The sequence below is a fragment of the Phaenicophaeus curvirostris genome, chromosome 1 (assembly GCF_032191515.1).
Source record: "Phaenicophaeus curvirostris isolate KB17595 chromosome 1, BPBGC_Pcur_1.0, whole genome shotgun sequence".
NCBI classification, from domain to species: Eukaryota; Metazoa; Chordata; class Aves; order Cuculiformes; family Cuculidae; genus Phaenicophaeus; species Phaenicophaeus curvirostris.
This window is the reverse complement of record NC_091392.1, coordinates 504,156-572,454: the sequence shown is the minus strand read 5'-3', so window position 1 is coordinate 572,454 and position 68,299 is coordinate 504,156. Positions and strand designations below refer to the sequence as shown.

General features: G+C 52.5%; 5 protein-coding genes across 5 annotated transcripts in view; 4 read left to right on the top strand and 1 right to left on the bottom strand.

Moving 5' to 3' along the window:
* Positions 1–3,053, top strand: part of LOC138716847 (acrosin-like) — a 3,436-nt gene extending 383 nt beyond the window's left edge. The window contains exons 2-5 of the mRNA XM_069850018.1: positions 1,130–1,321; positions 1,572–1,837; positions 2,169–2,314; positions 2,700–3,053. Of these exons, the coding sequence (XP_069706119.1) occupies positions 1,130–1,321; positions 1,572–1,837; positions 2,169–2,314; positions 2,700–3,053 (958 nt within the window). The remainder of the gene's footprint in view (positions 1–1,129; positions 1,322–1,571; positions 1,838–2,168; positions 2,315–2,699) is intronic.
* Positions 3,054–8,356: 5,303 nt separating this feature from the next.
* On the bottom strand, positions 8,357–10,745 carry LOC138716837 (acrosin-like). The gene is made up of 5 exons (XM_069850010.1): positions 10,675–10,745; positions 10,082–10,273; positions 9,566–9,831; positions 9,097–9,242; positions 8,357–8,710 (listed from the first exon to the last, which is right to left on the bottom strand). Exons 1-5 carry the CDS (start codon positions 10,743–10,745, stop codon positions 8,357–8,359), a joined length of 1,029 nt encoding a protein of 342 aa, XP_069706111.1.
* A 13,527-nt stretch (positions 10,746–24,272) lies between these two features.
* On the top strand, positions 24,273–26,802 carry LOC138716561 (acrosin-like). The gene is made up of 5 exons (XM_069849731.1): positions 24,273–24,343; positions 24,833–25,024; positions 25,275–25,540; positions 25,864–26,009; positions 26,396–26,802. The coding sequence occupies exons 1-5, from the start codon at positions 24,273–24,275 to the stop codon at positions 26,747–26,749; spliced, it is 1,029 nt and encodes a 342-aa protein (XP_069705832.1). The 3' UTR covers positions 26,750–26,802.
* An 11,675-nt stretch (positions 26,803–38,477) lies between these two features.
* Positions 38,478–40,888, top strand: LOC138716828 (acrosin-like). Its single transcript, XM_069850004.1, has 5 exons — positions 38,478–38,548; positions 38,972–39,163; positions 39,414–39,679; positions 40,003–40,148; positions 40,535–40,888. The coding sequence occupies exons 1-5, from the start codon at positions 38,478–38,480 to the stop codon at positions 40,886–40,888; spliced, it is 1,029 nt and encodes a 342-aa protein (XP_069706105.1).
* A 9,235-nt stretch (positions 40,889–50,123) lies between these two features.
* LOC138716822 (acrosin-like) lies at positions 50,124–52,599 on the top strand. Its single transcript, XM_069850000.1, has 5 exons — positions 50,124–50,194; positions 50,684–50,875; positions 51,126–51,391; positions 51,714–51,859; positions 52,246–52,599. The coding sequence occupies exons 1-5, from the start codon at positions 50,124–50,126 to the stop codon at positions 52,597–52,599; spliced, it is 1,029 nt and encodes a 342-aa protein (XP_069706101.1).
* Positions 52,600–68,299: the final 15,700 nt, after the last annotated feature.

Genomic DNA, 68,299 nt, shown 5'->3' with positions numbered 1-68,299 from the left:
GCTGGGGAAGGGGCTGGAGAACAGGGGTTCTGGGAGCGGCTGAGGGACCTGGGGCTGTTTAGTCTGGAGAAGAGGAGGCTTAAGAGGAGACCTCATCGCTCTCTGCAGCTCCCAGAAAGGAGGTTGTGCTGAGGCGAGTTGTTGTGTTCTCCCCAGGGACAAGCAACAGAACAAGAGGGAAGGGACTCAGGTTGTGCCGGAGGAGCTTTAGATGGATACTAGGAAAATATTCTTTACTGAAAGAGCAATGAAGCCCTGGCAGAGGGTGTGGTGGAGTCTCCATCCCTGGAGGTGTTAGGAAAACGTGTTGGGGTGACACATTGGGACGTGGCTTAGTAGGCACAGCTGGTGTTGTGTGGATGGTTGAACTGGATGATCTTCGAGTCCTTTCCCAACCTCAACGATTCTGTGCCCTTCCTAGAGAGCCTGTGCTGCCACCCTTGGGGTTTCCCTGCTGGCTCTGGGCAGGCAGAGCTCGGAACCACACACACCACCCCAGCAGAGTGTTTTGTAGGGGATTTTGGGGTGTCCAACCCCACCTCCTGCCTCCCCTCCCACTTGGAACACCCCATGGCCCCCCCCAGCCCCGAGTTCCCCGGACCCAGCCCCCAGAAGCAGCCGCTCTGTGACATCAGCTTGGGGCCACGGGCTCTGCGGGCGGCGTGGGCACTACGGGCAGCGTGTGGGTTGGTGCTCTGCTGGACACCAGCTCTCGGACCTTCATCTCCCTCGTGTCGCTCACACCATGAAGGTTCTCTTAGTCCTCGTCCTCCTGGCCCTGTTCTGGCCAGCACAGGGCTCCTGGGACACCTGCGAGTGAGTGGAACAGGCTGGGAGGGAGATTGGTCAATGTTGCTGGGCTTCACTGGAGGATGCTCGCTTCCCAACAGCTTCACCAACCCCATGTGGTTCCTTCTCCAACCCCATGTGGTTCCTGATATTCTTCTCCATTTCCCAGGCTGCTAAGGGCTCCCTAAGAGCTAAAGCAGAGACAGAGGTGGACACCTGGGTGCCCCACAGGGTTCCTTGGCTCCGTGCTCCACACAGCGATGCCGGCTGGGGAGGGAAGGTGCCTGCCCTTCAGCCCCAAGTCTCAAGCAGGACAGTAACGAGTTTCTGGTTTCCACAGGACCTGTGGACTCCGTCCCTTGGCTTACGGCACCGGGCGAGTGGTTGGAGGCAAAAATGCACAGCTGGGTTCCTGGCCATGGATTGTTAGTGTCCAGCAGGTGTTCGAGATGCACTTCGTCCCCGTGTGCGGAGGGACCATCATCCACCCCCAGTGGGTGCTGACAGCCGCCCACTGCTTCGTCAATACCCAGTAAGGAGGAGCAGGGGACAGGGAGATCCCTCAAACCCTGGCAGACGCCCTTTTTCTGCATCCAGAAAAAGGCTGGGCTTGTGTCACTGCATTCCCGATGCCTCCATCTCCATGATTCTTCTCCTTCGGGCGCGTTGGGGCAGTCGAACCCTCCCTAGATGCTCTCCTCTCCCACTTGGGAAGCAGGAGGCAGGGAAGCTGCAGCGCGTGGCTCCTCTCCCTCTCACTTCTCTCTCCATCCACCTTCCAGGCACGTCCCAGCGTGGCGCGTGGTGGCCGGAACCACCTCGTTGACTCGCCCGGGTCCCGAGGAACAAGTGCGCTATGTCAGGCGGATCATCATCCACGAAGACTATTATAACATCACTCAGAGGAACGACATCGCCCTGATGGAGCTCTACGAGCCCTTCCACTGCGGCCTCTACGTGCAGCTCGCCTGCGTCCCCGACTTCTCCCTGCAGCTCTGTCAGCTGAGAAGCTGCTACGTCAGTGGCTGGGGGGTCACCACGGCCAGATGTGAGTTCCCCAGACGTATTTGTATCCTGGGAGGTGGTGAAGTTACCTTCCCTGGAGGAGTTTAAGGGGCGGGTGGACGAGGTGCTGAGGGACATGGGTTAGTGATTGATGGGAATGGTTGGACTCGATGATCCGATGGGGCTTTTCCAACCTGGTGATTCTATGATTCTATGATCTGCGTCCGGGGAGGTGGGAATGAGCTGCCAACCAGAGCAGGGTGGAAGGGGAACACCACAGCGATGCCGCTGCCGATGCAAAGCCAAGCCCTGGGGAAGAGAGGAGGAGAACTGGTGGCATGTGCTGGGGGTTCATTCCTGTCTTGTCCCCACAGCTTCTGGAGCACTGCCGGTGCTGCAGGAGGCCCGCGTCCACCTCATCGACACCCAAGTCTGTAACAGCAGCGGGTGGTACAGGGGCGCCGTCCACCCCCACAACCTGTGTGCGGGCTACGCGCAGGGCGGCATCGACACCTGCCAGGTAGGAGGGTGATCCCAGCCCCTAGCAAGTCCCCCTCCCACCGCGGGGTCCCCATCGCTCCGGAGGTCACCTCCTCTTCTCCAGCTGCTGCTCCATGCTCAGTGTCCAGTTGTCCCACAGCACTGTGACTCTGCAAAATGCTCATCCCATATTCTCAGCATGCAGGGACCAACCCTGGAACATCCCTCTGCCCCACAGCCAGGAGAGAACCTGCCTGAGAGTCCCACAAACACCTCCCCAACCACGTTCTGTTGGCTCCAGCACTCTAGGAGAACCTTTCTGGGCAGGGAACACAGCTCTGGCAGCTGCTGGCAGAGAGCAGGAGCAGACCCCTGGGGCTTACGGAGCCCCCAGCACCCTCTGAATCCTCTTTTCTTCTCCGCAGGGGGACAGCGGGGGTCCTCTGGTCTGCCAAGATCCCTCTACTGACCACTTCTGGCTGGTGGGGGTGACCAGCTTTGGGACAGGCTGTGCCCGAGCCCATCGTCCCGGGGTCTACACCGCCACGCAGCATTTCCGCGAGTGGATCCTGGGGGTGATGACGCACTACTCGGCTCGAGCGGCACCTGCATCAGAACGCACTTGGAGCCACTTTCCGACCACGACAAACCCTGTGGAGATAACCCCAGCGACGGAGCCGAGCGCTTTCAGCACCTGCCTGTATCAGCTCAACAAGCTGGTGGACTTTTTCACTAAGGTGAAGGAGCTCCTGCAGGTCCTGACAGGTCGAAGGACCTGAGAACAGGGGGAAGAGGACGCAGGGCAGGCTGAATGATGCCACCACCACGTTGTGCTGGGCCGCTGGCTGCTGCTCCACAGGCAGCCTTGAGGTCCCAGACCTGCTTGCTCCTGCCCTCCCACCTCAAGCTCCCCATCCAAGCCTACGGTGGCTGGTTGTGTTTTGTTAGGATGTTGTTTCTAGTCTGTTCTCTGTATAGCAATAAATAGTTTTCACAGCAAACTCTGCTTCAGCCTCATTCTGTCTCCTGGGCGAGGCAAGGTCTCCATCCTGGTCGCTGCACAAGGTGAGAAGGGCATGAAGGGAAAGACTCACTCCAAAGGGTGACCCCATGCCTGGTTGGACAAGAGGGAGAGAAGAAGGGAATGGTGGTTCCAGGGGCTGGAGGTCTTCAGAGAATCACAGGACGGTTTGGGTTGGAAGGGACCTCAATGACCCCAATGAAGGCCAGGTTGGATGGAGCTTTGAGCACTCTGACTCAGTGGGAGGTGTCCCTGCCCACGGCAGGAGGGTTGGAACTGGCTGGGCTTTGAGGTCCCTTCCAACCCAAACCATTCCATGACTCTGTGATTTACAGGATTCCACTTTAATGAGTGAAGGAGTGAATTATTTGTTAAGAGGTGTGCAGGCTTGAGCTTCCAGATCTGACAAGTGCTATGGTTATTTACAATATCCTGCTTATCTGACACAGTTTGGGGAAGAACACGCGTAACTGAAAGGTAGAAAAACTTCCCCATAGCAACAGTTTCCATCCCTCCATCCCTGTACTCCTCCTGCTAGGAAAGTTACACTTAAAGTAGGATAAAACACTGATCATCGACTAATCAAGAACTAAGACAGAATATAAAAATTGCATGATTCTGTTGATTCTTAACGTATCCTAACAACAGACCCCAAGGTACTTGCTCAAAAGACCTCATGTGACAATAGGATCCAAGTGTGCTTAGGAAAAGTACATACTAGCTACCCTACCCAAGTAGAACATACACCTGCAACAGCCAAAAGACCATCATAAATCTTGTGAAAGACAGAAGAATAGGTTTCAGGAGGCAAGAAAGATATACCTGAGCGGTCAAGTGGAGATAAGTGCGGGCCCAGCCAAGAAAAATCGACGAGTTTGCCAAAAGAACAAGAAGTAATAAAGACAATGCGAGGAAGACTATTTACTTCACCTGAGGAAGACTACTTACTTCATCAGGACGACCCCCAGAGGGGGCTACGCAGGCGCAATAGAGACTGATGTCGCAATAAGGCGATGAAGTAACCTACCTATGCATATGTATTAGATAATGAAGTAACCTGTTGAATATACAATAGATTGCGAAACTTTTAGAAAATAAAAAGCGGACGCGATGTGACGGTCTTTGGAACCAGATCTGGGTGCGTACCCCTGGTTCCCGGGGCCTCGAAATAAAGCACCACATATAACCTCCTAGTGTGGTTATGTGTTTGTCATTCTGCTAACACTCCCATCCCTCCAGCCCTTCGCTGGGCTCTTCTTCATGGAGTAGGAATAATCTTCTGCTGTTGTACCCTGACGAAAATCACAGCTTGGTTCTTCTGTGGCTGCAGGACCCTTCTGACTGTCCTTGCACAGGGAAATACAGCAATCCACCCGACCAGATCTGGTGCTGGAATAGAGGAGGATCTGCAGGAGACGGCTTGTCTTCTCCACAGAGCTTGGCTGCTCTAAGCACATCCGGGAATCGCCTTCAGGTTCGCTCTCCAAAACCAAAGCAGCTCTAATTCCTGTTGGTCTGGGGTCCAGTTCTGGTGCTGGTGAACTCGTGTGACACCTCTGGGGCCCTGAGAGCATCTCAGCTGCTTCCAGACAGAGCCTGCCCTCTCCTCCTGGGGACGTGGCTGCACGATCAGCTGTGTCCTTGTGTCTCTCCACCCAAGCCAGGATGGCAGCAGGAAGCTCCCACACCTTGTATGAGCTTTGACGTTGTCCAGCACCCTCTTGTAGAGAGCAATGAGGTCTCCCCTCAGCCTCCTCTTCTCCAGCCTAAACACCCCCAGGGCCTCAGGCTTCTTCTCCAGCCCCTTCCCCAGCTCCGTTGCTCTTCTCTGCACTCGCTCCAGAGCCTCAACATCCTTCTGGTGGGGAGGGGCCCAGAACTGACCCCAGGATACGAGGAGCGGTCTCCCCAGGGCCGAGGCCAGAGGGAGAAGAACCTCCCTGGCCCTGCTGGCCACGCCGGGTCTGATCCAAGCCAAGATGCCCTTGGCCTTCTTGGCCCCCTGGGCCCCTGCTGCCTCCTGGTCAACCAACCCCCCCAGGTCCTTCTCCTCCAGGCACTTTCCAGCCAGCCTTCTCCTAGGCTGGAGCTGCCCAGGGTTGTTGTGCCCCAAGGGCAGGACCCGCCCTTTGGCCTCGTTAACCCTCATCCCGTTGGTCTCAGCCCATGGATCCAGCCTGTTCAGATCCCTTTGGAGCATCCTGATCCTCCAGCAGATCCAGATTCCACCCAGCTTAGTGTCATCTCCAGACTTGCTAAGGATGCACTCGATGCCCTCATCCAGGTCATTGATAAAGACATTGAACAGGGCTGGACCCAGCCCTGAGCCCTGGGGACACCACTTGTCACTGGCCTCCAGCTGGAGTTAACTCCATCTCCCACCACTCTCTGGGCCCTCCAGCCAACCAGTTTTCCACCCAGGAGCTCGTTCTCCTCTCCAGGCCAGAGGGGACAGTTTCTCAAGCAGAACGCTGGGAGAAACTGTGTCAAATGCTTTCCTGAAGTCCTCTGCCAGCGGCAGCCCGCCCCGCGAGTCCGGGTAGAAGACGCCGGGGTAGATCCCGGAGCATGTCTGGAAGCGGCCGGTCAGGGGGGACAAAGAGAAAGAAAGGGGTGATGAGGCAAAGGGATGAGACGAAGCAAGAGAAAAGGGAAGGAGGTGAGAGGATGGATAAGGATTTTGGTGGTTTACAACATGGTTTTTCAAATAGTGTTTTTCCAGGCACTGTTCTGTCTTGAGTGAAGCATGTTCCGTGCTGAACAGACGTGGTTTTTCCCCTATCTCAAGCGGAGACAGAGAGCTGGAGTCAGCTCCGAATTAACAAGAGATTGCGCTGTTGTGAAATTCAGAACAACATTGAAACGAATCCTTGGAAAGTAATAGAATATGCACAAGATTTCGAGGAAAATTGATATGTAGGCATGTAAGTGGGAAATATATTCTGTAACCAGCATTTCTCTCACTGAACGCGACTGATGGGGATCGCCTGCCCTGATTAAAAAAACCCAAAACAGGTCCTAGAGGGTTTATTCGTCAGTATTTTCGGTGTCAGGGGGACGAGGGCAGAGAGAGGGGATGGTGAAGGGAGAGGGTGGGGATGAAGGCAGCCAGGAGGGCAGCCGTGGGCACAAAGGGGGGTGAAAGCAGCACAGGGGTCGTGGGAAAGTGGGGTGGGATGAAGGCAGATGGGGGGGTCGGGGAATGAAGCGAGAGAGGGGAGACATGAAGCTGGGGGGGCACGAGAGGGGGAAAGAGGGTAGCAGAGGGAGTGAGGTGAGGGCAGAGGGGGAGAGAGAGAGAGAGGGGCGAGATGCAACGGGTGGGAGGCAAGAGGAGAAGGGGGATGACAGCAGAAGGGGTGGAATGAGGATGAGGGGAGGAAAGGAGGGCAGAGAGGGGGGACCAGGGCGAAGCTGGAGCGGGAGGAGGCCAGAGAGAGAGGGGATGGACGAGGGCAGAGAGAGAGGGGCGGGGACGAGGCCAGACAGAGACGGGTGGGGACAAGGCCAGACAGAGAGCGGGTGGGGGGGCGAGGCCAGAGAGAGAGGGGGGGAACGAGGCCAGAGACGGAGAGGGGGATGAGGACGAGGTCGGGGAAGAGGGAGGAGAGCGGGGCCCGGCTCCTCGCGCCCCAGGGCCGCACCGGGAGGGGCTGCAGACGGCGGAGCTGCTGTAGAAGTCGGTGAAGCGCAGCCCCCGGGCCGCCAGCCGGTCCAGGCGCGGCGTGGCGGAGGACGGGTGCCCGTAGCACCCCAGAAGGTCCCCGAAGCCCAGATCGTCCGCCAGCAGCAGCACGAAGCTGGGCCGGGCGGAGGCCGCTCCCCGGAGCAGCCCCAGAACCAACGGGAGGAACCAGCCCCGAGGGCCCATGGCGCCGCCTGCCGCGAGACCCACCGCCCGGGTCCGGAAGCGGAGACACACACTTCCGGTGCGGTGACCGGAAGCGCCGCGGGGCAAGCCGGGAATTGTAGTTCGCCGCGTGACTCGGCAGCCATAGATAAGGTTATATATTTAGTCTACCGCGGGGCATGCCGGGAGTTGTAGTCCGACATGTCTGGGTGGGAGGCTCCAAAGGGACCTGAACAGGCTGGATCCATGGGCTGAGACCAACGGGACGAGGGTTAACGAGGCCAAAGGGCGGGTCCTGCCCTTGGGGCACAACAACCCTGGGCAGCTCCAGCCTAGGAGAAGGCTGGCTGGAAAGTGCCTGGAGGAGAAGGACCTGGGGGGGTTGGTTGACCAGGAGCCAGCAGGGGCCCAGGGGGCCAAGAAGGCCAAGGGCATCTTGGCTTGGATCAGACCCGGCGTGGCCAGCAGGGCCAGGGAGGTTCTTCTCCCTCTGGCCTCGGCCCTGGGGAGACCGCTCCTCGAATCCTGGGGTCAGTGCTGGGCCCCTCCCCACCAGAAAGATGTTGAGGCTCTGGAGCGAGTGCAGAGAAGAGCAACGAAGCTAGGGAAGGGGCTGGAGAACAATTAAAGTGGAATCCTATAAATCACAGAATCATGGAATAGTTTGGGTTGGAAGGGACCTCAAAACCCACCCAGTTCCAACCCTCCTGCCGTGGGCAGGGACACCTCCCACTGGATCAGAGTGCTCAAAGCTCCATCCAACCTGGCCTTCATTGGGGTCATTGAGGTCCCTTCCAACCCAAACCGTCCTGTGATTCTCTGAAGACCTCCAGCCCCTGGAACCACCATTCCCTTCTCTCCCTCTTGTCCAAGCAGGCACGGGGTCACCCTTTGGAGTGAGTCTTTCCCTTCATGCCCTTCTCACCTTGTGCAGCGACCAGGATGGAGACCTTGCCTCGCCCAGGAGACAGAATGAGGCTGAAGCAGAGTTTGCTGTGAAAACTATTTATTCCTACCCAGAGAACAGACTAGAAACAACATTCTAACAAAACACAACCAGCCATCGTAGGCTTGGATGGGGAGCTTGAGGTGGGAGGGCAGGACCAAGCAGGTCTGGGACCTCAAGGCTGCCTGTGGAGCAGCAGCCAACGGCCCAGCACAACGTGGTGGTGTCATCATTCAGCCTGCCCTGCGTCCTCTTCCCCCTGTTCTCAGGTCCTTCGACCTGTCAGGACCTGCAGGAGCTCCATCACCTTAGTGAAGAAGTCCACCAGCTTGTTGATTGGAATCGGGCAGGAGCTGAAAGCGCTCGGCTCCGTCGCTGGGGTTATCTCCACAGGGTTTGTCGTGGTCGGAAAGTGGCTCCAAGTGCGTTCCGATGCAGCTGCCGCTCGAGCCGAGTAGCGCGTCATCACGCCCAGGATCCAGTCGCGGAAATGCTGCGTGGCGGTGTAGACCCCGGGACGATGGGCTCGGGCACAGCCTGTCCCAAAGCTGGTCACCCCCACCAGCCAGAAGTGGTCAGTAGAGGGATCTTGGCAGACCAGAGGACCCCCGCTGTCCCCCTGCGGAGAAGAAAAGAGGATTCAGAGGGTGCTGGGGGCTCCGTAAGCCCCAGGGATCTGCTCCTGCTCTCTGCCAGCAGCTGCCAGAGCTGTGTTCCCTGCCCAGAAAGGTTCTCCTAGAGTGCTGGAGCCAACGGAACGTGGTTGGGGAGGTGTTTGTGGGACTCTCAGGCAGGTTCTCTCCTGGCTGTGGGGCAGAGGGATGTTCCAGGGTTGGTCCCTGCATGCTGAGAACATGGGATGAACTTTCTTGCAGAGTCACAGTGCTGTGGGACAACTGGACGCTGAGCATGGAGCAGCAGCTGGAGACGAGGAGGTGACCCCCGGAGCGATGGGGACCCCGCGGTGGGAGGGGGACTTGCTAGGGACTGGGATCACCCTCCTACCTGGCAGGTGTCGATGCCGCCCTGCGCGTAGCCCGCACAGAGGTTGTGGGGGTGGACGGCGCCCCTGTACCACCCGCTGCTGTTACAGACTTGGGTGTCGATGAGGTGGACGCGGGCCTCCTGCAGCACCGGCAGTGCTCCAGAAGCTGTGGGGACAAGACAGGAATGAACCCCCAGCACATGCCACCAGTTCTCCTCCTCTCTTCCCCAGGGCTTGGCTTTGCATCGGCAGCGGCATCGCTGTGGTGTTCCCCTTCCACCCTGCTCTGGTTGGCAGCTCATTCCCACCTCCCCGGACGCAGCTCATAGAATCACCAGGTTGGAAAAGACCCATTGGGTCATCGAGTCCAACCATTCCCATCAATCACTAACCCATGTCCCTCAGCACCTCGTCCACCCGCCCCTTAAACTCCTCCAGGGGAGGGGACTCCACCACCTCCCAGGACACAAATACGTCTGGGGAACTCACATCTGGCCGTGGTGACCCCCCAGCCGCTGACGTAGCAGCTTCTCAGCTGCCAGAGCTGCAGGGAGAAGTCGGGGACGCAGGCGAGCTGCACGTAGAGGCTGCACTGGAAGGGCTCGTAGAGCTCCATCAGGGCGATGTCGTTCCTCTGAGTGATGTTATAATAGTCTTCGTGGATGATGATCCGCCTGACATAGCGCACTTGTTCCTCGGGACCCGGGCGAGTCAATGAGGTGGTTCCGGCCACCACGCGCCACGCTGGGACGTGCCTGGAAGGTGGATGGAGAGAGAAGTGAGAGGGAGAGGAGCCACGCGCTGCAGCTTCCCTGCCTCCTGCTTCCCAAGTGGGTGAGGAGAGCATCTAGGGAGGGCGCGACTGCCCCAACGCGCCCGGAGGAGAAGAATCATGGAGATGGAGGCATCGGGAATGCAGTGACACAAGCCCAGCCTTTTTCTGGATGCAGAAAAAGGGCGTCTGCCAGGGTTTGAGGGATCTCCCTGTCCCCTGCTCCTCCTTACTGGGTATTGACGAAGCAGTGGGCGGCTGTCAGCACCCACTGGGGGTGGATGATGGTCCCTCCGCACACGGGAGCCAAGTGTGTCTTGAACACCTGCTGGACGCTCACAATCCATGGCCAGGAACCCAGCTGTGCATTTTTGCCTCCAACCACTCGCCCGGTGCCGAAAGCCAAGGGACGGAGTCCACAGGTCCTGTGGAAACCAGAAACTTGTTACTGTCCTGCTTGGGACTTGGGGCTGAAGGGCAGGCACCTTCCCTCCCCAGCCGGCATCGCTGTGTGGAGCACGGAGCCAAGGAACCCTGTGGGGCACCCAGGTGTCCACCTCTGTCTCTGCTTTAGCTCTTAGGGAGCCCTTAGCAGCCTGGGAAATGGAGAAGAATGTCAGGAACCACATGGGGTTGGAGAAGGAACCACATGAAGCTGGAGAAGGAACGATATGGGACTGGAGAAGGAACCACATGGAGTTGGAGAAAGAAAAACATGGGGTTGTAGAAGGAACCACATGGGGTTGGTGAAGCTGTTGGGAAGGGAGCATCCTCCAGTGAAGCCCAGCAGCGTTGCCCAAGCTCCCTCCCAGCCTGTTCCACTCACTCGCAGGTGTCCCAGGAGCCCTGTGCTGGCCAGAACAAGGCCAGGAGGATGAGGACTAAGGGAACCTTCATGGTGCCAGCGAGACGAGGGAGATGAAGATCCGAGAGCTGGTGTCCAGCAGAGCACCAGCCGACACAATGCCCGTAGCGCCCACGCCGCCCGCAGAGCCCGTGGCCCCAAGCTGATGTCACAGAGCGGCTGCTGCTGGGGGCTGGGTCCGGGGAACTCGGGGCTGGGGGGGGACATGGGGTGTTCCAAGAGGGAGGGGAGGCAGGAGGAGGGGTTGGACACCCCAAAATCCCCTACAAAATGCTCTGAGGGGTGGTGTGTGGGCAGCCTGGGATCAGGCACCAGCACCTGGCTCTGAGCTCTCCTGCTGCATCCAAAGAGCGTGGCCAGCAGGGAGGGAGGGGATTCTGCCCCACTATTTCTCTCTGGTGAGGCCTCAGCTGCAGGTTTGGGTCTACTTCTGGAATCCTGACCAGAAGAAGCAGATGGAGCTATTGGAACGAGTCCAGAGGAGGCTCCAAGGATGATGCGAGGGCTGGAGAACCTCCTGTACGATGACAGGCTGAGAGAGTTGGGGTTGTTCAGCCTGGAGAAGAGAAGGCTCCAAGGAGACCTTAGAGAGACCTTCCAGTACCTGAAGGGGCTCCAAGAAAGCTGGGGAGGGACTGTTCACAAAGGCTTTTGTGGATAGGACGAGGGGCAATGGGGATAAACTGGAGAGGGGCAGAGTTAGACTGGACATGAGGAGGAATTCCGTAGGGAATGGCTGGGTTTGCAGTCCACCACACAACAGCCTCAGCAGGGGCCGTGCTGGATAGGGGATCCCGGAATGGTGCAGGCTGGGAAAGCCTTTCGGTTCATACCATGGAATCACAGAATTGTTTGGGATGAAGGGACCTTAAAGATCATCCAGTTCCAACACCCCTGCCATGGGCAAGGACGCCTCCCACTGGATCAGGCTGCTCGGTTGCTCAAAGCTGGATCTGGTTGCTCAAACTTCAAACCGCCTTGAGGGGGGAAATTGCAAACTCTAAACTAGACAAAAAGTGACCTGTAGGTTACAAAATGCATCGGAGAGTGCTTCTATCCAACGGTGCCTGGGAGGTTGCTATAAGGTCTCCCCGGAGCCTTCTCTTCTCCAGGCTGAACCACCCCAACTCTCTCAGCCTGTCCTCACATGGGAGGTGCTCCTGCTCTCGGATCATCTTTGTAGCCTCCTCTGGGCCCGTTCCAACAGCTTCATCTCCTTCTCCTGCTGAGGGTTCCAGCCCTGGCCCCAACCCTCCAGCTGAGGTCTCCCCAGAGAGGAGCAGAGGGGACAATCCCCTCCCTCCCTGCTGGCCACGTTCTCTGGATGCAGCCCAGGAGGATTCTGGGCTGTGAGCGCATGTTGTGGCTCCTGTGGAGCTTCTCGTCCCCCATCACCCCAAGTCCTTCTCCTCAGGGCTGCTCCCAATCTCCTCATTCCCCAGTCTGGATTGAAAATGCAGATTGCCCCGTGTTGGAACATTTTACACAGAACAAGGCCTGGATGCTGTGAGATTGTTTAATACTGAACATCTCTAACAAGGCCTTGAAACGGAGAGCCGAAAGATAAACAGGGGCCAGCTGGGAGGAATGTAGTGGCTACTTCTGTGGGAACCAGCACGGGCTGAAAGAAAAACAATTGAAGAGAACTGTCAACATAGTTAAGTTTAGTAGAACTTGGTTTCTTAGCATGTGCAGTAGTTTAGCCAATAATAGATTAGTAATAGCCTTATGGACAGCTACCTTTAACCAATAATACACTGTAGATACCCTCGTGGGCACCCAGTTGCGTAACCAAAAAGGGTTTATAAAGAAACAGCTAAGCTCAATAAAGTGAACACTCGCTGATCACATTGATCTCTGCGTTTTGGTTCCATGCTCCCGTCAACGAGTGGCGCCCGAACAGGGACCCTCAGATTGCTTGCCGAAGTTGCTCTGGACGACTGAAGACGCGGTAGAGGGTGGAAGGACCGGCCGAAATCTTTCCGGCACTGACCCGGTGCTGAAGATTTTTCCAGCACTGCTGAAGATTTTCCGGCACTGCTGATGACTTTCCGGCATTGCTGATGGCTTTCCGGCATTGCTGAAGATTGGAGTAAGACGCGCGTCCAAATAAAGAAGACTCCGGAGTCAAAGATCCGCTACAGGCAAGTAGCGGCGGTCGCGGGAGGAATGGGTTCCACACATTTTAAAGATAATGAAGAGGCAGTGGTGAAAATCCTCCTACCTATCCTCTCCAAGAGGGTCCGATAGACACCGACAAGGAGCCCGATCCCCCCCGTCACTGTCCCTCAGACCAACGGGAGCAAGCCGGTGGGGGGCACAGTAGGAGCTCAATTAAACAACGTTGGTAGCAGTTCAAGAATCAAGACAGTTATAAACACTTATAAAGATACTGGATGTTGGAAAGTTGGAACAGGCACGACCTTTATATGGTGTTTATAGATACATCAAAGGCTGTGCTCGACAAGCAGGTAGACAACTGAGCAGTTACAGAAGCCTTAATTTTGCAATCTGTGACAAAAAATCCTAATGATGAATGTAGAAAGATATGGTGCAGTCTGCAAACTCCTACAACAAGAGCTGGGATCACTTACCTATCAAGCACAGCTGGTAGCTGCTGCCCTGACTGTAATCTGGGACAGAAATATGTTTTGTTAGAGACACGGCAAGGAGAGACATTTTAAAAGAGACTGCCACACGCACTGCCAGGAGAGAGGGCCTAAAATCTGCCCTCGGTGTGGAAAGCGCAAACATTTTACCAGTTGGTGTAAATCAAAATGGGATAAGAACGGGACAGTATTGTCAGAAAACCAGGAGCAAAGCATGGTTCAGAGGCACGTACCAACACAGACGCCTCCGCAGCGAGCAGCAGCTCTCACCTCAGAGCAAGCAGCAGCTCTCACCTCAGAGCAAGAACCAGAGGCAGCACCGAGATAGACGTGATCAGCACCATCGCAGTAGTGCTGCAGTCGTCTGCACATCACACAATAGCATGGAACGTAAAAGGACCATTGGAGGTTGGCTTTACTAACTCGTAAACCTCCAATGGCATGAGGTTTAACAAGGCCAAATGCCGGGTCCTGCACTTGGGGCACAACAACCCTATGCAGTGCTACAGACTAGGAGAAATCTGTCTAGAAAGCTGCCTGGAGGAGAGGGACCTGGGGGTGTTGGTTGACATGTATTTGCATGCTGTTACTAACCAATGAAATTGTAATACGATGATGTAGTCGAGTATAAGGAAAGTATATAACCTAACTTCTTTTGAATAAAGTTGACCTTGCTTTATCAATCATATTGATTTGACCGCTTGGTTCCTCCCATCCCGGCAGGAAAAAAGGGGGGGGGGTGAGAATCAGGAGAGACACTGCTAAATAGGTTGATGAATGTGCAATATGTAATGAATTTTTTGCAATTAGCAGGAGATGATCAAATTGTGCTAAAGTGGAAGCATGTACAAACCATGTCGTCCAAATCAGAGCAAATATAAGACAATGTGAAAGTGCTATTGGAAAACAGTTATTATGGGCAATGGGCAGGTCTGTATAAGCTACTAACGTGGGGACGAGGTTGTGTTTGTGTTTTAAGAGATGAAGGACCAGTTTGGGCACCTGCGAGGTGGATCAAGCCCACGTTGCTGTATGACAACTGTTAAGCCCCAGCCACGAAAACAGTCAACAAGAATGAGGAGGACGTTAACATTATGGATGCTCTTAATCCTATGGGTGGTAGTTAAAGGATGTCCCTGGCTGATCAGTTCTTGAAAGAATGGGTGGATAACAGGATGGGTATGAGAACTCTTGGTCAAAGGAGGAATTTTATTTTTAATGGTGTTAATTGCTTTGACAATTATCCTGTGTGTTACAGTGTCTACAACGTCAAGTCGATAATATGTTTCACCTGAACGCTTTAGTCATCAAAAAACAAAAAGGGGGAATTGTTGGAACTTTTTACACAGAACAAGGCCTGGATGCTGTGAGATTGTTTAATACTGAACAACTCTAACAAGGCCTTGAAACAGAGAGCTGAAAGATAAACAGGGGCCAGTTGGGAGGAATGTAGTGGCTACTTCTGTGGGAACCAGCACCGGCTGAAAGAAAAACAATTGAAGAGAACTGTCAACATAGTTAAGTTCAGTAGAACTTGGTTTCTTAGCATGTGCAGTAGTTTAGCCAATAATAGATTAGTAATAGCCTTATGGAGAGCTACCTTTAACCAATAATACACTGTAGATACCCTGGTGGGCACCCAGTTATGTAACCGAAAAGGGTTTATAAAGAAACAGCTAAGCTCAATAAAGTGAACACTCGCTGATCACATTGATCTCTGCGTTTTGGTTCCATGCTCCCGTCAACAGCCCCAACTCAGGCGTAGGATGTTGCTCTTGGCCTTGTTGAAGCTCATGAACCCCCCATCTCTCTCTGGCCTCATCCCTCCCCTCTCTCTCTGGACTCCTCCCGCTCCAGCTTCGCCCTGGTCCCCCCTCTCTGCCCTCCTTTCCTCCCCTCATCCTCATTCCACCCCTTCTGCCATCATCCCACTTCTCCTCTTGCCTCCCACCCGTTGCATCTCGCCCCTCTCTCTCTCTCTCCCCCTCTGCCCTCACCTCCCTCCCTCTGCTACCCTCTTTCCCCTCTCGTGCCCCCCCAGCTTCATGTCTCCCCTCTCTCGCTTCATTCCCCGACCCCCCCATCTGCCTTCATCCCACCCCACTTTCCCACGACCCCTGTGCTGCTTTCACCCCCCTTTGTGCCCACGGCTGCCCTCCTGGCTGCCTTCATCCCCACCGTCTCCCTTCACCATCCCCTCTCTCTGCCCTCGTCCCCCTGACACCGAAAATACTGACGAATAAACCCTCTAGGACCTGTTTTGGGTTTTTTTATCAGGGCAGGCAATCCCCATCAGTCGCGTTCAGTGAGAGAAATGCTGGTTACAGAATATATTTCCCCCTTACATGCCTACATATCAATATTCCTTGGAATCTTGTGCATGTTCTATTACTTTCCAAGGATTCGTTTCAATGTTGTTCTGAATTTCACAACAGCGCAATCTCTTGTTAATTCGGAGCTGACTCCAGCTCTCTGTCTCCACTTGAGATAGGGGAAAAACTGCAAATAGAGCTAATTAGAGAAAAAAACACGTCTGTTCAGCACGGAACATGCTTCACTCAAGACAGAACAGTGCCTGGAAAAACACTATTTGAAAAAACATGTTGTAAACCACCAAAATCCTTATTCATCCTCTCACCTCCTTCCCTTTTCTCTTGCTTCATCTCATCCCTTTGCCTCATCACCCCTTTCTTTCTCTTTGTCCCCCCTGACCGGCCCCTTCCAGACGCGCTCCGGGATCTACTCCAGCGTCTTCTACCCGGACTCGCGGGGCGGGTTGCTGCTGGCAGGGGACTTCAGGAAAGCATTTGACACAGTTTCTCCCAGCGTTCTGCTTGAGAAACTGTCCCCTCTGGCCTGGAGAGGAGAACGAGCTCCTGGGTGGAAAACTCGTTGGCTGGAGGGCCCAGAGAGTGGTGGGAGATGGAGTTAACTCCAGCTGGAGGCCAATGACAAGTGGTGTCCCCAGGGCTCCGTGCTGGGTACAGCCCTGTTCAATGTCTTTATCAATGACCTGGATGAGGGCATCGAGCGCACCCTTAGCAAGTCTGGAGATGACACTAAGCTGGGTGGAATCTGGATCTGCTGGAGGATCAGGAGGCTCCAAAGGGATCTGAACAGGCTGGATCCATGGGCTGAGACCAACGGGATGAGGGTTAATGAGGCCAAAGGGCGGGTCCTGCCCTTGGGGCACAACAACCCTGGGCAGCTCCAGCCTAGGAGAAGGCTGGCTGGAAAGTGCCTGGAGGAGAAGGACCGGGGGGGGGGTTGGTTGAACAGGAGGCAGCAGGGGCCCAGGGGGCCAAGAAGGCCAAGGGCATCTTGGCTTGGATCAGACCCGGCATGGCCAGCAGGGCCAGGGAGGTTCTTCTCCCTCTGGCCTCGGCCCTGGGGAGACCACTCCTCGTATCCTGGGGTCACTTCTGGGCCCCTCCCCACCAGAAGGATGTTGAGGCTCTGGAACGAGTGCAGAGAAGAGCAACGAAGCTGGGGAAGGGGCTGGAGAAGAAGCCTGAGGGCCCTGGGGGTGTTGAGCCTGGAGAAGAGGAGGCTGAGGGGAGACCTCATTGCTCTCTACAAGAGGGTGCTGGACAACGTCAAAGCTCATACAAGGTGTGGGAGCTTCCTGCTGCCATCCTGGCTTGGGTGGAGAGACACAAGGACACAGCTGATTGTGCAGCCACGTCCCCAGGAGGAGAGGGCAGGCTCTGTCTGGAAGCAGCTGAGATGCTCTCAGGGCCCCAGAGGTGTCACACGGCTTCACCAGCACCAGAACTGGACCCCAGACTAACAGGAATTAGAGCTGCTTTGGTTTTGGAGAGCGAACCTGAAGGTGATTCCCGGATCTGCTCAGAGCACCCAAGCTCTGTGGAGAAGACAAGCCGTCTCCTGCAGATCCTCCTCTATTCCAGCACCAGATCTGGTCGGGTGGATTGCTGTATTTCCCTGTGCAAGGACAGTCAGAAGGGTCCTGCAGCCACAGAAGAACCAAGCTATGATTTTCGTCAGGGTACAACAGCAGAAGTTTATTCCTACTCCATGAAGGAGAGCCCAGCGAAGGGCTGGAGGGATGGGAGGAGTAGAGGGATGGAGGGATGGGAGGAGTAGAGGGATGGAGGGATGGAAACTGTTGCTACGGGGCAGTTTTTCTACCTTTCAGTTACGCGTGTTCTTCCCCAAACTGTGTCAGATAAGCAGGATATTGTAAATAACCATAGGACTTGTCAGATCTGGAAGCTCAAGCCTGCACACCTCTTAACAAATAATTCACTCCTTCACTCATTAAACTGGAATCCTGTAAATCACAGAATCATGGAATGGTTTGGGTTGGAAGGGACCTCAAAGCCCAGCCAGTTCCAACCCTCCTGCCGTGGGCAGGGACACCTCCCACTGGATCAGAGTGCTCAAAGCTCCATCCAACCTGGCCTTCATTGGGGTCATTGAGGTCCCTTCCAACCCAAACCGTCCTGTGATTCTCTGAAGACCTCCAGCCCCTGGAACCACCATTCCTTTCTTCTCTCCCTCTTGTCCAACCAGGCACGGGGTCACCCTTTGGAGTGAGTCTTTCCCTTCGTGCCCTTCTCACCTTGTGCAGCGACCAGGATGGAGACCTTGCCTCACCCAGGAGACAGAATGAGGCTGAAGCAGAGTTTGCTGTGAAAACTATTTATTCCTACCCAGAGAACAGACTAGAAACAACATCCTAACCAAACACAACCAGCCATCGTAGGCTTGGATGGGGAGCTTGAGGTGGGAGGGCAGGACCAAGCAGGTCTGGGACCTCAAGGCTGCTTGTGGAGCAGCAGCCAGCGGCCCAGCACAACATGGTGGTGGCATCATTCAGCCTGCCCTGCGTCCTCTTCCCCCTGTTCTCAGGCCCTTTGACCTGTCAGGTCCTGCAGGAGCTCCTTCACCTGAGTGAAGAAGTCCACCAGCTTGTTGAGCTGATACAGGCAGGCGCTGAAAGCGCTCGGCTCCGTCGCTGGGGTTATCTCCACAGGGTTTGTCGTGGTCGGAAAGTGTCTCCAAGCGCGTTCCGATGCAGCTGCCGCTGGAGCCGAGTAGCGCGTCATCACCCCCAGGATCCACTCGCGGAAATGCTGCGTGGCGGTGTAGACCCCGGGACGATGGGCTCGGGCACAGCCTGTCCCAAAGCTGGTCACCCCCACCAGCCAGAAGTGGTCAGTAGAGGGATCTTGGCAGACCAGAGGACCCCCGCTGTCCCCCTGCGGAGAAGAAAAGAGGATTCAGAGGGTGCTGGGGGCTCCGTAAGCCCCAGGGATCTGCTCCTGCTCTCTGCCAGCAGTTGCCAGAGCTGTGTTCCCTGCCCAGAAAGGTTCTCCTAGAGTGCTGGAGCCAACAGAACGTGGTTGGGGAGGTGTTTGTGGGACTCTCAGGCAGGTTCTCTCCTGGCTGTGGGGCAGAGGGATGTTCCAGGGTTCGTCCCTGCATGCTGAGAACATGGGATGAGCTTTTTTGCAGAGTCACAGTGCTGTGGGACAACTGGACGCTGAGCATGGAGCAGCAGCTGGAGAAGAGGAGGTGACCTCCGGAGTGATGGGGACCCCGCGGTGGGAGGGGGACTTGCTAGGGACTGGGATCACCCTCCTACCTGGCAGGTGTCGATGCCGCCCTGCGCGTAGCCCGCACACAGGTTGTGGGGGTGGACGGCGCCCCTGTACCACCCGCTGCTGTTACAGACTTGGGTGTCGATGAGGTGGACGCGGGCCTCCTGCAGCACCGGCAGTGCTCCAGAAGCTGTGGGGACAAGACAGGAATGAACCCCCAGCACATGCCACCAGTTCTCCTCCTCTCTTCCCCAGGGCTTGGCTTTGCATCGGCAGCGGCATCGCTGTGGTGTTCCCCTTCCACCCTGCTCTGGTTGGCAGCTCATTCCCACCTCCCCAGACGCAGATCATAGAATCACCAGGTTGGAAAAGACCCATCGGATCATCGAGTCCAACCATTCCCATCAATCACTAACCCATGTCCCTCAGCACCTCGTCCACCCGCCCCTTAAACTCCTCCAGGGGAGGGGACTCCACCACCTCCCAGGATACAAATACGTCTGGGGAACTCACATCTGGCCGTGGTGACCCCCCAGCCGCTGACGTAGCAGCTTCTCAGCTGCCAGAGCGGCAGGGAGAAGTCGGGGACGCAGGCGAGCTGCACGTAGAGGCCGCAGTGGAAGGGCTCGTAGAGCTCCATCAGGGCGATGTCGTTCCTCTGAGTGATGTTATAATAGTCTTCGTGGATGATGATCCGCCTGACATAGCGCACTTGTTCCTCGGGACCCGGGCGAGTCAACGAGGTGGTTCCGGCCACCACGCGCCACGCTGGGACGTGCCTGGAAGGTGGATGGAGAGAGAAGTGAGAGGGAGAGGAGCCACGCGCTGCAGCTTCCCTGCCTCCTGCTTCCCAAGTGGGAGAGGAGAGCATCTAGGGAGGGTGCGACTGCCCCAACGCGCCCGAAGGAGAAGAATCATGGAGATGGAGGCATTGGGAATGCAGTGACACAAGCCCAGCCTTTTTCTGGATGCAGAAAAAGGGCGTCTGCCAGGGTTTGAGGAATCTCCCTGTCCCCTGCTCCTCCTTACTGGGTATTGACGAAGCAGTGGGCGGCTGTCAGCACCCACTGGGGGTGGATGATGGTCCCTCCGCACACGGGGGCGAAGTGCGTCTCAAACACCTGCTGGATGCTCACAATCCATGGCCAGGAACCCAGCTGGGCATTTTTGCCTCCAACCACTCGCCCGGTGCCGTAAGCGAAGGCACGGAGTCCACAGGTCCTGTGGAAACCAGAAACTCGTTACTGTCCTGCTTGGGACTTGGGGCTGAATGGCAGGCACCTTCCCTCCCCAGTCGGCATCGCTGTGTGGAGCACGGAGCCAAGGAACCCTGTGGGGCACCCAGGTGTCCACCTGTGTCTGTGCTTTAGCTCCTAGGGAGCTCTTAGCAGCCTGGGAAATGGAGAAGAATAGCAGGAACTACATGTAGCTGGAGAAGGAACCACATGGCATTGGAGAAGGAACCACATGGGATTGGAGAAGGAACCATATAGCATTGGAGAAGGAACTACATGGAGCTGGAGAAGGAACCATATGGGTTGGAGAAGGAACCACTTGGGATTGGATAAAGAACCACATGGAGCTGGGGAAAGAACAAGATGGAGCTGGAGAAGGAACTACATGGAGTTGGAGAAAGAACCACAAGGGGTTGGAGAAGGAACCACATGGGGTTGGTGAAGCTGTTGGGAAGCGCGCATCCTCCAGTGAAGCCCAGCAGCGTTGCCCAAGCTCCCTCCCAGCCTGTTCCACTCACTCGCAGGTGTCCCAGGAGCCCTGTGCTGGCCAGAACAGGGCCAGGAGGACGAGGACTAAGAGAACCTTCATAGTTCCAGCGACACGAGGGAGATGAAGATCCGAGGGCTGGTGTCCAGCAGAGCACCAGCCGACACGCTGCCCGTAGCGCCCCCGCCGCCCGCAGAGCCCGTGGCCCCAAGCTGATGTCACAGAGCGGCTGCTTCTGGGGGCTGGGTCCGGGGAACTCGGGGCTGGGGGGGGACATGGGGTGTTCCAAGCGGGAGGGGAGGCAGGAGGTGGGGTTGGACACCCCAAAATCCCCTACAAAACGCTCTGCTGGGATGGTGTGTGTGGTTCCGAGCTCTGCCTGCCCAGAGCCAGCAGGGAAACCCCAAGGGTGGCAGCACAGGCTCTCTGGGAAGGGCGCAGAATCGTTGAGGTTGGGAAAGAACTCGAAGATCATCCAGTTCAACCATCAACACAACACCAGCTGTGCCTACTAAGCACTTGGCAGCAGGACGGTGAGTCCTGGACCTATGATGGCGTTGCCATCATGGAAACGTGGTGGGACGACTCATATAACTGGAGTATGGCTATGGTGGGGTATAAGCTTTTCAGGTGGGACAGGAAGGGTAGGAGAGGAGGCAGAGTAGCCCTCATTGTAAGGGAGGACTTGGACTCCATTGAGATGGATTGTGACCATCAGGAGGTTGAGTGCCTGTGGGTCAGAGGAGCCCACCAGAAGGTAGATTTTGTGATGGGAGTCTGTTACAGACCTCCCAACCAAGGAGAAGCAGCTGATGAGCTCTTCTATAAACAGCTGCGGTCAATCTCTAGATCAATGCCTCTCGTTCTGGTGGGAGACTTCAATCTGCCTGATATCTGCTGGGTGTACAACACAGCAGAAAGGAAGCAGTCTAGGAGGTTCCTGGAGTGCGTGGGAGACAACTTCCTCGCACAGCTGGTGAATGAACCAACAAGGTAGGGTGCCCTCCTAGACCTGCTGTTGGTGAACAGAGAAGGCCTTGTGGGGGATGTGGCGGTAGGTGGACGCCTAGGACTAAGCGACCATGAGATGATAAAATTTTCTGTTCTAGGTGAAGTGAAGAGGGTGGTTAGCAAGACGATAGCATTAAATTTCCAGAGGGCAGACTTTGATTTCTTCAGAAGGCTGGTTGGCAAAGTCTCATGGGAGACAGTACTCAAGGGCAAGGGAGCCCAGGAGGGCTGGGAGCTCTTCAAAAGGGTGGTCCTAGCAGCTCAGGAGAAAGCCATCCCCGTAGTCCGGAAAAAAAGCCGGCAGGGGAGAAAGCCATCTTGGTTGAACAGAGAGATCTTGAGGGATATCAAGAAGAAGAGAAATGTTTATGGCCTCTGGAAGAAGGGACAGGCCTCTTGGGTGGACTACAGGAGGGAAGTGAGATTGTGTAGGGAAAAAATCAGAAGGGCTAAGGCTTAGCTAGAAATTGGATTGGCCAAGTCAGTGAAAGATAACAAAAAATCTTTCTACAAATATATAAATAATAAAAGGCGGACTAGGGAGACCATACAGTCCCTATTGGACACAGAAGGGACAACAGTAACAGGGGATGAGGAAAAGGCTGAGGTACTTAATGCCTTCTTTGCCTCAGTCTTTAGTCGTAAGGAGGGTCGTTCCGCCTGTGTACAAACCCAGGAGCTAGAGGAGCATAATGAGGCTCCCGTGATCCAAGAGGAGGTGGTCAGAGCCTTGCTAGCCCGACTGGACAGCCACAAGTCTATGGGGCCGGACGGGATTCACCCTAGGGTACTGAAGGAGCTGGCGGGTGTGCTGGCCAAACCCCTTTCCATCATCTTCCAACAGTCCTGGAAGACTGGGGAAGTCCCACTGGACTGGAGGCTGGCTGATGTTGTGCCCATCTACAAAAAGGGCCGCAGGGAGGACCCAGGAAACTACAGGCCTGTCAGTCTGACCTCAGTGCCAGGGAAAGTCCTGGAGCAGGAGATCTTGAGTGCTATCATGAAGCACATGCAAGAGAACCGGGTGATCAGGCCCAGTCAACATGGGTTCACAAAAGGCAGGTCTTGCCAGACTAACCTGATCGCCTTCTATGACAAAGTGACTCGGCTGCTGGATGAGGGAAAGGCTGTGGATGGATCTTCCTGGACTTCAGCAAAGCCTTTGACACAGTTTCTCACAGCGTTCTGCTTGAGAAACTGTCAGCCTCTGGCCTGGACAGGCGCACACTCTCCTGGGTGGAAAACTGGTTGGATGGCCGGGCCCAGAGAGTGGTGGGAAATGGTGTGAAATCCAGCTAGAGGCCAGTGACAAGTGGGGTTCCCCGGGGCTCAGTGCTGGGTCCTGCCCTGTTCAATGTCTTCATCAATGACCTGGATGAAGGCATCGAGTGCACCCTGAGCAAGTTTGCGGACGACACTAAGCTGGGTGGAAGTGTCGATCTGCTGGAGGGTCGGGAGGCTCTGCAAAGGGATCTGAACAGGCTGGACCGCTGGGCAGAGTCCAATGGCATGAGGTTTAACAAGGCCAAATGCCGGGTCCTGCACTTGGGGCACAACAACCCTATGCAGTGCGACAGACTAGGAGAAGTCTGTCTAGAAAGCTGCCTGGAGGAGAGGGACCTGGGGGTGTTGGTTGACAGCCGACTGAATATGAGCCAGCAGTGTGCCCAGGTGGCCAAGGCGGCCAATGGCATCTTGGCTTGTATCAGAAATGGCGTGACCAGCAGGTCCAGGGAGGTTATTCTCCCTCTGTACTCGGCACTGGTGAGACCGCTCCTCGAATACTGTGTTCAGTTCTGGGCCCCTCACCACAAGAAGGATGTTGAGGCTCTGGGGCAAGTGCAGAGAAGAGCAACAAAGCTGGTGAAGGGGCTGGAGAACAGGCCTTATGAGGAGCGGCTGAGAGAGCTGGGGTTGTTTAGCCTGGAGAAGAGGAGGCTGAGGGGAGACCTCATTGCTCTCTACAACTACCTGAAAGGACATTGTAGAGAGGAGGGTGCTGGCCTCTTCTCCCAAGTGACAGGGGACAGGACAAGAGGGAATGGCCTCAAGCTCCGCCAGGGGAGGAATAGGCTAGACGTTAGGAAAAAATTCTTTACAGAAAGGGTCATTGGGCACTGGAACAGGCTGCCCAGGGAGGTTGTTGAGTCACCTTCCCTGGAGGTGTTTAAGGCACGGGTGGACGAGGAGCTGAGGGATATGGTTTAGTGTTTGATGGGAACGGTTGGACTCGATGATCCGGAGGGTCTCTTCGAACCTGGTTATTCTGTGATTCTGTGATTCCTCGAGTTCTTTCCCAACCTCAACGAGTCTGTGCCCTTCCCAGAGAGCCTGTGCTGCCACCCTTGGGGTTTCCCTGCTGGCTCTGGGCAGGCAGAGCTCGGAACCACACACACCACCCCAGCAGAGCGTTTTGTAGGGGATTTTGGGGTGTCCAACCCCACCTCCTACCTCCCCTCCCGCTTGGAACACCCCATGTCCCCCCCCAGCCCCGAGTTCCCCGGACCCAGCCCCCAGAAGCAGCCGCTCTGTGACATCAGCTTGGGGCCACGGGCTCTGCGGGCGGCGTGGGCGCTACGGGCAGCGTGTGGGCTGGTGCTCTGCTGGACACCAGCTCTCAGATATTCATCTCCCTCGTGTCGCTGGCACCATGAAGGTTCTCTTAGTCCTCATCCTCCTGGCCTTGTTCTGGCCAGCACAGGGCTCCTGGGACACCTGCGAGTGAGTGGAACAGGCTGGGAGGGAGCTTGGGCAATGCTGCTGGGCTTCACTGGAGGATGCTTGCTTCCCAACAGCTTCACCAACCCCATGTGGTTCCTTCTCCAACCCCATGTTGTTCCTTCTCCACCTCCATGTGGTTCCCGCTCCAGCTCCATTTTGTTCTTTCTCCAACTCCATGTAGTTCCTTCTCCAATCCCATATGGTTCCTTCTCCAGCTCCATGTGGTTCCTTCTCCAGTCCCATATCGTTCCTTCTCCAGCTTCATGTGGTTCCTTCTCCAACCCCATGTGGTTCCTGACATTCTTCTACATTTCCCAGGCTGCTAAGGGCTCCCTAAGAGCTAAAGCAGAGACAGAGGTGGACACCTGGGTGCCCCACAGGGTTCCTTGGCTCCGTGCTCCACACAGCGATGCCGGCTGGGGAGGGAAGGTGCCTGCCCTTCAGCCCCAAGTCTCAAGCAGGACAGTAACGAGTTTCTGGTTTCCACAGGACCTGTGGACTCCGTCCCTTGGCTTACGGCACCGGGCGAGTGGTTGGAGGCAAAAATGCACAGCTGGGTTCCTGGCCATGGATTGTGAGCGTCCAGCAGGTGTTCAAGACACACTTGGCCCCCGTGTGCGGAGGGACCATCATCCACCCCCAGTGGGTGCTGACAGCCGCCCACTGCTTCGTCAATACCCAGTAAGGAGGAGCAGGGGACAGGGAGATCCCTCAAACCCTGGCAGACACCCTTTTTCTGCATCCAGAAAAAGGCTGGGCTTGTGTCACTGCATTCCCGATGCCTCCATCTCCATGATTCTTCTCCTCCGGGCGCGTTGGGGCAGTCGCGCCCTCCCTAGATGCTCTCCTCTCCCACTTGGGAAGCACGAGGCAGGGAAGCTGCAGCGCGTGGCTCCTCTCCCTCTCACTTCTCTCTCCATCCACCTTCCAGGCACGTCCCAGCGTGGCGCGTGGTGGCCGGAACCACCTCGTTGACTCGCCCGGGTCCCGAGGAACAAGTGCGCTATGTCAGGCGGATCATCATCCACGAAGACTATTACAACATCACTCAGAGGAACGACATCGCCCTGATGGAGCTCTACGAGCCCTTCCAGTGCGGCCTCTACGTGCAGCTCGCCTGCGTCCCCGACTTCTCCCTGCAGCTCTGGCAGCTGAGAAGCTGCTACGTCAGCGGCTGGGGGGTCACCACGGCCAGATGTGAGTTCCCCAGACGTATTTGTATCCTGGGAGGTGGTGGAGTCCCCTCCCCTGGAGGAGTTTAAGGGGCGGGTGGACGAGGTGCTGAGGGACATGGGTTAGTGATTGATGGGAATGGTTGGACTCGATGATCCAATGGGTCTTTTTCAACCTGGTGATTCTATGATCTGCGTCCGGGGAGGTGGGAATGAGCTGCCAACCAGAGCAGGGTGGAAGGGGAACACCACAGCGATGCCGCTGCCGATGCAAAGCCAAGCCCTGGGGAAGAGAGGAGGAGAACTGGTGGCATCTGCTGGGGGTTCATTCCTGTCTTGTCCCCACAGCTTCTGGAGCACTGCCGGTGCTGCAGGAGGCCCGCGTCCACCTCATCGACACCCAAGTCTGTAACAGCAGCGGGTGGTACAGGGGCGCCGTCCACCCCCACAACCTGTGTGCGGGCTACGCGCAGGGCGGCATCGACACCTGCCAGGTAGGAGGGTGATCCCAGCCCCTAGCAAGTCCCCCTCCCACCGCGGGGTCCCCATCACTCCGGAGGTCACCTCCTCTTCTCCAGCTGCTGCTCCATGCTCAGCGTCCAGTTGTCCCACAGCACTGTGACTCTGCAAAAAAGCTCATCCCATGTTCTCAGCATGCAGGGACGAACCCTGGAACATCCCTCTGCCCCACAGCCAGGAGAGAACCTGCCTGAGAGTCCCACAAACACCTCCCCAACCACGTTCCGTTGGCTCCAGCACTCTAGGAGAACCTTTCTGGGCAGGGAACACAGCTCTGGCAACTGCTGGCAGAGAGCAGGAGCAGATCCCTGGGGCTTACGGAGCCCCCAGCACCCTCTGAATCCTCTTTTCTTCTCCGCAGGGGGACAGCGGGGGTCCTCTGGTCTGCCAAGATCCCTCTACTGACCACTTCTGGCTGGTGGGGGTGACCAGCTTTGGGACAGGCTGTGCCCGAGCCCATCGTCCCGGGGTCTACACCGCCACGCAGCATTTCCGCGACTGGATCCTGGGGCTGATGACGCGCTACTCGGCTCCAGTGGCACCTGCATCTGAACGCACTTGGAGCCACTTTCCGACCACAACAAACCCTGCGGAGATAACCCCAGCGACGGAGCCGAGCGCTTTCAGCGCCTGCCCGATTCCAATCAACAAGCTGGTGGACTTCTTCACTAAGGTGAAGGAGCTCCTGCAGGTCCTGACAGGTGGAAGGACCTGAGAACAGGGGGAAGAGGACGCAGGGCAGGCTGAATGATGCCACCACCACGTTGTGCTGGGCCGCTGGCTACTGCTCCACAGGCAGCCTTGAGGTCCCAGACCTGCTTGGTCCTGCCCTCCCACCTCAAGCTCCCCATCCAAGCCTACGATGACTGGTTGTGTTTTGTTAGGATGTTGTTTCTAGTCTGTTCTCTGTGTAGGAATAAATAGTTTTCACAGCAAACTCTGCTTCAGCCTCATTCTGTCTCCTGGGCGAGGCAAGGTCTCCATCGTGGTCGCTGCACAAGGTGAGAAGGGCATGAAGGGAAAGTCTCACTCCAAAGGGTGACCCCGTGCCTGGTTGGAGAAGAGGGAGAGAAGAAGGGAATGGTGGTTCCAGGGGCTGGAGGTCTTCAGAGAATCACAGGATGGTTTGGGTTGGAAGGGACCTCAATGACCCCAATGAAGGCCAGGTTGGATGGAGCTTTGAGCACTCTGACTCAGTGGGAGGTGTCCCTGCCCACGGCAGGAGGGTTGGAACTGGCTGGGCTTTGAGGTCCCTTCCAACCCAAACCATTCCATGACTCTGTGATTTACAGGATTCCACTTTAATGAGTGAAGGAGTGAATTATTTGTTAAGAGGTGTGCAGGCTTGAGCTTCCAGATCTGACAAGTGCAATGGTTATTTACAATATCCTGCTTATCTGACACAGTTTGGGGAAGAACACGCGTAACTGAAAGGTAGAAAAACTGCCCTGCCGAGACGGGAGGAACCAAGCGGTCAAATCAATATGATTGATAAAGCAAGGTCAACTTTATTCAAAAGAAGTTAGGTTATATACTTTCCTTATGCTCGACTACATCATCTTATTACAATTTCTTTGGTTAGTAACAGCATGCAAATACATGTTCATTGGCTATATTCCTATTGCCCCCATGGTAATATTCATTAACTATTACGTGCTATTTTGCTTCTAACATCCTGCTACAGTTTCTATGTTCAAGAACACAACGCCCTGTTTTGATTCAAGTTTTCTAAACTATGTGCTGACTTATCTTAGAGTAAGGCTTAATGTTATCAAAAAGAATTGCTGGTACATCCACCTGCTCTCAGCTCAGGCTAGACAGGAATGAGCCTGGATGTGGGGAGTTGGTGATTGGGAGAGGGTGCGCGGGCGAGGACCACCAGTACCTCACCGCACAAAAAGTGGGGGAGAACACACCTCGGGGTGTTAAGGGAGATGCAGGCACTCTGGTGTCAACTGATCCAGTTACCAGGCAGTTGGCAACGAACCCTGTTCCCTCTAGGAGGGCTGAAGGCTCGGCAGCTCAGCTGAAGTGCATTTACACCAATGCACGCAGCATGGGGAATAAGAAGGAAGAGCTGGAAGCTGTCGTAGGGCAAGGGGCCTATGATGTTGTTGCCATCACGGAAACGTGGTGGGACGACTCATATAACTGGAGTACGACTATGGTGGGGTATAAGCTTTTCAGACGGGACAGGAAGGGTAGGAGAGGAGGTGGGGTAGCCCTCTTTGGAAGGGAGGACTTGGACATCACTGAGATGGATTGTGGAGATGAGGAGGTTGAGTGCCTGTGGGTCAAAATCAGAGGAGCCCACCAGAAGGTAGATTTTGTGATGGGAGTCTGTTACAGACCACCCAACCAAGGAGAAGCAGCTGATGAGCTCTTCTATAAACAGCTGGGGTTAATCTCTAGATCGATGCCTCTCGTTCTGGTGGGAGACTTCAATCTGCCTGATATCTGCTGGGTGTACAACACAGCAGAAAGGAAGCAGTCTAGGAGGTTCCTGGAGTGCGTGGGAGACAACTTCCTCGCACAGTTGGTGAATGAACCAACCAGGGAAGGTGCCCTCCTGGACCTCCTGTTGGTGAACAGAGAAGGCCTTGTAGGGGATGTGGCGGTAGGTGGACGCCTAGGACTAAGCGACCATGAGATTATAAAATTTTCTGTTCTAGGTGAAGTGAAGAGGGTGGTTAGCAAGACAGTAACATTAAATTTCCAGAGGGCAGACTTTGATCTCTTCAGCAGGCTGGTTGGTGAAGTCTCATGGGAGACAGTACTCAAGGGCAAGGGAGCCCAGGAGGGCTGGGAGCTCTTCAAAGGGGTGGTCCTAGCAGCTCAGGAGAAAGCCATCCCCGTGGTCCAGAAAAAAAGCCGGCAGGGGAGAAAGCCAGCTTGGTTGAATAGAGAGATCTTGAGGGATATCAAGAAGAAAAGAAATGTTTATGGCCTCTGGAAGAAGGGACAGGCCTCTTGGGTGGACTATAGGAGGGAAGTGAGATTGTGTAGGGAAAAAATCAGAAGGGCTAAGGCTCAGCTAGAAATTGGATTGGCCAAGTCAGTGAAAGATAACAAAAAATCTTTCTACAAATATATAAATAATAAAAGGCGGACTAGGGAGACCATACAGTCCCTATTGGACACAGAAGGGACAACAGTAACAGGGGATGAGGAAAAGGCTGAGGTACTTAATGCCTTCTTTGCCTCAGTCTTTAGTCGTAAGGAGGGTCGTTCCGTCTGTGTACAAACCCAGGAGCTAGAGGAGCATAATGAGGCTCCCATGATCCAAGAGGAGGTGGTCAGAGCCTTGCTAGCCCGACTGGACAGTCACAAGTCTATGGGGCCGGACGGGATTCACCCTAGGGTACTGAAGGAGCTGGCGGATGTGCTGGCCAAACCCCTTTCCATCATCTTCCAACAGTCCTGGAAGACTGGGGAAGTCCCACTGGACTGGAGGCTGATGTTGTGCCCATCTACAAAAAGGGCCTCAGGGAGGACCCAGGAAACTACAGGCCTGTCAGTCTGACCTCAGTGCCAGGGAAAGTCATGGAACAGGTGATCTTGAGTGCTATCATGAAGCACATGCAAGAGAACCGGGTGATCAGGCCCAGTCAACATGGGTTCACAAAAGGCAGGTCTTGCCAGACTAACCTGATCGCCTTCTATGACAAAGTGACTCGGCTGCTGGATGAGGGAAAGGCTGTGGATGTGGTCTTCCTGGACTTCAGCAAAGCCTTTGACACAGTTTCCCACAGCGTTCTGCTTGAGAAACTGTCAGCCTCTGGGCTGGACAGGCGCACACTCTCCTGGGTGGAAAACTGGTTGGATGGCCGGGCCCAGAGAGTGGTGGTAAATGGTGTGAAATCCAGCTGGAGGCCAGTGACAAGTGGGGTTCCCCAGGGCTCAGTGCTGGGTCCAGCCCTGTTCAATGTCTTCATCAATGACCTGGATGAAGGCATCGAATGCACCCTTAGCAAGTTTGCGGACGACACTAAGCTGGGTGGAAGTGTCGATCTGCTGGAGGGTCGGGAGGCTCTGCAAAGGGATCTGAACAGGCTGGACCGCTGGGCAGAGTCCAATGGCATGAGGTTTAACAAGGCCAAATGCCGGGTCCTTCACTTGGGGCACAACAACCCTATGCAGTGCTACAGACTGGGAGAAGTCTGTCTAGAAAGCTGCCTGGAGGAGAGGGACCTGGGGGTGTTGGTTGACAGCCGACTGAATATGAGCCAGCAGTGTGCCCAGGTGGCCAAGAAGGCCAATGGCATCTTGGCTTGTATCAGAAACGGCGTGACCAGCAGGTCCAGGGAGGTTATCCTCCCTCTGTACTCGGCACTGGTGAGACCGCTCCTCGAATACTGTGTTCAGTTCTGGGCCCCTCACCACAAGAAGGATGTTGAGGCTCTGGAGAGAGTACAGAGAAGAGCAACAAAGCTGGTGAAAGGGCTGGAGAACAGGCCTTATGAGGAGCGGCTGAGAGAGCTGGGGTTGTTTAGCCTGGAGAAGAGGAGGCTGAGGGGTGACCTCATTGCTCTCTACAACTACCTGAAAGGACGTTGTAGAGAGGAGGGTGCTGGCCTCTTCTCCCAAGTGACAGGGGACAGGACAAGAGGGAATGGCCTCAAGCTCCGACAGGGGAGGTTTAGGCTAGACGTTAGGAAAAAATTCTTTACAGAAAGGGTCATTGGGCACTGGAACAGGCTGCCCAGGGAGGTGGTTGATTCACCTTCCCTGGAGGTGTTTAAGGCACGGGTGGACGAGGTGCTGAGGGATATGGTTTAGTGTTTGGTAGGAACGGTTGGACTCGGTGATCCAGTGGGTCTCTTCCAACCTGGTTATTCTGTGATTCTGTGATTTAACTGCGAGATTGTTTATACAGCTCCTTCAAGGGCCTTGTTCACTTAACCATTTCCCAACAAATTCCCCGTCTTTTTCTTGTACAAGCAATACCTTTTGTGACAACGTTGATACTTGTTTCATTATGCATCTATATGCCAAACGAACTACAACTATGATTAACAATAAAATTCTAAGCCAACGTAAAACTTTTGTCATGTACGATACCAGCCATGGAGAGAGATTGTTAAACACTGATGTTAGCCATTTGTCAGATGTCAGAGAGATTGAAACAACACATCTTCTCAAAATCTTCACAACCATGGTCTTGTGCTAACAATAAAAAATCTGTGTCTGCCCGGTTCTGTAACGTGGCATGTCGCACGGAGTCTACATCAAGCAGCAATTCAGACAGCGCTTTGGATGTAGCATTTGTTTGTTTGGAGAGCTAGCATCCTAGTTGATTTAGTTGGGCCAAGGTTCCGGTGGCTGCTACTCCCGGAGCTAAAATTGAGACTGCTATGATTGTTTCTGGGTTCCAAAACTTGACCGTATCTTTGCAGCTAGTAGAAAACGCATGGGTCTTTCCTTACAGCAAGGAATAAAATCCATTGATAATTCTTTAGAAGGTGTCCAATTTTTTCCACCGGCATGTCCGTGGATATGTGTCCACTATATCTCAGTAACGCAAGCTGTAAAGGTATAGAAGGTCACATGCATCATTCCCAATCGGCCACTGTCATTGGAATATGGATGCTGTCGGGCTCATTCCCACTTAATGCCAGTGTTCATCATCGTCCCTTTCTGATTACTTCTCCAACAGCCACAAGTTGCAGTTGGGTACTTGTCTTTGGTTGACTAGGCAGGAATAAACAAAGCTAGAGCAGTAAAAGCTGAAGGAGACCAAAACTGTATTTCATCTACGCAGGAAGCATCAAATTCTTTAAGCTCCCTTTTTGTTTTTCGACTAAAGCGTTCAGTTGAAACACACGATCGACTTGACGTTGTATACACTGTAACACACAGGATAATTGTCAAAGCAATCAACACCAATGAAAGAACATTCCTCCTTTGACCAAGAGTTCTCATACCCATCTTGTTATCCACCCATTCTGTCGAGAATCGATCACCCAGGGACATCCTTTAGCTACCACCTAGAAGATTAAGAGCATCCATAATGTTAACGTCCTCCTCATTCTTGTTGACTGTTTTCGTGGCTGGGGCTCAACACTTGTCACGCAGCAACGTGGGCTTGATCCACCTCGCATGTGCCCAAACTGGTCCTTTATCTGTTAAAACACAAACATAACCTCGTCCCCATGTTAGTAGCTTATACAGACCTGTCCATTGCCCATAATAACTGTTTTTCAATAGCACTTCCACATTGTCTTATATTTGCTCTGATTTTGACGACATGGTTTGTACATGCTTCCACTTTAGCACAATTTGATCATCTCCTGCTAATTGCAAAAAATTCATTACATATTGCACCTTCATCAATCTATTTAGCAGTGTCTCTCCTGATTCTCCCCCCTCCCTTTTTTTTTTTTTCACTCGGTAATTATCATTGTAATCATTTCAAATTTAGTGACTATGTTTTTTGGGGTTAGTGTGGCAAAACATCCACTCAGTAATTCGTAATGAATCTTTTGAATTTTCCTCTCTCATTGCCTCAATTATCCCTAAAGGTTGTCTGCACTAGGACCCAGCAGTTGCTGATGAGGGACATTGGAATGCAGAGTGTTCTTACAAATTGGCATTCCCCTAAAGAGATAACACCATGAACTCCTCTGGTCTTCTTCAAAGCTGAAAGAAAAGAAAACTTAGAAAAGAAGGAGAAGGGCGGGAGGGTGGGGGGTGGCGGGGGCACTCACACACATACAGCTGCATGTTTTGCTAGGTATTTTAAAACTTTTCCTTCTGAAGCCTTTCATTCCAAAGATCCCCAGGTAAATCTACCTGTTTGCCGGCTTAGTGGACATTTGAGATTGAAAGGTCCCAGAGATGTATTTCTAAAATTAATCAAAACTAATTTCTAAGTCTTACAAACGTATGAAGTACTTCAAACACACACACACGTGACCACTCATTTCTCAGCTAGCTGAACACATTCATACAATGTTGGTTATCACTAGTGGATCCACAATTTTTCCATGCTACGGATATTTAAACTACACATGGCACCAGGAACATGCAACGCTTAAAATACGTAGATGCATTATCTAATAAGGCTTATATCGATTGTCTAACAAATATTTCACTTATGGTAGACTTTTTTGGGTTTTTTTTTTGTTTTGGTTTTTTGTTTTTTAGTTTCTGTATTGATAGAATTGCGGACTGGTCAGTTGAACAACAGCCTCTGTCTCCCCATATGCCTATTCCCAACCAAACTATTGATAATCATTCGAATTACAGAATCACAGAATCACAGAATAACCAGGTTGGAAGAGACCCTCCGGATCATCGAGTCCAACCGTTCCCATCAAACACTAAACCATATCCCTCAGCACCTCATCCACCCGTGCCTTAAACCCCTCCAGGGAAGGGGACTCAACCATCTCCCTGGGCAGCCTGTTCCAGTGTCCAATGACCCTTTCTGTAAAGAATTTTTTCCTAATGTCTAGCCTAAACCTCCCCTGGCGGAGCTTGAGGCCATTCCCTCTTGTCCTGTCCCCTGTCACTTGGGAGAAGAGGCCAGCACCCTCCTCTCTACAACCTCCTCTCAGGGAGTTGTAGAGAGCAATGAGGTCTCCCCTCAGCCTCCTCTTCTCCAGGCTAAACAACCCCAGCTCTCTCAGCTGCTCCTCATAAGGCCTGTTCTCCAGCCCCTTCACCAGCTTTGTTGCTCTTCTCTGGACTCTCTCCAGAGCCTCAACATCCTTCTTGTGGTGAGGGGCCCAGAACTGAACACAGTATTCGAGGAGCGGTCTCACCAGTGCCGAGTACAGAGGGAGAATAACCTCCCTGGACCTGCTGGTCACACCGTTTCTGATCCAAGCCAAGATGCCATTGGCCTTCTTGGCCACCTGGGCCACTGCTGGCTCATGTTCAGTCACTGTCAACCAACACCCCCAGGTCCCTCTCCTCCAGGCAGCTTTCTAGACAGACTTCTCCTAGTCTGTAGCTGCTCAGGGTTGTTGTGCCCCAAGTGCAGGACCCGCCATTTGGCCTTGTTAAACCTCATGCCATTGGAGGTTTACGAGTTAGTAAAGCCACCCTCCAATGGTCCTTTTACGTTCCATGCTATTGTGTGATGTGCAGACGACTGCAGCACTACTGCGATGGTGCTGATCACGTCTATCTCGGTGCTGCCTCTGGTTCTTGCTCTGAGGTGAGAGCTGCTGCTTGCTCTGAGGTGAGAGCTGCTGCTCGCTGCGGAGGCGTCTGTGTTGGTACGTGCCTCTGAACCATGCTTTGCTCCTGGTTTTCTGACAATACTGTCCCGTTCTTATCCCATTTTGATTTACACCAACTGGTAAAATGTTTGCGCTTTCCACACCGAGGGCAGATTTTAGGCCCTCTCTCCTGGCGGTGCGTGTGGCAGTCTCTTTTAAAATGTCTCTCCTTGCCGTGTCTCTAACAAAACGTATTTCTGTCCCAGATTACAGTCAGGGCAGCAGCTACCAGCTGTGCTTGATAGGTAAGTGATCCCAGCTCTTGTTGTAGGAGTTTGCAGACTGCACCACATCTTTCTACATTCACCATTAGGATTTTTTGTCACAGATCACAAAATTAAGGCTTCTGTAACTGCTCAGTTGTCTACCTGCTTGTCGAGCACACCCTTTGATGTATCTCTAAACACCATAGAAAGGTCATGCCTGTTTCAGCTTTCCAACATCCAGTATCTTTATAAGTGTTTACAACTGTCTTGATTCTTGAACTGGTACCAACGTTGTTTAATTGAGCCATTTCTTCTTGTATCTATTAACAGGCCCTTCTGTAACGCTGAAACTGTCTGGGTTTCGCGGCGGCAGTGGTGGTGAGCGGCTCCCCCCTCAGCCCAGGGCAGAGGCCCGCTCTGCGGGAGCTGGAGGGGTGGGGGGGTGGGGGAGCGGCCCTTGGCCAGGCGGCTTGGTTCTCTTTTTACAGTTTTTGGAATCTCCTTTATCGCTTCATCACTAATTAGTTCCCAGTGCTGACTGCCGTGCCGCACACAGATCAAAGCTTGCAATCTTTCAGCTTCTCCCTGCTACTGTGCCTCCCCCCTGGCTTGAGCCCGTTGGTCTGAGGGACAGTGAGGGGGGGGATCGGGCTCCTTGTCGGTGTCTATCGGACCCTCTTGGAGAGGATAGTTTGGAGGATTTTCACCACTGCCTCTTCATTATCTTTAAAAAGAGTGGAACCCATTCCTCCCCCGACCGCCGCTACTTGCCTGTAGCGGATCTTTGACCCCGGAGTCTTCTTTATTTGGACGCGCGTCTTACTCCAATCTTCAGCAATGCCGGAAAGCCATCAGCAATGCCGGAAAGTCATCAGCAGTGCCGGAAAATCTTCAGCAGTGCCGGAAAAATCTTCAGCACCGGGTCAGTGCCGGAAAGTTTTCGGCCGGTCCTTCCACAATCTACCGCGTCTTCAGTCGTTCAGAGCAACTTCGGCAAGCAATCTGAGGGTCCCTGTTCGGGCGCCACTCGTTGACAGGAGCATGGAACCAAAACGCAGAGATCAATGTGATCAGCGAGTGTTCACTTTACTGAGCTTAGCTGTTTCTTTATAAACCCTTTTCGGTTACACAACTGGGTGCCCACGAGGGTATCTACAGTGTATTATTGGTTAAAGGTAGCTGTCCATAAGGCTATTACTAATCTATTATTGGCTAAACTACTGCACATGCTAAGAAACCAAGTTCTACTAAACTTAAATACGTTGACAGTTCTCTTCAATTGTTTTTCTTTCAGCCAGTGCTGGTTCCCACAGAAGTAGCCACTACATTCCTCCCAACTGGCCCCTGTTTATCTTTCGGCTCTCCGTTTCAAGGCCTTGTTAGAGTTGTTCAGTATTAAACAATCTCACAGCATCCAGGCCTTGTTCTGTGTAAAATGTTCCAACACGGGGCAATCTGCATTTTCAATCCAGACTGGGGAATGAGGAGATTGGGAGCAGCCCTGAGGAGAAGGACTTGGGGTGATGGGGGACGAGAAGCTCCACAGGAGCCACAATGTGCGCTCCCAGCCCAGAATCCTCCTGGGCTGCATCCAGAGAACGTGGCCAGCAGGGAGGGAGGGGATTTTCCCCTCTGCTCCTCTTTGGGAGACCTCAGCTGGAGGGTTGGGGCCAGGGCTGGAACCCTCAGCAGGAGAAGGAGATGGAGATGTTGGAACGGGGCCAGAGGAGGCTACAAAGATGATCCGAGAGCAGGAGCACCTCCCATGTGAGGACAGGCTGAGAGAGTTGGGGTGGTTCAGCCTGGAGAAGAGAAGGTTCCGGGGAGACCTTATAGCAACCTCCCAGTCACTGTTGGATAGAAGCACTCTCCGATGCATTTTGTAACCTACAGGTCTCTTTTTATCTAGTTTAGAGTTTGCAATTTCCCCCCTCAAGGCTGTTTGAAGTTTGAGCAACCAGATCCAGCTTTGAGCAACCAAGCAGCCTGATCCAGTGGGAGGCGTCCCTGCCCATGGCAGGGGTGTTGGAACTGGATGATCTTTAAGGTCCCTTCATCCCAAACCATTCTGTGATTCCATGGTATGAACCGAAAGGCTTTCCCAGCCTGCACCATTCCGGGATCCCCTATCCAGCACGGCCCCTGCTGAGGCTGTTGTGTGGTGGACTGCAAACCCAGCCATTCCCTATGGAATTCCTCCTCATGTCCAGTCTAACTCTGCCCCTCTCCAGTTTATCCCCACTGCCCCTCGTCCTATCCCCAAAAGCCTTTGTGAACAGTCCCTCCCCAGCTTTCTTGGAGCCCCTTCAGGTACTGGAAGGTCTCTCTAAGGTCTCCTTGGAGCCTTCTCTTCTCCAGGCTGAACAACCCCAACTCTCTCAGCCTGTCGTCGTACAGGAGGTTCTGCAGCCCTCGCATCATCCTTGGAGCCTCCTCTGGACTCGTTCCAATAGCTCCATCTGCTTCTTCTGGTCAGGATTCCAGAAGTGGACCCAACCCTGCAGCTGAGGCCTCACCAGAGAGAAATAGAGGGGCAGAATCCCCTCCCTCCCTGCTGGCCAAGCTCTTTGGATGCAGCAGGAGAGCTCAGAGCCAGGTGCTGGTGCCTGATCCCAGGCTGCCCACACACACCACCCCTCAGAGCATTTTGTAGGGGATTTTGGGGTGTCCAACCCCACCTCCTACCTCCCCTCCCGCTTGGAACACCCCATGTCCCCCCCCAGACCCGAGTTCCCCAGACCCAGCGCCCAGAAGCAGCCGCTCTGTGACATCAGCTTGGGGCCACGGGCTCTGCGGGCGGCGTGGGCGCTACGGGCAGTGTGTGGGCTGGTGCTCTGCTGGACACCAGCTCTCGGATCTTCATCTCCCTCGTCTCGCTGGCACCATGAAGATGCTCCTCGCCTTCCTCCTGCTGGCCCTGTGCCAGCCGGCGCAGGCATCGTGGGAGACCTGCGAGTGAGTGGCACAGGGTGTTGGGCACAACAACCCCAGGGAACGCTCCGGGCGTGGGGAAAAGCGGAGGAAAAGGACCTGGGGTGCTGGTCGGCAGCAGCAGAAGAGGAACCGGCAGGGGCCCAGGTGGCCAAAAAGGCCAATAGCCTCCTGGCTTGGACCAGCCGTGGTGTGGCCAGGGGGAGCAGGGAAGGGATTGTCCTCTTGGCTCAGCGCTGGGGAGGCTGCACCTCAAATCCTAGGTTCAGGTTTGGGCTCCTCGCTCTAAGAAAGACCTTGAGGGGCTGGAGTTTGTCCGGAGAAGGGAACGGAGCTGGGGAAGGGGCTGGAGAACAGGAGTTCTGGGAGCGGCTGAGGGACCTGGGGCTGTTTAGTCTGGAGAAGAGGAGGCTTAAGAGGAGACCTCATCGCTCTCTGCAGCTCCCAGAAAGGAGGTTGTGCTGAGGCGAGTTGTTGTGTTCTCCCCAGGGACAAGCAACAGAACAAGAGGGAAGGGACTCAGGTTGTGCCAGAGGAGCTTTAGATGGATACTAGGAAAAAATTCTTTACTGAAAGAGCAATGAAGCCCTGGCAGAGGGTGTGGTGAACTCTGCATCCCTGGAGGTGTTAAGAAAACGTGTTGGGGTGACACATAGGGACGTGGCTTAGTAGGCACAGCTGGTGTTGTGTGGATGGTTGAACTGGATGATCTTCGAGTTCTTTCCCAACCTCAACGATTCTGTGCCCTTCCCAGAGAGCCTGTGCTGCCACCCTTGGGGTTTCCCTGCTGGCTCTGGGCAGACAGAGCTCGGAACCACACACACCACCCCAGCAGAGCGTTTTGTAGGGGATTTTGGGGTGTCCAACCCCACCTCCTGCCTCCCCTCCCACTTGGAACACCCCATGTCCCCCCCCAGCCCCGAGTTCCCCGGACCCAGCCCCCAGAAGCAGCCGCTCTGTGACATCAGCTTGGGGCCACGGGCTCTGCGGGCGGCGTGGGCGCTACGGGCAGCGTGTCGGCTGGTGCTCTGCTGGACACCAGCTCTCGGATCTTCATCTCCCTCGTGTCGCTGGCACCATGAAGGTTCCCTTAGTCCTCATCCTCCTGGCCTTGTTCTGGCCAGCACAGGGCTCCTGGGACACCTGCGAGTGAGTGGAACAGGCTGGGAGGGATCTTGGGCAACGCTGCTGGGCTTCACTGGAGGATGCTCTCTTCCCAACAGCTTCACCAACCCCATGTGGTTCCTTCTACAACCCCATGTTGTTCTTTCTCCAACTCCATGTGGTTCCTTCTCCAGTCCCATATCGTTCCTTCTCCAGCTTCATGTGGTTCCTTCTCCAACCCCATGTGTTTCCTTCTCCAACCCCATGTGGTTCCTGACATTCTTCTCCATTTCCCAGGCTGCTAAGGGCTCCCTAAGAGCTAAAGCAGAGACAGAGGTGGACACCTGGGTGCCCCACAGGGTTCCTTGGCTCTGTGCTCCACACAGCGATGCCGGCTGGGGAGGGAAGGTGCCTGCCCTTCAGCCCCAAGTCTCAAGCAGGACAGTAACGAGTTTCTGGTTTCCACAGGACCTGTGGACTCCGTCCCTTGGCTTACGGCACCGGGCGAGTGGTTGGAGGCAAAAATGCACAGCTGGGTTCCTGGCCATGGATTGTGAGCGTCCAGCAGGTGTTCAAGACACACTTGGCCCCCGTGTGCGGAGGGACCATCATCCACCCCCAGTGGGTGCTGACAGCCGCCCACTGCTTCGTCAATACCCAGTAAGGAGGAGCAGGGGACAGGGAGATCCCTCAAACCCTGGCAGACGCCCTTTTTCTGCATCCAGAAAAAGGCTGGGCTTGTGTCACTGCATCGCCGATGCCTCCATCTCCATGATTCTTCTCCTCCGGGCGCGTTGGGGCAGTCGCACCCTCCCTAGATGCTCTCCTCTCCCACTTGGGAAGCAGGAGGCAGGGAAGCTGCAGCGCGTGGCTCCTCTCCCTCTCACTTCTCTCTCCATCCACCTTCCAGGCACGTCCCAGCGTGGCGCGTGGTGGCCGGAACCACCTCGTTGACTCGCCCGGGTCCCGAGGAACAAGTGCGCTATGTCAGGCGGATCATCATCCACGAAGACTATTACAACATCACTCAGAGGAACGACATCGCCCTGATGGAGCTCTACGAGCCCTTCCAGTGCAGCCTCTACGTGCAGCTCGCCTGCGTCCCCGACTTCTCCCTGCAGCTCTGGCAGCTGAGAAGCTGCTACGTCAGCGGCTGGGGGGTCACCACGGCCAGATGTGAGTTCCCCAGACGTATTTGTGTCCTGGGAGGTGGTGGAGTCCCCTCCCCTGGAGGAGTTTAAGGGGCGGGTGGACGAGGTGCTGAGGGACATGGGTTAGTGATTGATGGGAATGGTTGGACTCGATGATCCGATGGGTCTTTTGCAACCTGGTGATTCTATGAGCTGCGTCCGGGGAGGTGGGAATGAGCTGCCAACCAGAGCAGGGTGGAAGGGGAACACCACAGCGATGCCGCTGCCGATGCAAAGCCAAGCCCTGGGGAAGAGAGGAGGAGAACTGGTGGCATGTGCTGGGGGTTCATTCCTGTCTTGTCCCCACAGCTTCTGGAGCACTGCCGGTGCTGCAGGAGGCCCGCGTCCACCTCATCGACACCCAAGTCTGTAACAGCAGCGGGTGGTACAGGGGCGCCGTCCACCCCCACAACCTGTGTGCGGGCTACGCGCAGGGCGGCATCGACACCTGCCAGGTAGGAGGGTGATCCCAGTCCCTAGCAAGTCCCCCTCCCACCGCGGGGTCCCCATCGCTCCGGGGGTCACCTCCTCGTCTCCAGCTGCTGCTCCATGCTCAGCGTCCAGTTGTCCCACAGCACTGTGACTCTGCAAGAAAGTTCATCCCATGTTCTCAGCATGCAGGGACCAACCCTGGAACATCCCTCTGCCCCACAGCCAGGAGAGAACCTGCCTGAGAGTCCCACAAACACCTCCCCAACCACGTTCCGTTGGCTCCAGCACTCTAGGAGAACCTTTCTGGGCAGGGAACACAGCTCTGGCAACTGCTGGCAGAGAGCAGGAGCAGATCCCTGGGGCTTACGGAGCCCCCAGCACCCTCTGAATCCTCTTTTCTTCTCCGCAGGGGGACAGCGGGGGTCCTCTGGTCTGCCAAGATCCCTCTACTGACCACTTCTGGCTGGTGGGGGTGACCAGCTTTGGGACAGGCTGTGCCCGAGCCCATCGTCCAGGGGTCTACACTGCCACGCAGCATTTCCGTGACTGGATCCTGGGGGTGATGAAGCGCTACTCGGCTCCAGCGGCACCTGCATCGGAACGCACTTGGAGCCACTTTCCGACCACGACAAACCCTGTGGAGATAACCCCAGCGACGGAGCCGAGCGCTTTCAGCGCCTGCCCGATTCCAATCAACAAGCTGGTGGACTTCTTCACTAAGGTGATGGAGCTCCTGCTGGTCCTGACAGGTCGAAGGACCTGAGAACAGGGGGAAGAGGACGCAGGGCAGGCTGAATGATGCCACCACCACGTTGTGCTGGGCCGCTGGCTGCTGCTCCACAGGCAGCCTTGAGGTCCCAGACCTGCTTGGTCCTGCCCTCCCACCTCAAGCTCCCCATCCAAGCCTACGATGGCTGGTTGTGTTTTGTTAAGATGTTGTTTCTAGTCTGTTCTCTGGGTAGCAATAAATAGTTTTCACAGCAAACTCTGCTTCAGCCTCATTCTGTCTCCTGGGCGAGGCAAGGTCTCCATCGTGGTAGCTGCACACGGTGAGAAGGGCACGAATGGAAAGTCTCACTCCAAAGGGGACCCCGTGCCTGGTTGGACAAGAGGGAGAGAAGAAGGGAATGGTAGTTCCAGGGGCTGGAGGTCTTCAGAGAATCACAGGACGTTTTGGGTTGGAAGGGACCTCAATGACCCCAATGAAGGCCAGGTTGGATAGAGCTTTGAGCACTCTGACTCAGTGGGAGGTGTCCCTGCCCACGGCAGGAGGGTTGGAACTGGCTGGGCTTTGAGGTCCCTTCCAACCCAAACCATTCCATGACTCTGTGATTTACAGGATTCCAGTTTAATGAGTGAAGGAGTGAATTATTTGTTAAGAGGTGTGCAGGCTTGAGCTTCCAGATCTGACAAGTCCTATGGTTATTTACAATATCCTGCTTATCTGACACAGTTTGGGGAAGAACACGCATAACTGAAAGGTAGAAAAACTGCCCTGCCGGGACGGGAGGAACCAAGCGGTCAAATCAATATGATTGATAAAGCAAGGTCAACTTTATTCAAAAGAAGTTAGGTTATATACTTTCCTTATTGCTGCGAATAAGAGACGGGACAATAGCCTGATGCAAGCAAGTGTCAGATTTATTGTGTTTAAAACACATTTTTATAGTGGTTACAAGAGGCGTGTTTCAAACCGATTGGTTTTTACCCTGAACTAGGCAATCACAGATTGGTTAATTGAAATGAGCCTTTTTTAAGCATCTACTTGCTTTAGCAACAGCAACAGTTTCTCTTATCTACTTGCTTTCAGCAACTGCAGCAGCTCCTGTCATCAAGGCCACTGCCTCACAACCGCAGACGCCCGTGCTCATCCGCACAGAGCCAGTAGTCTCTATTCCTTTCTAAACAAAAACATTATCTCACTCCTCCCAGGGTCTCCGTCCAACAAGTTCCAGCACGTCCTGTTTTATCAACTGGTCTGTACTGGGGGCTTTCTTGAAGCCAGGCAAATCCTGTCCTACATCTCCCCCTTCCTGTTGCACAATAAAAATTCTCTTCACAGAACGTGTTATTAATCCTTGTAAGCATTGCAACAAACATGGCAAAAATAACAACAAAAGAATAAAAACGACTAAAACATAAACGATCATTTTTATAAGACTTCTTAACCATCCTGACAGCCCCCATCCTGCGAAAAGCTTATCTAACCAGTCCCAACTATCATTTTGTCGAAGTTTAAAGACTCCCTCCTTGAGCTGTTGAATGCTTGCATGAATAGATTCCGAGTGATCAGAAAGATTCATACAACACATGCCTTCAAAATCTTCACAACCATGTCCCTGTGCCAAAAGCAAAAAATCTATTGCAGCTCTATCTTGCAAGGTAGCATGTCGTACACTATCTACATCTAATAAAAGTCCAGAAAGAGCACTGCTGGTAGCGTTTGTTTGTTTTGCAAGCCAGCAGCCAAGTTTATCTAGGGTTGCTAATGCTTTTGCAACTGCACCTCCCGGTATCAAAAGAGAAGCAGTAAAGCGTTGGCCAAAAGACCAAAACTGAGCATTATCATCACACTCGGGGGTATATGCGTGGATACCTCGTCTTGCCCTGTGAGAAAGGCGATGTTGTAAAATCAGGGGTTAAAACAGACAGACGTCCAAGACTACATGGTCCTCCTTTTATATGAGAGGGGATCATGGGCCATGCCCTGTCTCCACAGATAAAAAATATTCCTGGTGGTAATAGAAGGGGAGTATTGCTAGACTTGGACAAATTTGTTGCTGTATAATTACACCAAATAGCAGCGTTTTTAAAGACGGAGTGGACAGAGGAAACGTCCCATACCTTGGACTGATTTTTCCCTGTATAATTAAACCTGACACAAAAATCCATTTTTACTGATCCGAGGAGTTCAATCTCCTGTGGCTCTAGGGTGGCTAGTGGGAGATGTGGAGTCCACAAGTCCCAGCAATTCCTGGATCTGCTATTTTGAAAGAGGGTTCCCAGGAGATTCTTGGGTATTGGCCACTCATCTAGCGGCAATCCCACAAGACACGTAGAGAATGGATTATTAGGAGAGGCAGTGGCAAGACACAACGTATCTTGTCCTGTGAGATTTGCTAGTGTCACCCATATATTGACCTTGGGTGGTGCAGGCAGGAATGGGTAACTTTGCGTGTTCCCCGACATAATCATGATAAAAACTACTAATTGAGGAACAACTTTTTGCCCCTTTCTAGCTTCCAAGCAAACCGTCTTTTGCATCTTTCTTTTGTTTGATTCCAGTCTTGTTTAAGGACGGCCCATATGGCGGGTACTAGGTTTGTCCTGCTACACTCTAAATTACAGATTACAGTCTCTCGTGCCCTCTTTCCCACTAGATTAGCCCAATTTATATACTCACATAGATATCGGTCATTCCCTAATGATTCATGCCCTGTAACAAGTAAAAGTTTTACCACATCAATCTCCTTTTCTAAACAGTCTTCACACCATCGCCTGGCAAGAGTTGCTCGGTGCCACCACTCCTTTTCACATGTATAACATTTGCACAAAACCCAAGGTTCACAAGATTTACATAAAGCGCATTGTGATTCCAACGACGAGTGTTTCTCTGCCCTGGTTCATGCAGTTTTTTCGCGTTCAGTCTCTGTTATCCCGATCTTCCTTGGAAATTCATCAAGTTGTTGTCCGGGAGACTGGTCCTGAGGGTGATTGAGGTTTTCACCAGATGATTGTTGTAAGGATTCACGGAAAGGCCGCACATTCTTTGCCGGGATCCATTGGGGACGTTTCTCTGTGGAGACACAAGCATAGCCTCTGCCCCATGTAACAAGAGGATATGGTCCCATGACCTTACCTGTTTCTGGGTCGCGAACCAATACCGGGGCTTTGACTCGCGCCTCGAGTGACACAACTGTATTAAAATGTCAAACAATTGGAGGGTTGTTATCTATCAAAAAACAATTTAAAAAATTAAAAACATACAAGGCTTTCTGTAAAAACACTCCTCCGGAGTGACAGTTCCTATTCCCCCTTTTTTGTTGTTGCATCAGACGTTTCAGTGATTGGTGAGAACGCTCAATCAAAGATTGACCTGTGGGGGAATGAGGGATACCAGTAATATGGGTTATGCTCCAAGAGTCAAAGAACTCTTCCGTTGCGGTTGAGATATATGCAGGGCCATTATCCGTTTTTATCTGAGAGGGTGTACCCAAAGTGGCAAAGGCACGCATCAAATGTTTACGGACGTCACGTGCTTTTTCTCCTGTGTGACAAGAAGCAAATAAGGCGTCGGAAAAGGTGTCTATAGAAGAGTGAATATATTTCAATTTGCCAAACTCCGGAAAGTGAGTTACATCCATTTGCCATAACTGTAAACTTTGTAGTCCTCTGGGATTAACTCCTCCTGCTATTGATGGAAAAGAATGTCTTTGGCAGTCAGGGCGTACAGCAATGATATTAGATGCTTGCTGAGAGGTGAGGCCAAACTGTTGTTTGAGACCTCCAGCATTCTGGTGAAAAAAGGAATGGCTAAGTCTAGTCTGTGCTATGCGATCAGGCAATACCTGCACTGGTAATGTCAATAAATCGGCCCGTCGATTTCCTTCTGCAATAAAGCCAGGTACAGAAGTGTGTGACCTAACACGCATAACAAAAATAGGGGCGCGGGAGAGAGTCCAAAAGAGAAATAAGCTCCTGTAACAAGGAGTCAGCTAGTGCCATAACAAAGCCATTGAAATATCAGGGCATGAAGCTGTCGAGCGGGATTTAAAATGATCAGGTAAAAAGGCAACTCGGGAGCCCACCGATGCGCTTGTTTAAAGCTGATTGCCGTAGCGACCTTTTGTAAGGAGTTAATGGCCTTAGGGCCAAGACTGCAGTGGGAACACAAGTCAGTATCTCCCTTGAGCAGCTTGAATAAGGGGCCTAAATTCGTGTTAAAAATTCCCAACAGCTGCCAGACCCAATTGATTGTGCCTAACAGTTTCTGTACATCATGTAAATTTTTTACGTCTATTCGTATCTGTAAAGGTTGCGGAATTATGGATTGAGCCCTTATATGCCAGCCCAAATATTTCCATGGTGGTGTCTTCTGAATTTTTTTCCGGCGCAATACAAAGGCCTGCCGAATCGATGGTGGTCATGACAAGGGCGACGGCTTCCTCCATGACCTCGTGGTGTTGTGCAGCCACTAGGATATCATCCATATAATGATACAGTAAAGCTCTGGGCACAGCGGCCCTGACAGGGCTAAGCACTTTAGCCACATACCACTGACAGATTGTAGGACTATTTTGCATACCTTGTGGTAGCACAACCCACTGGTATCTTTGCAACGGAGCTTGCATATTAATGCTAGGAACAGAAAAAGCAAATTTACTAGCATCACTTGGATGCAGGGAGATATTGAAAAAACAATCTTTGAGATCGATAACAGTCAAATGCCAATCCCGGAGTATCATAGTAGGGGACGGAAGGCCGGGTTGTAGGGCCCCCATGTCTTCCATAGCGTCATTAATTTTTCTAAGATCATGGAGCAAGCACCATTTGCCAGACTGGTTTTCAATAACAAAACTAGGTAAATTCCAAGGACTGGTAGAAGGCACAATTTGATCATCTCCTGTTAATCGCAAAAAAAAAAAACCAAATTCATGACATACTGCTCCATTGCTCCTTGGTGTCTCTCCTGATTTCTGTTTTGCTAACAATGTTTTGATTACTTGAGGGGTACGTTCAATAATGCCATGACTTGGTAAATGGATGTCAATACTTTCTGGATAATCTATTAGATCTACTTATAAATTCAAAATATTTACCATGTGCCACTTAGCACATTCTTTTGTCATTGGGATATAAATGATTGTCAAGTCTTGGCCTAATAACTAAACAATTCTTTTTCTTCCCTCGGCGATTATCATTGTAATCATTTCAAATTTAGTGAGTATGGTTTTTGGGGTTAGTGTGGCAAAATATCCACTCAATAATTTGTAATGAATCTTTTGAATTTTTCTCTATTATTGCCTCAATTATCCCTGAAGGTTGTCTGCACTAGGACCCAGCAGTTGCTGACGAGCAACATTGGAACGTAGAGTGTTCTCACAACATTTTCCTAGAAAGATAACAACGTTAACTGCTTTAGACTGCTGCAAAACCGAAAGAAAGAAAAAAAAAACTTAGAAAGGAAACAGATAAAAGGAGGGGGGGGGTGTTGAAGTGCACTCACACACATACAGTTGCATGTTTTGCTAGGTATTTTGAAACTTTTTGTTCTGAAGCCTTTCATTCCAAAGATCCCCAGGTAAATCTACCTGTTTGCCGGCTTAGTGGACATTTGAGATTGAAAGGACCCAGAAATGTATTTTCAAGATTGATTAAAACCAGTTTTTCAGTCTTACAAACATTTGAAGCGCTTCAAACACACAGACACACAACCACTCATTTCTCAGCTAGCTGAATACATTCATACATGTTGATTGTCACAGTTGGATCCACAATTTTTCATGTTACAAATATTTAAACTACACACGGTACCAGGAACAGACAACACTTAAGATACTTATCTATGCATTATCTAATAAGGCTTATATCGATTGTCTAACAAATATTTCATTTATGGTAGATTTTTCTTTTTTTTTTTCGAGACAGCCTCTGTCTCCCCATATGACCATATGCCTATTCCCAACCAAATTATTGATAATCATTCGAATTACAAGTTAGTAAAGCCAACCTCCAATGGTCCTTTTACGTTCCATGCTATTGTGTGATGTGCAGACAACTGCAGCACTACTGCGATGGTGCTGATCACGTCTATCTCGGTGCTGCCTCTGGTTCTTGCTCTGAGGTGAGAGCTGCTGCTTGCTCTGAGGTGAGAGCTGCTGCTCGCTGCGGAGGCGTCTGTGTTGGTACGTGCCTCTGAACCATGCTTTGCTCCTGGTTTTCTGACAATACTGTCCCGTTCTTATCCCATTTTGATTTACACCAACTGGTAAAATGTTTGCGCTTTCCACACCGAGGGCAGATTTTAGGCCCTCTCTCCTGGCGGTGCGTGTGTCAGTCTCTTTTACAATGTCTCTCCTTGCCGCGTCTCTAACAAAACGTATTTCTGTCCCAGATTACAGTCAGGGCAGCAGCTACCAGCTGTGCTTGATAGGTAAGTGATCCCACCTCTTGTTGTCGGAGTTTGCAGACTGCACCACATCTTTCTACATTCATCATTAGGATTTTTTGTCACAGATTGCAAAATTAAGGCTTCTGTAACTGCTCAGTTGTCTACCTGCTTGTCGAGCACAGCCTTTGATGTATCTATAAACACCATAGAAAGGTCATGCCTGTTCCAACTTTCCAACATCCAGTATCTTTATAAGTGTTTATAACTGTCTTGATTCTTGAACTGCTACCAACGTTGTTTAATTGAGCCATTTCTTCTTGTATCTATTAACAGGCCCTTCTGTAACGCTGAAACTGTCTGGGTTTCGCGGCGGCAGTGGTGGTGAGCGGCTCCCCCCTCAGCCCAGGGCAGAGGCCCGCTCTGCGGGAGCTGGAGGGGTGGGGGGGGTGGGGGAGCGGCCCTTGGCCGGGCGGCTTGGTTCTCTTTTTACAGTTTTTGGAATCTCCTTTATCGCTTCATCACTAATTAGTTCCCAGCGCTGACTGCCGTGCCGCACACAGATCAAAGCTTGCAATCTTTCAACTTCTCCCTGCTACTGTGCCTCCCCCCTGGCTTGCGCCCGTTGGTCTGAGGGACAGTGAGGGGGGGATCGGGCTCCTTGTCGGTGTCTATCGGACCCTCTTGGAGAGGATAGGTTGGAGGATATTCACCACTGCCTCTTCATTATCTTTAAAAAGTGTGGAACCCATTCCTCCCGCGACCGCCGCTACTTGCCTGTAGCGGATCTTTGACTCCGGAGTCTTCTCTATTTGGACGCGCGTCTTACTCCAATCTTCAGCAATGCCGGAAAGCCATCAGCAATGCCGGAAAATCATCAGCAGTGCCGGAAAATCTTCAGCAGTGCCGGAAAAATCTTCAGCACCGGGTCAGTGCCGGAAAGATTTCGGCCGGTCCTTCCACCCTCTACCGCGTCTTCAGTCGTCCAGAGCAACTTCGGCAAGCAATCTGAGGGTCCCTGTTCGGGCGCCACTCGTTGACGGGAGCATGGAACCAAAACGCAGAGATCAATGTGATCAGCGAGTGTTCACTTTATTGAGCTTAGCTGTTTCTTTATAAACCCTTTTCGGTTACGCAACTGGGTGCCCACCAGGGTATCTACAGTGTATTATTGGTTAAAGGTAGCTGTCCATAAGGCTATTACTAATCTATTATTGGCTAAACTACTGCACATGCTAAGAAACCAAGTTCTACTCAACTTAACTATGTTGACAGTTCTCTTCAATTGTTTTTCTTTCAGCCAGTGCTGGTTCCCACAGAAGTAGCCACTACATTCCTCCCAGCTGGCCCCTGTTTATCTTTCGGCTCTCTGTTTCAAGGCCTTGTTAGAGTTGTTCAGTATTAAACAATCTCACAGCATCTAGGCCTTGTTCTGTGTAAAATGTTCCAACACGGGGCAATCTGCATTTTCAATCCAGACTGGGGAATGAGGAGATTGGGAGTAGCCGTGAGGAGAAGGACTTGGGGCGATGGGGGATGAGAAGCTCCACAGGAGCCACAATGTGCGCTCACAGCCCAGAATCCTCCTGGGCTGCATCCAGAGAACGTGGCCAGCAGGGAGGGAGGGGATTGTCCCCACTGCTCCTCTCTGGGAGACCTCAGCTGGAGGGTTGGGGCCAGGGCTGGAACCCTCAGCAGGAGAAGGAGATGGAGCTGTTGGAACGGGCCCAGAGGAGGCTACAAAGATGATCCGAGAGCAGGAGCACCTCCCATGTGAGGACAGGCTGAGAGAGTTGGGGTGGTTCAGCGTGGAGAAGAGAAGGCTCCAGGGAGACCTTATAGCAACCTCCCAGTCACCGTTGGATAGAAGCACTCTCCGATGCATTTTGTAACCTACAGGTCTCTTTTTATCTAGTTTAGAGTTTGCAATTTCCCCCCTCAAGGCTGTTTGAAGTTTGAGCAACCAGATCCAGCTTTGAGCAACCAAGCAGCCTGATCCAGTGGGAGGTGTCCCTGCCCATGGCAGGGGGAGTGGAACTGGATGATCTTTAAGGTCCCTTCATCCCAAACCATTCTGTGATTCCATGGTATGAACCAAAAGGCTTTCCCAGCCTGCACCATTCCGGGATCCCCTATCGAGCACGGCCCCTGCTGAGGCTGTTGTGTGGTGGACTGCAAATCCAGCCATTCCCTATGGAATTCCTCCTCATGTCCAGTCTAACTCTGCCCCTCTCCAGTTTATCCCCATTGCCCCTCGTCCTATCCACAAAAGCCTTTGTGAACAGTCCCTCCCCAGCTTTCTTGGAGCCCCTGCAGGTACTGGAAGGTCTCTCTAAGATCTCCTTGAAGCCTTCTCTTCTCCAGGCTGAACAACCCCAACTCTCTCAGCCTGTCATCGTACAGGAGGTTCTCCAGCCCTTGCATCATCCTTGAAGCCTCCTCTGGACTCATTCCAACAGCTCCATCTGCTTCTTCTGGTCAGGATTCCAGAAGTGGACCCAACCCTGCAGCTGAGGCCTCACCAGAGAGAAATAGAGAGGCAGAATCCCCTCCCTCCCTGCTGGCCACGCTCTTTGGATGCAGCAGGAGAGCTCAGAGCCAGGTGCTGGTGCCTGATCCCAGGCTGCTCACACACACCACCCCTCAGAGCAGTTTGTAGGGGATTTTGGGGTGTCCAACCCCACCTCCTGCCTCCCCTCCCGCTTGGAACACCCCATGTCCCCCCCCAGCCCCGAGTTCCCCGGACCCAGCCCCCAGAAGCAGCCGCTCTGTGACATCAGCTTGGGGCCACGGGCTCTGCGGGCGGCGTGGGCGCTACGGGCCGTGTGTGGGCTGGTGCTCTGCTGGACACCAGCTCTCAGATCTTCATCTCCCTCGTGTCGCTGGCACCATGAACGTTCTCTTAGTCCTCATCCTCCTGGCCTTGTTCTGGCCAGCACAGGGCTCCTGGGACACCTGCGAGTGAGTGGAACAGGCTGGGAGGGAGCTTGGGCATCGCTGCTGGGCTTCACTGGAGGATGCTCGCTTCCCAACAGCTTCACCAACCCCATGTGGTTCCTTCTCCAACCCCATGTTGTTCCTTCTCCACCTCCATGAGTTTCCCTCTCCAGCTCCGTGTTGTTCTTTCTCCAACTCCATGTAGTTCCTTCTCCAATCCCATATGGTTCCTTCTCCAGCTCCATGTGGTTCCTTCTCCAGCTCCATATCGTTCCTTCTCCAGCTTCATGTGGTTCCTTCTCCAACCCCATGTGGTTCCTGCTATTCTTCTCCATTTCCCAGGCTGCTAAGGGCTCACTAAGAGCTAAAGCACAGACAGAGGTGGACACCTGGGTGCCCCACAGGGTTCCTTGGCTCCGTGCTCCACACAGCGATGCCGGATTAGGAGGGAAGGTGCCTGCCCTTCAGCCCCAAGTCTCAAGCAGGACAGTAACGAGTTTCTGGTTTCCACAGGACCTGTGGACTCCGTCCCTTGGCTTACGGCACCGGGCGAGTGGTTGGAGGCAAAAATGCACAGCTGGGTTCCTGGCCATGGATTGTGAGCGTCCAGCAAGTGTTCAAGACGCACTTGGCCCCCGTGTGCGGAGGGACCATCATCCACCCCCAGTGGGTGCTGACAGCCGCCCACTGCTTCGTCAATACCCAGTAAGGAGGAGCAGGGGACAGGGAGATCCCTCAAACCCTGGCAGACGCCCTTTTTCTGCATCCAGAAAAAGGTTGGGCTTGTGTCGCTGCATTCCCGATGCCTCCATCTCCATGATTCTTCTCCTCCGGGCGTCTTGGGGCAGTCGCGCCCTCCCTAGATGCTCTCCTCTCCCACTTGGGAAGCACGAGGCAGGGAAGCTGCAGCGCGTGGCTCCTCTCCCTCTCACTTCTCTCTCCATCCACCTTCCAGGCACGTCCCAGCGTGGCGCGTGGTGGCCGGAACCACCTCGTTGACTCGCCCGGGTCCCGAGGAACAAGTGCGCTATGTCAGGCGGATCATCATCCACGAAGACTATTATAACATCACTCAGAGGAACGACATCGCCCTGATGGAGCTCTACGAGTCCTTCCAGTGCAGCCCCTACGTGCAGCTCGCCTGCGTCCCCGACTTCTCCCTGCAGCTCTGGCAGCTGAGAAGCTGCTACGTCAGCGGCTGGGGGGTCACCACGGCCAGATGTGAGTTCCCCAGACGTATTTGTATCCTGGGAGGTGGTAGAGTCCCCTTCCCTGGTGAAGTTTAAGGGGCGGGTGGACGATATGTTGAGGGACATGATTTAGTGTTGATGGGAATGGTTGGACTCGATGATCCGATGGGTCTTTTCCAACCTGGTGATTCTATGATCTGCGTCCAGGGAGGTGGGAATGAGCTGCCAACGAGAGCAGGGTGGAAGGGGAACACCACAGCGATGCCGCTGCCGATGCAAAGCCAAGCCCTGGGGAAGAGAGGAGGAGAACTGGTGGCATGTGCTGGGGGTTCATTCCTGTCTTGTCCCCACAGCTTCTGGAGCACTGCCGGTGCTGCAGGAGGCCCGCGTCCACCTCATCGACACCCAAGTCTGTAACAGCAGCGGGTGGTACAGGGGCGCCGTCCACCCCCACAACCTGTGTGCGGGCTACGCGCAGGGCGGCATCGACACCTGCCAGGTAGGAGGGTGATCCCAGCCCCTAGCAAGTCCCCCTCCCACCGCGGGGTCCCCATCGCTCCGGCGGTCACCTCCTCGTTTCCAGCTGCTGCTCCACGCTCAGAGTGCAGTTGTCCCACAGCACTGTGACTCTGCAAAAAAGCTCATCCCATGTTCTCAGCATGCAGGGACCAACCCTGGAACATCCCTCTGCCCCACAGCCAGGAGAGAACCTGCCTGAGAGTCCCACAAACACCTCCCCAACCACGTTCTGTTGGCTCCAGCACTCTAGGAGAACCTTTCTGGGCAGGGAACACAGCTCTGGCAGCTGCTGGCAGAGAGCAGGAGCAGATCCCTGGGGCTTACGGAGCCCCCAGCACCCTCTGAATCCTCTTTTCTTCTCCGCAGGGGGACAGCGGGGGTCCTCTGGTCTGCCAAGATCCCTCTACTGACCACTTCTGGCTGGTGGGGGTGACCAGCTTTGGGACAGGCTGTGCCCGAGCCCATCGTCCCGGGGTCTACACCGCCACGCAGCATTTCCGCGACTGGATCCTGGGGGTGATGACGCGCTACTCGGCTCCAGCGGCACCTGCATCAGAACGCACTTGGAGCCACTTTCCGACCACGACAAACCCTGCGGAGATAACCCCAGCGACGGAGCCGAGCGCTTTCAGCGCCTGCCCGATTCCAATCAACAAGCTGGTGGACTTCTTCACTCAGGTGATGGAGCTCCTGCAGGTCCTGACAGGTCGAAGGACCTGAGAACAGGGGGAAGAGGACGCAGGGCAGGCTGAATGATGCCACCACCACGTTGTGCTGGGCCGTTGGCTGCTGCTCCACAGGCAGCCTTGAGGTCCCAGACCTGCTTGGTCCTGCCCTCCCACCTCAAGCTCCCCATCCAAGCCTACGATGGCTGGTTGTGTTTTGTTAGGATGTTGTTTCTAGTCTGTTCTCTGTGTAGTAATAAATAGTTTTCACAGCAAACTTTGCTTCAGCCTCATTCTGTCTCCTGGGCGAGGCAAGGTCTCCATCCTGGTCGCTGCACAAGGTGAGAAGGGCATGAAGGGAAAGACTCACTCCAAAGGGTGACCCCGTGCCTGCTTGGACAAGAGGGAGAGAAGAAGGGAATGGTGGTTCCAGGGACTGGAGGTCTTCAGAGAATCACAGGACGGTTTGGGTTGGAAGGGACGTCAATGACCCCAATGAAGGCCAGGTTGGATGGAGCTTTGAGCACTCTGATCCAGTGGGAGGTGTCCCTGCCCACGGCAGGAGGGTTGGAACTGGCTGGGCTTTGAGGTCCCTTCCAACCCAAACTATTCTATGATTCTGTGATTTACAGGATTCCACTTTAATGAGTGAAGGAGTGAATTATTTGTTAAGAGGTGTGCAGGCTTGAGCTTCCAGATCTGACAAGTGCTATGGTTATTTACAATATCCTGCTTATCTGACACAGTTTGGGGAAGAACACGCGTAACTGAAAGGTAGAAAAACTGCCCTGTAGCAACAGTTTCCATCCCTCCATCCCTCTACTCCTCCCATCCCTCCAGCCCTTCGCTGGGCTCTCCTTCATGGAGTAGGAATAAACTTCTGCTGTTGTACCCTGACGAAAATCACAGCTTGGTTCTTCTGTGGCTGCAGGACCCTTCTGACTGTCCTTGCACAGGGAAATACAGCAATCCACCCGACCAGATCTGGTGCTGGAATAGAGGAGGATCTGCAGGAGACGGCTTGTCTTCCCCACAGAGCTTGGCTGCTCTAAGCACATCCGGGAATCACCTTCAGGTTCGCTCTCCAAAACCAAAGCAGCTCTAATTCCTGTTGGTCTGGGGTCCAGTTCTGGTGCTGGTGAAGTCGTGTGACACCTCTGGGGCCCTGAGAGCATCTCAGCTGCTTCCAGACAGAGCCTGCCCTCTCCTCCTGGGGACATGGCTGCACAATCAGCTGTGTCCTTGTGTCTCTCCACCCAAGCCAGGATGGCAGCAGGAAGCTCCCACACCTTGTATGAGCTTTGATGTTGTCCAGCACCCTCTTGTAGAGAGCAATGAGGTCTCCCTTCAGCCTCCTCTTCTCCAGGCTCAATACCCCCAGGGCCCTCAGGCTTCTTCTCCAGCCCCTTCCCCAGCTTCGTTGCTCTTCTCTGCACTCGCTCCAGAGCCTCAACATCCTTCTGGTGGGGAGGGGCCCAGAACTGACCCCAGGATTCGAGGAGCGGTCTCCCCAGGGCCGAGGCCAGAGGGAGAAGAACCTCCCTGGCCCTGCTGGCCACACCGGGTCTGATCCAAGCCAAGATGCCCTTGGCCTTCTTGGCCCCCTGGGCCCCTGCAGGCTCCTGTTCAACCAACCCCCCAGGTCCTTCTCCTCCAGGCCCTTTCCAGCCAGGCTTCTCCTAGGCTGAAGCTGCCCAGGGTTGTTGTGCCCCAAGGGCAGAACCCACCCTTTGGCCTCGTTAACCCTCATCCCGTTGGTCTCAGCCCATGGATCCAGCCTGTTCAGGTCCCGTTGGAGCCTCCCACCCAGACATGTCGGACTACAACTCCCGGCATGCCCCGCTGCAGACTCAATAGATAACCTTTTCTATGGCTGCCGAATCACGCGGCGAACTACAATTCCCGGCTTGCCCCGTGGCGCTTCCGGTCACCGCACCGGATGTGTGTGTCTCCGCTTCCGGCCCGGGGCGGTGGGTCTCGCGGCAGGCGGCGCCATGGGGCCTCGGGGCTGGTTCCTCCCGTTGGTTCTGGGGCCGCTCCGGGGAGCGGCCTCCGCCCGGCCCAGCTTCGTGCTGCTGCTGGCGGACGATCTGGGCTTCGGGGACCTGGGGTGCTACGGGCACCCGTCCTCCGCCACGCCGCGCCTGGACCGGCTGGCGGCCCGGGGGCTGCGCTTCACCGACTTCTACAGCAGCTCCCCCGTCTGCAGCCCCTCCCGGTGCGGCCCTGGGGCGCGAGGAGCCGGGCCCCGCTCTCCTCCCTCTTCCCCGACCGTGTCCTCATCCCCCTCTCTCTCTCTGGCCTCGTCCCCCCCCCCTCTCCCTGGCCTCGTCCCCCCCCCACCTCCCTCTGCCCTCCTCCCCCCCCCCCCCCCCCCGGCCTCGTCCCCCTCCAGCTTCGCTCTGGTCCCCCCTCTCTGCCCTCCTTTCCTCCCCTCATCCTCATTCCACCCCTTCTGCCGTCATCCCCCTTCTCCTCTTGCCTCCCACCCGTTGCATCTCGCCCCTCTCTCTCTCTCTCCCCCTCTGCCCTCACCTCACTCCCTCTGCTACCCTCTTTCCCCTCTCGTGCCCCCCCAGCTTCATGTCTCCCCTCTCTCGCTTCGTTCCCCGACCCCCCCATCTGCCTTCATCCCACCCCACTTTCCCACGACCCCTGTGCTGCTTTCACCCCCCTTTGTGCCCACGGCTGCCCTCCTGGCTGCCTTCATCCCCACCCTCTCCCTTCACCATCCCCTCTCTCTGCCCTCGTCCCCCTGACACCGAAAATACTGACGAATAAACCCTCTAGGACCTGTTTTGGGTTTTTTAATCAGGGCAGGCGATCCCCATCAGTCGTGTTCAGTGAGAGAAATGCTGGTTACAGAATATATTTCCCACTTACATGCCTACATATCAATTTTCCTCGAAATCTTGTGCATATTCTATTACTTTCCAAGGATTCGTTTCAATGTTGTTCTGAATTTCACAACAGCGCAATCTCTTGTTAATTCGGAGCTGACTCCAGCTCTCTGTCTCTGCTTGAGATAGGGGAAAAACTGCAAATAGAGCTAATTAGAGGAAAAACCACGTCTGTTCAGCACGGAACATGCTTCACTCAAGACAGAACAGTGCCTGGAAAAACACTATTTGAAAAAACATGTTGTAAACCACCAAAATCCTTATCCATCCTCTCACCTCCTTCCCTTTTCTCTTGCTTCATCTCATCCCTTTGCCTCATCACCCCTTTCTTTCTCTTTGTCCCCCCTGACCGGCCGCTTCCAGACATGCTCCGGGATCTACCCCGGCGTCTTCTACCCGGACTCGCGGGGCGGGCTGCCACTGGCAGAGGACTTCAGGAAAGCATTTGACACAGTTTCTCCCAGCGTTCTGCTTGAGAAACTGTCCCCTCTGGCCTGGAGAGGAGAATGAGCTCCTGGGTGGAAAACTGGTTGGCTGGAGGGTCCAGAGAGTGGTGGGAGATGGAGTTAACTCCAGCTGGAGGCCAGTGACAAGTGGTGTCCCCAGGGCTCCGTGCTGGGTCCAGCCCTGTTCAATGTCTTTATCAATGACCTGGATGAGGGCATCGAGTGCATCCTTAGCAAGTCTGGAGATGACACTAAGCTGGGTGGAATCTGGATCTGCTGGAGGATCAGGATGCTCCAAGGGGATCTGAACAGGCTGGATCCATGGGCTGAGACCAACGGGGTGAGGGTTAACGAGGCCAAAGGGCGGGTCCTGCCCTTGGGGCACAACAACCCTGGGCAGCTCCAGCCTAGGAGAAGGCTGGCTGGAAAGGGCCTGGAGGAGAAGGACCTGGGGGGGTTGGTTGAACAGGAGCCAGCAGGGGCCCACGGGGCCAAGAAGGCCAAGGGCATCTTGGCTTGGATCAGACCCGGCGTGGCCAGCAGGGCCAGGGAGGTTCTTCTCCCTCTGGCCTCGGCCCTGGGGAGACCGCTCCTCGAATCCTGGGGTCAGTTCTGGGCCCCTCCCCACCAGAAGGATGTTGAGGCTCTGGAGCGAGTGCAGAGAAGAGCAACGAAGCTGGGGAAGGGGCTGGAGAAGAAGCCTGAGGGCCCTGGGGGTATTGAGCCTGGAGAAGAGGAGGCTGAGGGGAGACCTCATTGCTCTCTACAAGAGGGTGCTGGACAACGTCAAAGCTCATACAAGGTGTGGGAGCTTCCTGCTGCCATCCTGGCTTGGGTGGAGAGACACAAGGACACAGCTGATTGTGCAGCCACGTCCCCAGGAGGAGAGGGCAGGCTCTGTCTGGAAGCAGCTGAGATGCTCTCAGGGCCCCAGAGGTGTCACAAGGCTTCACCAGCACCAGAACTGGACCCCAGACCAACAGGAATTAGAGCTGCTTTGGTTTTGGAGAGTGAACCTGAAGGCGATTCCCGGATGTGCTTAGAGCAGCCAAGCTCTGTGGAGAAGACACGCCGTCTCCTGCAGATCCTCCTCTATTCCAGCACCAGATCTGGTCAGGTGGATTGCTGTATTTCCCTGTGCAAGGACAGTCAGAAGGGTCCTGCAGCCACAGAAGAACCAAGATGTGATTTTCGTCAGGGTACAACAGCAGAAGATTATTCCTACTCCATGAAGAAGAGCCCAGCGAAGGGCTGGAGGGATGGGAGTGTTAGCAGAATGACAAACACATAACCACACTAGGAGGTTATATTTGGTGCTTTATTTCGAGGCCCCGGGAACCAGGGGTACGCACCCAGATCTGGTTCCAAAGACCGTCACATCGCGTCCGCTTTTTATTTTCTAAAAGTTTCGCAATCTATTGTATATTCAACAGGTTACTTCATTATCTAATACATATGCATAGGTAGGTTACTTCATCGCCTTATTGCGACATCAGTCTCTATTGCGCCTGCGTAGCCCCCTCTGGGGGTCGTCCTGATGAAGTAAGTAGTCTTCCTCAGATGAAGTAAATAGTCTTCCTCGCATTGTCTTTATTACTTCTTGTTCTTTTGGCAAACTCGTCGATTTTTCTTGGCTGGGCCCGCACTTATCTCCACTTGACCGCTCAGGTATATCTTTCTTGCCTCCTGAAACCTATTCTTCTGTCTTTCACAAGATTTATGATGGTCTTTTGGCTGTTGCAGGTGTATGTTCTACTTGGGTAGGGTAGCTAGTATGTACTTTTCCTAAGCACACTTGGATCCTATTGTCACATGAGGTCTTTTGAGCAAGTACCTTGGGGTCTGTTGCTAGGATACGTTAAGAATCAACAGAATCATGCAATTCTTATATTCTGTCTTAGTTCTTGATTAGTCGATGATCAGTGTTTTATCCTACTTGAAGTGTAACTTTCCTAGCATTTCCCCGCTTTGAAAATACTTCACCTTAGCAAGTATTTTCATTTCATGTAACTGTTTCTTGGGAAGTTGATGGGGGTATTGGGTGCTGTGGATATTCTCGTGTCGCTGCTCCAATAATTTTGTGTGTCCAGTTTTGTTTGCGAGTAATTTCTCTCCGGATACACAAATACACCAGATAGATTGTAAGGAATATAAGCAAAAGTGTGAATAACGTTTGAATGAGAGAGTGTATCCAGCCAGTAAGATGGATGCTTAATCTATCAAATAATGCCCCAACCCAATTTTGACCAATTTCTTCTTTCTCTTTTTCAGCTTCTTCTTCTATTTTTCCTAATTGCGAGATATCGTATTCCACATCGGCTGTGACATTAGGTATATGCACACAGCAGTGATCAGTTCGATCTTTGAGATATCCACAGACACCATGTTCTTTTAACAAGAGCATGTCTAATGCCATTCTGTTCTGCAAAGTCATTTTCGTTGTCGCCTGTAGTTGCAAGTTTAAATCTCGAAATCCCTTCTTTGTTATTTTTGCCAATCTTTCAGTTTGTCCAATTAGTTTATAAATCATTTTCTATTACGATACGTCGCTATTTGGGCAAAAAGGGATTCTAATGCCCATCTCACTTTAACTCCTGTCTCAGGCTTTTGCCAAGTGTCATCTATGTCTTTAATATCATTTTCTATGTCTCTTTTAGCACGAATTTGTAAAGTTTCCAATTTACCTCTGAAGGGGGATCGCTTCTAAATTGGGCACAGGGTAGGCAACCCCAGAGTTATTTCTTTAACTGGACCCTCCATTGATAAATGTGTAGTCCAAGTTCTATCATTAGATGCTCAAACAAAATTACCCATACTGCGTACTGTTGAATATTTACAGTCTATTCCATTAACTGGTACTTGTATTACCTTTCCCCCGACTTTAAATCCCCGACAGGCACACCCTATTATTAGAGCCATTTTAACTGGAGGTATGGTGATCTCTTCAGGGTCTAGGTCACAATCTAAAATTTTAGAACAATTCTACTATGAAACGCTATCAATAGGATCTCTACTGATCCGGCCATTTACTGGTAATTTGTCACTACTTTGTTTTCCTGTCCATTTAAAATATTAAGATGTTTTTCCTCCGTATTGGAATTTTTGTAAAATACTTGTTGACCAAACTGTGTCCCAATTTTGTTCTGTATCATTTCTTTTCTGGCACATCCATTTTATTGTATTTCTTTCTCTCACTATTTCTTTTATTTCATCATATGAACGCTATCCTACATCTTTAAATCGTCCGATACGTGTGAACTTATAATTTGGTAATTTTTCACAATCGTTTTGACTTCCTGCAGTTCTCCACTCCCTTTTTATACTTATTTTCTGTTTTTTCTGTATGGGTGTTATTATTTGTTTACATTCGGTTTTATTTTTTTTTTTACCTCTGGGAGTGGGCAAGTCAATATTTCCCAGCTTATCGGTTCTCCAGCCATTTTTGGTAAAGGCAAGCATGCTGTAATCTTACTTGTATTTTGCATTCTAGCAAAATCTTTGATTAACCCAATCATCAAATTTTCTTCAGCATCTTTCTTTTGAACATAAATCTCCTGGGGTGCCTGGGTCAGTTCTATGGCTCGTTTCACTCTGGCTTCAGTAATATTGATTTTGCTATATCCAAAGGTAGTAGCATTTTGATATTGGCATCTGTAAGTTCCCAAGTCGGATCTTTTTATCCGTTTAATAATCTGGACTAACATTCCTCCCAGTCTCAATTCTATTGAGTGTCTTTTATCACTTAGAACTGCTTTTTCTTCTTTTATCCATCCAAATTTCTCAGGCTGGGGGTCCTCTAGGAGGCAGTAAATAAGTGCCTCACTACCCAGAGGAGCCGGATAATGTGTATGCCCTGCTTTTATTCCATGGTCTTGAAGGGGATTTATTATCAGTGTTCTTTCTCCATAGTCTACATTACTTCCTGCTCCCGCAAAACACCTATATTTTCCTTGGTCAGTCAAAGTTAAATTCGTCAGCTCCAGTTTTGTTTCACTTCGTATGGGATTTCGCGGATAAAACTTGTTCGATACTTTGCCTTTAAGTTTCCATGTCCCTCATAGTTCTTGTTTGTAACCATCTAACCCCAAATCTTTGCTATCATAGATTGTTTCAGGTGCTCCACAAGTTCTAGACACCTTTTCCCAAAAAATCTGAATTAATTTCCTTTTCATTGGGACATGACTTTGAAACCTGCAAGACAGAATGGCATTTTGTCCAATGGTATACTTGCTTGTTTCTCTCTTACATGAAATTTCTAGAGATGTGACACCTATTATAGGTATCAAGGACCAAACTATAATCAAAGTCCCGTACTCGAAGTACGACATTTTACTTGCTTTTCAGCTTTAGTCTCGTTGGTCTGACTACTTCGACTCTCCAGTCCTTGGGTGCCTTCTTCACTCGTGTGTAGTGGATCCAAGAGTCTATTCCTTTTACTTTTACCGCAGTGAAAGTTGTTAGCAGCACCAGGTACGGTCCATTCCACCGTTCTTTCAGTGGCTCTTCACTCCAATCGCGGACGTAGACCTGGTCTCCCGGTTTAATTTCGTGTACTGAATTCTCTAATGACACCGGACGGTTCCAGATCAAGGCCCTTCGTAGCTGTGTCAAAGTTCTACCAAGAGATAACATATAGTTGTACACATCTTGGTGTCCTTTAATATGCATGTTTGGGTTTGGTTGTGGCGACTCATATGGTTTCCCAAAGAGGATTTCATAAGGACTCAGTCCCATCCCACTCCTAGGCTTTATCTTTATTCTGAGAAGGGTTATTGGTAATGCCTGGGGCCATTGAATTTTAGCTTCTTGGCATATTTTACTGACCTGTCTTTTTATCGTCTGATTCATCTTTTCTACTTGTCCACTAGATTGTGGTCTCCATGGGGTATGGAGACTCCAGGGAATTCCCAATGCCTTACTTACTTCTTGTACAATTGTGGCTACAAAGTGTGATCCCCTATCAGACGATAGACCTAAGGGAACCCCAAACCTAGGGATAATTTCCCTCAACAACCATTTCACTGTTTCTTTGGCTTGATTGGTGCGACAGGGAAAGGCTTCTGGCCATCCAGAAAAAGTGTCGACCCCGACTAAGAAATATTTGTACCCTTGAGCTTTAGGTAATTCTACAAAGTCTATTTGCCAATAATCTCCTGGTTCCATGCCTACTCTGATATGTCCCATTTCTACTCTCCTCCTAACCACAGGATTATTCCTCAAGCAAAGTTCACATTTTGAATTTACAGATTTTGCCATTGTTAACATCTGTGCCGAAATTATGTTTCGTTTCAGATAAGTCACTAATGCTTCTGCTCCCCAATGGCACTTTTGATGTTCTGCCTGTAGAATTGCCCGCATAATGACAGGAGGTACAATTATTTGTCCAGTTGTAGTTACGTACCATCCTTCAGAATTTAGGTTTGCCTTCATTAAATTGGCCAATTTCTTGTCCTCTTCCGAGTATTTCGGTTTCTGTGTCAGGTAATCTTGTAAAGGGCTTACCTTGGTAGGTATCAAGGCCATCATCGTCTGTACCTGTCGTGCTATCCGCCGAGCCGTTCGATCTGCTAATGTGTTTCTTTCGGCCACCTTAGAGTCTCTTCCTTGATGTGCCTTGCAATGCATGATCGCTACCTGCTCTGGTAATTGCACAGCAGATATCAAGTTTAAAATTTCTTTTTGGTATTTTATATTGGTTCCCTGCGAGGATAATAATCCTCGTTCTTTCTATAAAGTTCCGTGTACATGAACTACTCCAAAGGCATATTTTGAATCTGTTCATATGTTTACTCGTTTATCTTTGCTTAATTCTAATGCCTTTGTGAGGGCTATTATTTCTGCCCGTTGTGCTGAGGTCCCCACCGGTAGGGCCTGTGCTTCTATTACCGTGCTCTGTGTGGTCACGGCATATCCTGCATACCGTGTCCCATTCTCCACGAAGCTACTCCCGTCTGTGAAGAGCTCTTGATCAGGCTGTTCGATTGGAGTATCTTTCAAGTCCGCTCTCGTTGCATATGTGTGTTCTATGACTTCTATGCAATCATGTTCCAAAGGACCATCTTCTGTTGCTGCACCTAAAAAGGCTGCTGGGTTTAACAGGTTAGTTGTTTTCAAACTTACATCATCCTGTTCAGTGAGTATGGCTTGGAACTTCATCATTCGGCTAGGGGAAAGCCAATGCCCCCCTTTTTGTTCTAAGACTGTTAACACCATGTGAGGTATATAAACTTCAATGTTTTTTCCTAGAGTCAATTTTCTGGCTTCTTGTATCAGAATTACAGTTGCTGCTACGGCTCTCAGGCAGGATGGCCAACCTGCACTAACGGGGTCCAACTGTTTAGAGAAGTATCCCACTGGTCGTTTCCAGCTTCCTAATTTCTGTGTTAAGACACCCAGTGCTAATCGTTGTCTTTCGTGAACGAACAACTGGAAAGTCTTTGTTAAATCCGGTAAGTCCAATGCTGGTGCCTTAGTCAAGGCCTCTTTTAGTTTCTTAAAGGCCTCCTTTTGAGGTCCCTCCCAAATGAGATTAGGCAATTTTTGTGCCTCATACAGAGGTTTTGCTATAAGTCCGTAGTCCATTATCCACAGCCTACACCACCCTGCCATTCCCAAGAATGTCCTCAGTTCATGCAAGTTCCGGGGTTCTGGAATCGCACAAATTGCTCTAACACGATCCGTTCCTAACCTTCGTTGTCCCTGTGTTATCTCACATCCAAGATACAATACAGTTGTGCATGCAATTTGAGCTTTTTCTCTTGAAACCTTGTATCCATTTAGGCCCAGTTGGTTTAAAATCTCAATAGTCACTTGTATGCATAATGATTCTTGTTCTGTTGCAAGGAATATGTCATCTACATATTGTAACAAAAGATACTGTGTTCTTGGTACCTGAATTTTTTCTTGCGTAGTCCAGATCTCCAATTTTTTCGCCAGTTGGTTTCCAAAAAGAGTTGGGCTATTCTTGAATCCTTGTGGGAGCCTCGTCCACGTGAGTTGCGTTTTTCGTCCATTATATGGGTTTTCCCACTCAAAAGCAAAAAGTTTCCTACTATCTTTGTCAAGGGGAATGCAGAAGAAGGCATCTTTTAAATCAATTACTGTAAACTATTTATATTTTTCCTTCACAGATGTCAACAATGTATATGGGTTAGCTACAACTGGATGTATATCTTTCGTAATATTGTTGATGGCCCTCAGATCTTGTACTAACCTATACTCCCCATTTGGTTTCTTTACTGGAAAGATCGGAGTATTATATTCTGACTCACATTCCTCTAATATTCCAAATTTTAAAAATTTTTCAATGATTTCTACTATTCCGTATCGGGCTTCCATTTTATGGGATACTGTTTTATTCGTACTGGCCTTGCTCCCTCTTTTAACTCCACCATTACCGGTTGAGCAGTTTTTGATTTTCCTGGTATACTTGTTTCCCAAACTGTAGGGATTACTGCCTCTTTTACCTTCTTGGGTATCTGAGGTTTGGGATTTTCCTTTACTACTGAAATCTTTCCTACGTTCGATTCTGGGACTTGCATAATCAATTCTCCATTTTCAAAGCTGATTTTTTGCATTTAGTTTAGATAACAAGTCCCGTCCCAGAAGAGGAACCGGGCAGTTGGGTACATATAAGAATTCATGTGTTAATTCCTTTCCCCCAAATCGTAACTCTAAGGGTCGCATGAATGGCCGTATTTCCTCTTTCCCTGTGGCCCCCACTATTGTAGTAGTTTTGTTTCCTATTTTTCCATACAAATCATTTAAAACTGAATATGTTGCGCCAGTATCCACCAAAAATTGCACCTCTTCCCCTCCTAATTTTATTTTCACTAGGGGTTCACTGCTTTCTAAATCTAGTCAGCTTTGGTTTCCATAATTTCCCAGAACCATCTCCTTTTCTGTAGAATCCATCAAAGTGTCCAATAACACCTGAATATCATCCCAATCAGGATTCTGAGTCTTTAGAATCATTTTTACTACCCTTGCTACCTTGTCTGGGTTTTCTCGATAAACTCCAGCAGACTGTTTCTAAAGCATCAAATCTCCTGGCGTAAAAGGCACTTTAACATATACCGGACCCTCCGCTCTGACCCCCTGACGCAGTGGTGCTAGTAATGCCTTAGATGGCTGACGTTCAGCCTCCCTCCCCTGGATTTCTCTTTGCCGCGTTCGATGAGAGATCGGAGTACCTGGATAAACCTGTTCCTCCTCATATTCGCATTTTCTATCCCCCCCCTTTCTGTCCTTCCCCTCATTACCCGATCCCCCCTCCCTGGGGTCTGGGGCTGAGGGGGTTATCAATAAATCAAAATCATCATCTTGCTGATGTCGTGAAGCATTTTCTACTGCTAAACATTTTATGCACTTTTTTTTTCAGCCACACAACCATCACATTGCCCATTTGATTTTACACTGACAACCATTAGTCCGCATGCTCTTTTCCATTCATCATTCCGCCTTAAAATAAAAAACAGTTCTACATATGGTACTTCATCCTATTCTCCCTCTCGTCTACAAAACAACATTAACTGAAAAATCGTATTATAATCTAGAGTCCCATTTTCTGGCCAATGAACCTGGTCTTCTAATTCATATTGTGTCCACCAGACATTACAATATTCAATCAACTTTCCTTTTTGCATATCCTGCCCAAATCCTCCCTCCTTCCAGTGACTCAAAATACATCCTAATGGAGATGACTTAGGTATTGACATTGTGGTTGAGTTTTTTGTTTTGTTTTTTTTTGTTAGTTTTTTTCTTCCTTTTTCTCTTTTTTTTTTTTTTTTTTTTCTTTTTACCACAAACAGCTTAAAATGGATTAACTAGACAGGAAAGTATAAATTACTGAGAGCAGAACAAAACTACAAAATACCAGAAATACCAGAATTCCGGAATTACCAGACCAGACCACTGATGCCGAACCTGCAGAGCTTTCGCCACTGTCTTATGGACGGCGCCTAGGCTTCCCGTCGGAGCTCCTGAGCCCAACCAAGCGCAGCTTTCGCCGCGTCTGACAGGCAGGCTTTACCAGAGCCCTGAGCCCAACCAAGCGCAGCTTTCGCCGCGTCTGACAGGCAGGCTTTACCAGACTCCAAATGGTACCATTCCAGATAAAGCTCCGTGTCTTACCAATATCCCTGGTCCGTCGGGAGCAGCGGAGGTCGGTCGCAGTCGATGGCTCCCCGAGAATCACTCGGTGCCGGCTGGAGCAGGATCGATGCGCGAGCCACCTCAGCAATGCCCTCGAGGTCCCATCTGGGTCGCCAAAAACTGTTAGCAGAATGACAAACACATAACCACACTAGGAGGTTATATGTGGTGCTTTATTTCGAGGCCCCGGGAACCAGGGGTACACACCCAGATCTGGTTCCAAAGACCGTCACATCGCGTCCGCTTTTTATTTTCTAAAAGTTTCGCAATCTATTGTATATTCAACAGGTTACTTCATTATCTAATACATATGCATAGGTAGGTTACTTCATCGCCTTATTGCGACATCAGTCTCTATTGCGCCTGCGTAGCCCCCTCTGGGGGTCGTCCTGATGAAGGAAGTAGTCTTCCTCAGATGAAGTAAATAGTCTTCCTCGCATTGTCTTTATTACTTCTTGTTCTTTTGGCAAACTCGTCGATTTTTCTTGGCTGGGCCCGCACTTATCTCCACTTGACCGCTCAGGTATATCTTTCTTGCCTCCTGAAACCTATTCTTCTGTCTTTCACAAGATTTATGATGGTCTTTTGGCTGTTGCAGGTGTATGTTCTACTTGGGTAGGGTAGCTAGTATGTACTTTTCCTAAGCACACTTGGATCCTATTGTCACATGAGGTCTTTTGAGCAAGTACCTTGGGGTCTGTTGCTAGGATACGTTAAGAATCAACAGAATTCTTATATTCTGTCTTAGTTCTTGATTAGTCGATGATCAGTGTTTTATCCTACTTTAAGTGTAACTTTCCTAGCAGGAGGAGTACAGGGATGGAGGGATGGAAACTGTTGCTATGGGGAAGTTTTTCTACCTTTCAGTTACGCGTGTTCTTCCCCAAACTGTGTCAGATAAGCAGGATATTGTAAATAACCATAGCACTTGTCAGATCTGGAAGCTCAAGCCTGCACACCTCTTAACAAATAATTCACTCCTTCACTCATTAAAGTGGAATCCTGTAAATCACAGAGTCATGGAATGGTTTGGGTCGGAAGGGACCTCAAAGCCCAGCCAGTTCCAACCCTCCTGCCGTGGGCAGGGACACATCCCACTGAGTCAGAGTGCTCAAAGCTCCATCCAACCTGGCCTTCATTGGGGTCATTGAGGTCCCTTCCAACCCAAACCGTCCTGTGATTCTCTGAAGACCTCCAGCCCCTGGAACCACCATTCCCTTCTTCTCTCCCTCTTGTCCAACCAGGCATGGGGTCACCCTTTGGAGTGAGACTTTCCCTTCATGCCCTTGTCACCTTGTGCAGCGACCAGGATGGAGACCTTGCCTCGCCCAGGAGACAGAATGAGGCTGAAGCAGAGTTTGCTGTGAAAACTATTTATTCCTACCCAGAGAACAGACTAGAAACAACATCCTAACAAAACACAACCAGCCACCGTAGGCTTGGATGAGGAGCTTGAGGTGGGAGGGCAGAACCAAGCAGGTCTGGGACCTCAAGGCTGCCTGTGGAGCAGCAGCCAGCGGCCCAGCACAACGTGGTGGTGGCATCATTCAGCCTGCCCTGCGTCCTCTTCCCCCTGTTCTCAGGTACTTCCACCTGTCAGGACCTGCAGGAGCTCCTTCACCTTAGTGAAAAAGTCCACCAGCTTGTTGAGCTGATACAGGCAGGCGCTGAAAGCGCTCGGCTCCGTCACTGGGGTTATCTCCACAGGGTTTGTCGTGGTCGGAAAGTGGCTCCAAGTGCGTTCTGATGCAGCTGCCGCTCGAGCTGAGTAGCGCGTCATCACCCCCAGGATCCACTCGCGGAAATGCTGCGTGGCGGTGTAGACCCCGGGACGATGGGCTCGGGCACAGCCTGTCCCAAAGCTGGTCACCCCCACCAGCCAGAAGTGGTCAGTAGAGGGATCTTGGCAGACCAGAGGACCCCCGCTGTCCCCCTGCGGAGAAGAAAAGAGGATTCAGAGGGTGCTGGGGGCTCCGTAAGCCCAAGGGATCTGCTCCTGCTCTCTGCCAGCAGCTGCCAGAGCTGTGTTCCCTGCCCAGAAAGGTTCTCCTAGAGTGCTGGAGCCAACAGAACGTGGTTGGGGAGGTGTTTGTGGGACTTTCAGGCAGGTTCTCTCCTGGCTGTGGGGCAGAGGGATGTTCCAGGGTTGGTCCCTGCATGCTGAGAACATGGGATGAGCTTTTTTGCAGAGTCACAGTGCTGTGGGACAACTGGACGCTGAGCATGGAGCAGCAGCTGGAGACGAGGAGGTGACCCCCGGAGCGATGGGGACCCCGCGGTGGGAGGGGGACTTGCTAGGGGCTGGGATCACCCTCCTACCTGGCAGGTGTCGATGCCGCCCTGCGCGTAGCCCGCACACAGGTTGTGGGGGTGGACGGCGCCCCTGTACCACCCGCTGCTGTTACAGACTTGGGTGTCGATGAGGTGGACGCGGGCCTCCTGCAGCACCGGCAGTGCTCCAGAAGCTGTGGGGACAAGACAGGAATGAACCCCCAGCACACGCCACCAGTTCTCCTCCTCTCTTCCCCAGGGCTTGGCTTTGCATCGGCAGCGGCATCGCTGTGGTGTTCCCCTTCCACCCTGCTCTGGTTGGCAGCTCATTCCCACCTCCCCGGACGCAGATCATAGAATCACCAGGTTGGAAAAGACCTATCGGATCATCGAGTCCAACCATTCCCATCAATCACTAACCCATGTCCCTCAGCACCTCGTCCACCCGCCCCTTAAACTCCTCCAGGGGAGGGGACTCCACCACCTCCCAGGATACAAATACGTCTGGGGAACTCACATCTGGCCGTGGTGACCCCCCAGCCACTGACGTAGCAGCTTCTCAGCTGACAGAGCTGCAGGGAGAAGTCGGGGACGCAGGCGAGCTGCACGTAGAGGCCGCAGTGGAAGGGCTCGTAGAGCTCCATCAGGGCGATGTCGTTCCTCTGAGTGATGTTATAATAGTCTTCATGGATGATGATCCGCCTGACATAGCGCACTTGTTCCTCGGGACCCGGGCGAGTCAACGAGGTGGTTCCGGCCACCACGCGCCACGCTGGGACGTGCCTGGAAGGTGGATGGAGAGAGAAGTGAGAGGGAGAGGAGCCACGCGCTGCAGCTTCCCTGCCTCCTGCTTCCCAAGTGGGAGAGGAGAGCATCTAGGGAGGGTTCGACTGCCCCAACGCGCCCGAAGGAGAAGAATCATGGAGATGGAGGCATCAGGAATGCAGTGACACAAGCCCAGCCTTTTTCTGGATGCAGAAAAAGG

What these genes read in the sequence shown, in the direction of transcription:
- LOC138716837 (XM_069850010.1), bottom strand. Translation starts at nt 10,745, where the DNA reads ATGAAGGTTCCCTTAGTCCTCATCCTCCTGGCCTTGTTCTGGCCAGCA. An exon ending in GGCTCCTGGGACACCTGCGA is followed by an intron (nt 10,274 to 10,674) that starts GTGAGTGGAACA and finishes TGGTTTCCACAG; the next exon opens with GACCTGTGGACTCCGTCCCT. An exon ending in GCGGCATCGACACCTGCCAG is followed by an intron (nt 8,711 to 9,096) that starts GTAGGAGGGTGA and finishes TCTTCTCCGCAG; the next exon opens with GGGGACAGCGGGGGTCCTCT.
- LOC138716561 (XM_069849731.1), top strand. Translation starts at nt 24,273, where the DNA reads ATGAAGGTTCTCTTAGTCCTCATCCTCCTGGCCTTGTTCTGGCCAGCA. An exon ending in GGCTCCTGGGACACCTGCGA is followed by an intron (nt 24,344 to 24,832) that starts GTGAGTGGAACA and finishes TGGTTTCCACAG; the next exon opens with GACCTGTGGACTCCGTCCCT. An exon ending in GGGGGTCACCACGGCCAGAT is followed by an intron (nt 25,541 to 25,863) that starts GTGAGTTCCCCA and finishes TTGTCCCCACAG; the next exon opens with CTTCTGGAGCACTGCCGGTG.
- LOC138716828 (XM_069850004.1), top strand. Translation starts at nt 38,478, where the DNA reads ATGAAGGTTCCCTTAGTCCTCATCCTCCTGGCCTTGTTCTGGCCAGCA. An exon ending in GGCTCCTGGGACACCTGCGA is followed by an intron (nt 38,549 to 38,971) that starts GTGAGTGGAACA and finishes TGGTTTCCACAG; the next exon opens with GACCTGTGGACTCCGTCCCT. An exon ending in GCGGCATCGACACCTGCCAG is followed by an intron (nt 40,149 to 40,534) that starts GTAGGAGGGTGA and finishes TCTTCTCCGCAG; the next exon opens with GGGGACAGCGGGGGTCCTCT.
- LOC138716822 (XM_069850000.1), top strand. Translation starts at nt 50,124, where the DNA reads ATGAACGTTCTCTTAGTCCTCATCCTCCTGGCCTTGTTCTGGCCAGCA. An exon ending in CACTGCTTCGTCAATACCCA is followed by an intron (nt 50,876 to 51,125) that starts GTAAGGAGGAGC and finishes TCCACCTTCCAG; the next exon opens with GCACGTCCCAGCGTGGCGCG. An exon ending in GGGGGTCACCACGGCCAGAT is followed by an intron (nt 51,392 to 51,713) that starts GTGAGTTCCCCA and finishes TTGTCCCCACAG; the next exon opens with CTTCTGGAGCACTGCCGGTG.